At 33.9% G+C, this 59,584-nt stretch overlaps 2 protein-coding genes, 1 non-coding gene and 1 pseudogene across 3 annotated transcripts; 1 reads left to right on the forward strand and 3 right to left on the reverse strand.

Moving 5' to 3' along the window:
• Window positions 1-12,971: 12,971 nt before the first annotated feature.
• Window positions 12,972-13,421, reverse strand: LOC112098012 (uncharacterized mitochondrial protein AtMg00820-like). Its single transcript, XM_024183607.1, has one exon. The coding sequence runs from the start codon at window positions 13,419-13,421 to the stop codon at window positions 12,972-12,974; it is 450 nt and encodes a 149-aa protein (XP_024039375.1).
• Window positions 13,422-16,361: 2,940 nt separating this feature from the next.
• LOC112098013 lies at window positions 16,362-18,681 on the forward strand (annotated as a pseudogene).
• Window positions 18,682-29,271: 10,590 nt separating this feature from the next.
• On the reverse strand, window positions 29,272-29,375 carry LOC112098607. The gene has a single exon (XR_002905718.1). It is a non-coding gene; the product is annotated as a small nucleolar RNA R71 (small nucleolar RNA).
• Window positions 29,376-46,702: 17,327 nt separating this feature from the next.
• Window positions 46,703-47,961, reverse strand: LOC18042924 (putative disease resistance protein RGA3). Its single transcript, XM_024183608.1, has 2 exons — window positions 47,775-47,961; window positions 46,703-47,721 (listed from the first exon to the last, which is right to left on the reverse strand). Exons 1-2 carry the CDS (start codon window positions 47,959-47,961, stop codon window positions 46,703-46,705), a joined length of 1,206 nt encoding a protein of 401 aa, XP_024039376.1.
• Window positions 47,962-59,584: the final 11,623 nt, after the last annotated feature.

A 59,584-nucleotide genomic window follows, 5' to 3' on the forward strand; every position in this document is an offset into this window, starting at 1 on the left:
AATTTGATCCAAAATTTGATGTTGGTATTTTTCTTGGCTATTCAAACCCAAGCAAATCTTATTGAGTGTATAACAAAAGAACTTTGATTGTGGAAAAATTTATACTTGTTATATTTGATGAGTCTAATTCTTCCTCTATGGAGAAAGTTGTTTTTTTATGATAATGTAGATGAAGAGCTACAAGAAGATTATCAAATGATAGCCAAAAGAATGCACCACTTGAAAATCAAGAGGAGCAACATGAAGAAACAAATGCGAAGTAAAATGAAGGTATTTCTCAAATACTCCCCAAGGAGTGGAGGTATGTTTCTTCTCACCTTAAGAACTTAATTTTGAAAGATCCATCACAAGGTGTAACTACTATATCATCTCTTAAAAATATATATGAGCATTTGTAATAATGAATTTGATCACTTGTTCTTTAACTCATCATTATGGCTTTTCTTAATAGTTATGTTGATTTTGATGATCTATATATTGGCATATGTTGATTTTGATGATTTATATATTGCCATTATGTACTTATATTTTTACTTAAGTTTTGATGATAAAGAATGTGCATTGATGATTACATTATATTTGATGAAGCTTGATCTTATGCAATCTATGATTAGTGAATGAATGCATTTTTTTGTACTTTATCGATGTATTGTTGAATATGTCTTACTTATTTTAAATGATATCGAAAAAGAGAGAATGATTTAATTTGTGTTATGAAAATATATGCATGTATCTAGGGGGAGCATGTATGCAGGGGGAGTTTTTGTTAAATAATTTTCAAATCATTTTTTAACTTGCATTGATAATTATGGAGCTTGAATATTTGATAATATGCATGCCAATTTGGTAAAGAAATCAAAACCTCTTTGCGAAGAAGAATTTTCAAAAATTCGGCATAAACTTGGAATGATTTGATTTCTTGATGATTTTGGTAATTGATGATTATATGTGTGTTGCTTGATAAATTGAAGGAGTTGTTGGTTTGTTATTATTGTTTAAGCTTATATGGAAGTGTTTTTAATCATGTTGTGTATTTGAAGATTTGTTCATTTTTAAGGGGAGATAAATATGATATGTTTTTGAATAAAATCATTTTGGTTAAATTTTTAATTGGCCATATATTTAGGGGGAGTATATAATATGATTTTGGATAATATTCATTTTTGAATTTTTTTTATTGTCCAAAGGGGGAGACAAAATAATATATCATTTCAATATTGTCAAAAGGAAGAGAATAATATACACTTTGAGATATAATGACGATTTGATTACACGGGTGTTTTATATGATAAATTTCATGTTATGAGTTGTTGACTTGGTAATTGATGCAATAATGGTTCATGATATTTTAGTGTGATGATTTATGTATGGAGTTGGCTCTTATCATTATCTATAATAATTTAGATGTGATATTACTAATCTTGTATTTGAAGTGATGCTTGTTGTTAGGGGGAGATTCTTTCAAAATTTCTACTCAAACAACATGGGTAACAAATTTGCTACTTTTATTCTTTTCCTTTACGTTTTCTTTTTTATGATGAAGGGGGAGAAGAATACATGTTTTCAAATTTATAAAAAAATTTGTTATTTTTTTTTCTTTGCCAATTAAGTTTTCTTTTTGATGATGAGGGGGAGAAAAAAAAATCCATGTATTTAAATCATTAATTTAGCTAATTGGCAAATTGTAAAAGAAGACTATATTTGTGGAATCATTCTTTAAATACATGAAATGTTTGTCATCATCAAAAAGGGGGAGATTGTTAACATATATGTTTCCATAATGTTGATTTTGATGATAACAAACAAGATTAAAAATGATTAATTTTTTAAGCTCAAATTATTTTTTATATATTTTAAATAAATCATTATTTTCACATTGTAAATGTTTTATATTTAATGGAAAAATGATTTTATGAAAAATGATTGTTTAAATACATGCAACGTTTGTCATCATCAAAAAGGGGAGATTGTTAGCCTAAAGGGCTATACATAATGTAGTTTTGATGATAACAAACATATGTATTGAGTGATTTAATAAATATTGTATTTCACATTTTCACTAGTTTTTTAAGGATAATATTTATGCAAGTGAAATCAAGATTGAAGACACTCAACGGACAACGGCGACATCAAGAATATTGTTTAAAGCTCAACGAACAAATTAGTGAGATAAATTCTTGTAAAGCCGGTATGATTTAATTAATGTTTGATTTAGCATTTGAGAAGCTCAAGAAATTAATTTAATTAAATACTTCTCATAAACTAAAAGTTTTTGTTTTTATAAAGAAAAGTATTTTGTGAATTTAAGTAATTTGGACTTAATTGTTAAGATTTGAAATCTTTGATTTTAATAAGAATTAAATTTCGGAGTTGGACGTTTTTACAAACATTTAAAATGTTTTGGGCCATACCATAATTTATGAATATTTTGGACTAAAGTGAAAGATTTTGAGAACTTTGAAAAATATAGGTATTATGTTGAAAAGGACCTTTGAGCGAAACAATAAAAACTTTGGGGCCATATCATAATTTCAGAAAGTTTGGGAAAGATAACTAATTAACTATTTTTGGGAAGTTCTGAAATTGGACCTATTTGAAAAGTTTCATAACGTTTTGGGCCGTACTACAGTTTTATAAAGTTTTGGGGTCAAACTGTAATTTTAGAAAATAGTTCACTGTAGCAGTTACTGTAGCAAGCGGAATTCCGGATTCTGACAAACGGAAGTCCGAATGTTAGGCAGCATCTATCCGAATTGAAAGCGGAAATCCGGATCCTGACAAACGGAAATCCGGTTGTTGGGCAGTAAGCTACTGAGCGTAAGCGGAAATCCGGATGTGACAAAGCGGAAATCCGGATGTTCAAAAATTCAAATTTGTGGCTGTAACGGTAACATTAAGCGGAATTCCGGATGTCCATAACCGGTAATCCGGTTACGACAAAAATGTGCATAACGGCTAGTTTTTGAGTTCAAACTATATAAACTCAAAACCAATTCATTTTTTGGAAATCCAAGCAAGCAAGAACAAGTGCACACAACATATATTGAGCTTCAACTTCGTGAATCATCATTCATTAAATCATCTTTGTTCTTCAATTTGTATATCCACTCTTAAAGAGAGATTGATTGTTGTATTTTTCATTTCACATCAAATTGTGAGAGTACAAGTGTGAGAAACACTTAGGGTGAAGAGATTGGAGATATAATCTCTTGTTGTAAAGGTTCATTGACACCTTGAAGTCAATTGTAATCGTTTGAAGCCTTGGAAAGGCTTGGATAGTGAAATCCTCAAGCCTGGTGTGCTTGGAGGCGTGGACGTAGGCGGGGATTGCCGAACCACGTAAAAATCCTTGAGTTTGCTTTCTCTTCCCTTGCTATTTAATTATTGTACTTTGATTGAACTTATTGCTTTCAATTTTTATTAAGACATTAGATTGCTTGTTGTGTGGATTTGCTAGGATAATTTTTAAAATTTCAATTCACCCCCCCTCTTGGGTTGCACACTTATATTTCATTGATAAATGAATATTTAATGCTTTGATTTATTGATTTTCTAGAAAAATAGATTTTTATCTATGTGCTGATATTTATTGTTAATAAGACTGGGTTTGATTAATGATTTTATTGTCGTTTTTGAGTAAATGCATGATATTAGAATTCAGTGGATTTGAGATATGTTAAATAAAAAGGAAATGAGATTTCAGATGTGATTATATGTTTATGTACATGTGTGTGAAAGGTTGTTTGTAAAATCATTGGATAGTACTCATCCCCTCCAGATACAGTGATACATATGATATGAGATGGGAGGCCTTTGGGGCCTGTCTAAACACACATAGAGGTTTTGAGCCGTGTGTTTGGGCGCTTTTATCTTTTGGGGGCATATGAATGATGATTACAGAGATACAAATATTGAGATACAGATTATACTGATGAGATATGATGATACAGACGAGGTGTGATGATACAGATGAGATGTGATGATACAGATGAGATATAGGCCTTTGGGGCCCGTTTGAATATACATAGAGGCTTTGGGCCATGTGCTTGGGCGCTTTGTCCTTTGGGGATCAGATTACGCATGCACAGATATGATGAGATACATGAGAGATGAGATGACATTTCCCCGTCTATCCGTTGTAGCTTCGAGGCATGATGGTTCCCTGATTACCCGTCCGTGGAGGTTCGAATATAATGAGATTATTCCCCTGGATACTTATTTGGTGATAGTTTTTGGTATTCAATATGATGAGATACATGAGATATGAGATGACATTTTTCTGTCTATCCGTTGTAGCTCCGGGGCATGATGGTTCCCTGATTACCCGTCCGTCGAGGTTTGAATATAATGAGATTATTCCCCTGGATACTTATTTGGTGTTAGTTTTTGGTATTCAATATTTGATATTGTAATTGTTATAAGTGTTATGATTTCATTGATTTTATGCAGATTTATGTAATATTGTAATTTCAGTGCATGATTGAAATTAAATAAGTTTATGTAAGTTCTTATGATATTTTGATGAAATCGATTTGGAAAAGATGAAATCATTTTAAATAAATATATTTTTCCAAAAACTATTATCCACTCGCTGAGCTCACTGAGTTTTATACTCATCCCGTTTTTATTATATTTTTCCCCCCACAGGAGATTTGCAGGTACATCAGTCGACCCAGCAACGATAGTTAAATTTCAAATTATGGCCACGTGATGGTGTTAGGAATCATAGATGTTTTGTTGGGACATTTTGAATTGTATAATTTATTACTTATTTGTGATTAAGGATAAATTATTGTACTCTTGACATTATATGTTTAAAGAATACTCGTATTTAAATTGAGGAAGTTGGTTGTGGAGGTTGATTAAATATTACATCATTTTTGGGAGTGTTAATTGTATAAATTGCAGGATGAGGATGTCATAATTTTATAGGAGACTTTGCTGAATTTTTGGTAGAATTCTTAGATATCATAATTATTATTAATTCGGTTAGGCGAGATTATATAAACTCGTCCCGGGATTCGGGACGGGTCGTTTCAATTAATCCATTATATATATGTTTTATGCTCTTTTGCCATGTATGCTAAAGAAAATTCAATACATCCAATGCTAAATTACATTCTATTAATGAATAATTTATTCCGGACAACTAAAATTTATTTGAGATGTTAGTTGATGCAGCTCAATAAAATTAATAATTTGATAGACTATATTGAGAGAAATTTTAGAATACATCAGAGTTAGTATGTCATAGTATGTCAACCATATAATAAATAAATAATATTATGAATTGTATATATTTATTTTTAAAAAACTATCATGTAAGTAGTGCTTATATTAAATTTTTTCTAGATTAAATAGTTTTAATTAGAGAAAACCCCTTGAGCAATGTTTTCTCTGATGATGTTGATTTTGATGAGGCAGCCTTATGCTTTGAAATGCGGCTTACTAGAGCGGTGGATTTATCTCCACTAATACTTGAGTTAGATTCATTTAATTTTGAATTGACATAATACTTGTACTGAGGGTCTGAGTCATTCTGACTTATTTCTTAAGTGAAGCATTTACTCTCTCTAAAGCATTCTTTCAGGTTAGACATATCTAAGGAGTTCGTAATACAGCAGCGGATTTATTAGCATTCTATCAATTGTTTAGTTTCTTATGTTTAGTCGGAAGGATTTCCACCGTATCTATATTGTTGTCTTTAAGACTAATAGTCCTGATGTTACAAATAATGTAATAAATGAAGTCAAATTCCTCCACCTGTCGTCTGGCCAGTTGGGTGGGGTTTGATAATTAATCAGTCATCAGTTACAGACTCACTGTACGAGTAGTCAATTTTTTTTGTTAACAAGAATATGGATGTAAAAGATCAATACCCCACCAAAATCAATTTACAAACAAACAATTAATTACACTACCACGTGTTGCTATTTTATCAAGTTATCGACCCTAACAAATTACATTTCATATATTTTACATCTGCTCACATGAAAATGTGTCATGCAGGGTTTATTCACTATTTAAATGAGTGGGTGTATTTTTAAAACTAAAACCTACTAACACATCAAAACAAAACTTGAGCCTTTTTTATTTATAATCGATTCTAGTGACTTGCACCGCTTGTATAAAAATAAAATAATGTAATTATCCAATAATTTTCAGCGTCTTATCTGTACAGCTAGTTTGCCCAATCATCCCAACGGCAACTTCCTAATTTAATTTATTCCTCCCATTATTTATGGACTTGATTTCATTAGAAACTCCAATAGTCAAAGTTGTTGTAATCTGTATGTAAATATAATTATATTTAGGGTGAGAATCAACCACAGGAATTTATTATTAAATACATTAAGGAATAACAGACTCCTCCTAAAGATAATACCACCATTACTGAAAATCAACAACTAAATCCAGCTAAATTCGGCACTTATTAAAATAACAAAATACTAGCTAACAGAACTTGACTAAGTCTTAACTTGCACGTGCATAAGCTGACCACTCCAGTAAATCCACTAAATCCTCAACGGCTCCATGCATTCTTGACTCGTTCTTTTAGATAGTGAACTTGTAATTCTTGATAGGCATACGTTGCGACCTTCTTGGCTTATTAGTTGGGACCCAATGCGGTCACCGGATACCGGATAGCTTACACAAAAAAAAAAATAAAATAAGGCTGGTGAAAATTAGTTTAAAAAATAATCATTATTATCTCTCAATGATTTTGTTTTTTTTGGTAGGTGTTAATTTTTGGATTTGTCGACTCAACGTTTCGTTATCTTATCCTCTTATAAATTAGTTCTCACAAAAAAAGGATTTAATTTAAGTTATTATATTAAAAACACCATTTTTATTCTGCTTAGATAAAAGATAATCATTGACTTTTTTTAATAAATTAATAATAACGATGCACATTAATCACTTGAATTTTGAGTTTGGAGAAGGGGGAATAGGGTATATGCGGCATACGTACGACGTACACACACGAGATCAGTGCCTAATTTCAAATAACAAGGAAAATTAATAATAAATTAAGAAAAAGAGGTGGGTAATCATTAGTATCTCATGTTTCAAGTTTCAACCCCCGTACAGTCCCTTTTTCAGATTTAATTAGTTATTTTCAATTAAATAAATGGTTTTGATGATGTCATCAATACGCAATATGGCTGGTGCGTGGGCACAATGTATAATTACGAGAATGAATGAAAAAATAAATAAAATAAACAACGTAAACGTGAAAAAATTATTTTCGGGGGAGAAAAAGTGAAAAACTTACAAGGGACTTCACTTCATGACGGGAGGCCCTTCGAGTTATCACTAGGGTTGGCAAAAAAATTCGGCCCAGTGTAGATTTGTGGGTTTAGGCCCGGCCCTCACTCATGAGGGTTTGGATAAGAGCCCAAGAAAAAAAATATGGACAAAGTCAAAGCTCACTGTTTTTTAAAAAAATAATTTTATAAATTAGAATAATATAATTAAAATTAAAAAGTATTTTAAAAATAAAAAAAGAAAATTTAAATTCTTAATTTATAAATCAATTATGATTCAAAAAAATTAAAATTATAATACTAAATTATCTCTTTTGTGTCAATTAATTAAGAGAGCGTTTGAATTAGAAAATTCAGTATTAAAGAAATTTAAAGTTATGAGTTTTTATTTGCTTTATTTATTATTTTAATTTGAAATATTCATTTTTTTTAATTTATCTATGATTGTAATAACTTGTTGATTATTAATTTATTTTAAATTTACAATAATTTAAAAAATTTAAAATAAATACAGCCCAAGCTCGGCCCAAACCTGTACACTTAGCTGACATAGGGTCTGAACATGGGGTTGAAAAAGCCTGGCCCAGGCTCACTGTTTGTCATCTCTAGTTATCACATTCACTTATGATGCAAGTAAGAATAATGCATATGGCCGCTGCCAAGTCATCACATTCATTAAATAATTTTTAAAGTTTGTTTTTAATGCTAAAAAATATTAAAAATGAATTTTCCAAATACTAAACACAAAAAATAATTAATGAGAAAATGTTTTTAATGTGAATAAGTGGTAAAAACTAATAAATAAATCATATCCTAATTCTTTTGGCTAAATATCAATTTGTTAGTTGGATACTTCAAATTTATTTCATATGTCTCTAATTTTGGTTAGTCTTTTTCATTTGTTAGTTCATTTATTTTAATTTAGTATTCCAACAATTTTGTTTAGTGTTCCTACTAAATTCATTTAATAACAATATTTTAGATAAAATTCTAATAAATTTATTTTTTATTGGACAATTTCGTAATTTCGGTTAAACTCTCTCACTTATGAGTTCATATGTTTCAATTAATAATTTCACTATCTTTGAGTTGAATGATCATATATCTAGGTTAAGCTTGTAAGATTTCAATTATTTAGATTAAATACCAAATTTACTTTTTAGAATTTTTTTGTTGAATTCGTCTTAAAGTTTGGTTAAGCTTTCTTAATGGGAAAAAACCTTTTTCATCCTTAGAGTTTCATGCAATAGCCTATTTCATCCTTACTTTTCAAACAATAGACTAAAATATCCTTCCATTAACTCACCGTTAGTGTAAAGCCGTTAATTAGTAATTCATTGAGGGCAAAATATGATTTTTCATTAAAGTGATACAAACTATATTAAAAAAAAATTACACAATTAAATAACACTACAAAGTATGCAAAATTCATTAACTTTTCTTAAATGAAATCAACGATGATATAGTTTAATATAACTATTGAATAATTGCCATAAGGAACAAACTGTAATTAAAAACTCAAAAATACCACCAATTTTTATGTGCTTGCATGTGCTGAATATCTTCTTTATCTTCAGCTCAATCAATCCATTTTACAGTGCAATTAGAGAGTATACTTATATGAATAAGAAAATTGTGATATTTTTTGTACTTAGATCTAAGGTTTATAGGGCTTTCATGCTGCCAAAATAGAAAGAAGTGAAAAATGAATTTATCGAAATATAAGGGTGTGTTTGGTAACGTTTTTCTGGATGAGTGTTTTTTATTTTTCAAAAATGAAAACTACAAAACATGTTTGGTTAAACCATTTTGTAATAAATAGTTAAAAAAAATAGAGAACAAAATATTTTTGTTTCTCAAGTTTTGTAAAGAAAACTCAAGAACGCCGCTCGCTGGAGAACAAAATAAAAATGGGGAGATAAAAAGTAATCCAGGCCCACAACTTTGGTTTATTATATTATTATTTTATTAATTATTTATTTAAATTTACTTTTACTTTATCTTTCTTTTTAGAAAAGAGGGTCACTTTTACGATTTCCCTTATCTTCTTCTTCTTCTTAATTGACCGGAGCTTTCTTCTTTCTCCCTTTTTACGATATACCTTATCTTTATCTTCTTCTACTGCTTCTTTGACCATGAACAGAGCTTTCTTCTTCCTCCCCACTGTATAATTGTAGTATGGTTTTTTTATTTTTTTATGCTAATTATACAACATTTATTATTTTATTTTTCATTTTATTTTCTTAAAATTAATAAAATATAAGAGGGTTTCTAAAAATAATTATTATTTTGTGAAATTTGATTTCACTTTGATTAAAATTAGAATAATAAAAGATAAAATATTAAATAAATTAAAGAAAATTTATTTTATAAAATATTCTATATAAAATTCTATATTTTCAAACAAACAACCAAATGCATTTTTACCGTTTTTCACATTTTCAGACAAACAACCAAACAAATTTTTATTGTTTTCATTTTCATATGCCGTTTTGAAAACACAATACCAAACGAATTTTCATTTTAAAAAACATCACATTAAAAACATCATTTTCTTTCTCTAAAATAAGAGTTGAAAACACTAGTTAAAAAATATTACCAAATGCACCCTAAGTTTTTCATCTTTTTCGGTATTTCCTATTTAGTAAGATTAGATAAAATCATTTTTAGTTATATGTCAACTTTTGTTTATTTTTCTAATTTTCTCTTTGATGGAAAATCTTTTTTTACCCTTAATGAATTACTACTAAAAGATATTCAACTAATGGTGAGTTAACGGAAGAATGTTTTGGGTTGTTGTTTAAAAAATAAGGATGAAATGGGCTATTGCATGAAACCCTAGGGATGTAAAGGAATTTTTTCCCTTTCTTAATTACTTGTAGCAAAGTTTGAGCATGGGGCTTCCATAAATTCAGATACCGAAATATTAGCGGCAGAAGCTAAATCTTCCACGTGGTGTGTGTAGAAAAACAGAGATAGGTTGCTTGGCTAAAAGGAAAATCTCAGAGAAAATGAAACAATGAAATTCCAGAAGATTCATTACTTGATTATTTGTTTACATGCTCATATTTATATATACAATACACGCATACGTGATTTCTACTTGTAACTAACAAACTTTCCATAACGAATTGTGAGCTAGAAAATGACATTTTAACCAACTTGGCTGAGCTTCTTTTTGTGCAAATTTTATTGAACTCGCAAGTGCACGAATCTATTGTAGTATAGATCAATGGTGACGAGTGTCGATCCCACGAGGAGGTGGATTTTAATTATATGTAGAATTAATTTTGTAAATGGGTGATTGAATTTGTGGTGGAAATGATTTGGAATATGCTAAAACTTAAATTAAAATGACGAGAATAAATTCTAAAATTGGAATTGAAATTGCGAGAATAAATTAAAAAGAATTCTATTGAAATAACGTACTTGGGTATTTGGATCCGTATCAACATGCACCATGAGCTAAATATTCCTTATTAATACCAATTAAATCATGAGGGGGGGATCCACACCTCATAAACCATACTCTAATCAATATGGTGCTAAGGGCTTACCGTGCCAAATAATAATAACCTTGTACTAGGGAGCCGGTGAAACCAAGGCGGTACTAGACAAGATTAGTATTATTTGTTAACGAGAAGTCAAAACATCCACAAAAATTAGAGGGGAAGAGAAAGTAAATTTACCAAATAAAGTCCATGATATATGTTGAGACTTCACCTTCAACCCAAGCTTTAAAGAAAATTAGCCACTCATAATTGAACTAGGGGCAAAATGAGAATTTATTAAAATACGTAGAAAATACAAGATGGAGAAGGAATTGCAGAAAATGGATCCCAAAAATGGATTCAGAGATATCAAATTAGGGGGGGGAGGCCCCTTTTTTATAGATACATGGAGTAAATCATGGCCATCGGATTAAAAACAGTTTGGATGCTCAGGATTGCGCCACGTCATCAGTCAATAGTACGCGGTTTGACCACGTGGATGAATAGTAACACAGTTTGACCCGGGTTGAACAGTAATGCGGTTTGGTTGAAAATAATCCTGTGTGATGCATGCACCGTACGCGAGATTTTTCGTTCACTGATATGGTAATTTTAGTCCAACAGGATCGTGACACCTCATCAGTCAATGCCACATCATCGGTCAATGCCACGTCATCGATCCGTCTATGTACCGTATATGTGAATAGTGCCATTTTTCCTTTTATGCTCCTCTTAAGGTTTTTGACCGTCCTGAGTTTAAAAGTGATGTCCGTTTTACCGTCTGATCTCTTCTTTATTTTGAAATGACTATAATGCCCCTAAAATACATAAAATACTTAATTAAAATAAAACACACGTAATTAAATCACAAGAAGGTTAAATACATAAAAGTAAGGGTTGTTAGTACGGCTTGAAATGTAAAATGACGATTTTCTCCTTTATAAATATACATTTTTTAACACTCAACACTTCTATATTTCACTAACGACCTTCTGCTGACGTGGCTTTATTGAGCTGCTTGAATAGTGAGCTACTTTGACAACCCTCCTCAAACTCAAGGGACATGGGAGGACGTTGAGTTTGGCTCTCAAATAGTTGAACTTTATGAATGAAAGTGGCTTTGTCATGATATCAGCTACTTGTTCCTCGCTTGGTACATATTTGATGTTCAATTCTCTAGCAAGTACTTTGTTTCTAACATAATGTATGTCAATCTCAATATGTTTTGTTCTTGAATGAAAAATTGGATTGTGAGCCAACTCGGTAGCACTAATATTATCACACCAAACAGTAGGTTTTTCTGTGCATTGCAACTTTAACTCAGACAACAGTGATTGCAACCAACTTACCTCTGCACTCGTTGTAGTTGGAGATCTATATTCACTTTCAGCACTTGATCTAGCAATAACTGGTTGCTTCTTGGATGACCAAGATATCAGATTGTGACCCAAGTAGATACAGTAAGCACCAACTGACTTTCTGTCATCTAAGTCCCCTGCCCAATCTGCATCTGTGAAACCTGTCAACTTCATATCACAATCTTTAACAAACTTGAGCCCATAATTCTGTGTTGCTTTCAAGTATCTCAGCACCCGTTTACATGCCATGAGATGCTGCAGAGTTGGTGCAGAAACATATTGACTTAGTTTGTGCAAACTGAAAGCAATTTTTGGTCTTGTCAAAACCAAATATTGCATTCCACCAACAATGCTTCTATAGTGTGTAGCATCTTCAATATAATGACCAAGACTTCCTTAAGCTTCTTTCTGTAATTTCAGTCCTGTACTCATAGGAGTATCCACATCCTTGCAGTTTATCATCTCAACCTTTGATAACAAGTTCCTTATATATTTCCTTTGTGACAAGTAGATATAATTTGTGTCATACAACACCTCAATTCCTAAGAAATAAGAGAGAGCTCCAAGATCCTTTAGAGAAAATATTATACTGAATTCAACAATAAAATTCTCTAATTCAGAGTTATTTGGTCTTGTTATTAGGATGTCATCAACATATATGAGAATTAAGATCAAAGATGACTCACTTCTTCTCAGAAATACAAAGTATCTGAACTAGAATTTACAAATCCCCATTGTAACAGACATCCTTTCAATTTATCATACTAAGCTCTTGGAGCTTGTTTAAGACCATATAGAGACTTATGGAGTTTATATACAAATTCTGGTTTTTCAGCATCAACAAATCCCTCTAGCTAATCCATGAACACTTCCTCAGTAAGCTCTCCATTAAGAAAAGCATTATTCACATCAACTTGTCTTATCTTCCACTGATTCATCACAGCCAAACTTAAAATTACCCTTACAGTAGCTGGCTTTATGACAGGGCTAAAAGTTTCAAAACAATTTACCCCCATGATCTGTTGAAATCCCTTTGCTACTAATCTAGCTTTGTATTTGGCCACACTTCCATCAGTGTTATATTTTGCCCTGTACACCCATTTATTTCCAACCACTCTTTTATCAGCTATTCTTGGCACTAGGGACCATGTACCATTCTGTATTAAGGCTGCGTATTCTTTTTTCATGGTTGTAAACCACTTTGGATTTTGCATGGCTTCATACACTGAATCAAGTTCTTTATGAATGAGAGCTACAGTATATAGTTTGGGTTTGAAGATACCAGCTTTGCTTCTGGTAGTCATGGAATGAATATTAGGTTGAATAGATGATGGTAGGCAAGGCATAGGTTGAGATATTAGATCATATGGTTCTGTAGGTAGTTTTGTGGATGGTTCTATAGGTGGTTCACTGGTTGATATGTGTTGTTGTGAATGGAGGTGTTGACTGTCAGTATGAGATGGATTATCTGAATTTTGAGAGCTGCTGCTGGTAGAACTTACAGATTGTGGATTGTATGAGCTATTAACAACTAAAACTGGTAATGTTGACAAATGATATACTTGTTGAGGTGTGAAAGATTGACTTGAATGAGGAAATGATTCATTAGAATGAAAAACTGAATATGTGGAATAAGGAAATGTAGACTCATAAAAAACAACGTGTCTGACTATGTATATTTGACCTGAAGAATGCAGACACTTGTATCCTTTATAAGATGGACTATAGCCAATGAAGATACACTTGCTTGAGTGAATATCAAATTTATGCTTATTGTAATCTCTTAAGTAAGGATAACATGTACAACCAAAGCACTTGAGCATACTGTAGTTAGGTTTGTGATTGAATATTTTCTTATATGGAGTAATAAGTTTCAAAGCTATAGATGGTAGTCTGTTAATGTGATACACAGTTGTATGGAAAGCATCCCACCAAAACTTGAAAGGTAGCTTAGCTTGTGCCAATAAAGTGAGTTCTAACTCCACAATGTGTCTATATTTCCTTTTAACTACTCCATTTTGGCGATGTGTATAGGGACAAGAGTGTCTAAAGATGATTCCACAATGGTTTAAGAAGTGAGTAAATGATCTATACTCTCCCCCCCCAGTCAGATTGCAGGTTCTTGATGGTAGTGCTAAGTTGATTTTCAACCTGCAATTTAAATAGTTTGAAGACATCTAATGCCTCTGATTTCAGTTTTAAGGGGTAGATCCAAGTATATCGACTGAAATAATCAACAAAGCTTATGTAATAAGTGTATCTATCTCTAGAAGGTACAGGTGAGGGTCCCCATAAATCTGTGTGGATGAGTTCAAGAGCCTTAGTAGTTTTGATTTCTGTAATGAGGAAATAAAGTTTATGAGATTTGCCCATCTGACAGGCTTCACAAATTTGATTCAGTGCTTGTTTCATGCTATTACTTGAGAGATTAACAGAAGCATCATTTTTTAGTAAATGCAGTAGTGTTTGAGAGTTAGGATGACCAAAACGTCTATGTAAAAGGAGTGCTTTATTATTCAATCCATTACAAGATGAAATGTGATTGGAAACTTTATTGTCTGATGCATTACAAGAAGAAACAGAACTAGAGTTATTATTCTGAGTGTTATTCAGAACATGAGGACCAAAAGAGCATGTAGATAACATTGACAATGGTTGAATAGGAGAAGTCTGGCACAAGAAAGAGGAAGAAAGAGACTCAGATGGCTTGAGAATCAACTTATACAATCCTTTCTCAGCAAGTCCCTTAAGAAACACTTGCCTCTTCAGAGAATCCTTCACATAACAGACATTACTGATTGACACTAAAAAGTGTACATTTAATAAGGATACAATTATTAGTTTTTCACTTATTGTGTCGATTAATGCGTTCATTATTTCTAAATTATTTTAATACTCCCCAAATATATTTTATGTTTAATTAATTCATAATTTGTGTTAATTTTTATCTTGTAAATATTTTTCAGGAATAAAGATGAAATTAGAATTGAAAGCGGGAACAAAGAAGAACTACTAGAACAAAAATTGAAGAAATGTAATACTAAATACTAAAAAAATAAAATAAGAAAAGAACAAAAAAGAACAAAAGAACAAAAACATGTTGGTGATGATCAGGAGGCCATTACGCCTCCTGACCATCACACATTTCAACACACTTATATATTTTTAAATAATAAATAAATAATAAAATAAAGAAATTTAAAGGCAATTGTTGCCTATAAAAGGGAGGAGAGATTGAGGAGCCGAGGGAGAATGGAGAGAGCTATTTTTAAGAGCTGAAGCCGAGACTGAAGATTTTCTATCTTTCTATCTTTTCTTTTCTTGTTTCCATTTGTATCAATTTTCTTTGTAATATATTTAAAAAAGTTTATCTAATAAAAAGAGTGTTTTGTTTTCTTTCAATATGAGTAGCTAATTTTATTAAGCTGAGATGAATGATGAGCTCAATGTTTCAAACTATTAATTATTATTATTTTCTCAAATGAGTTTTTAAGTTTATTTATTTTTTTTCTAATTATTTTTATATCATGTTAATTTATAAATCTCACTGGATTTTATGGTATTTTGACATAATGTCGTCACATTAATATAGCGTGGCACATTAGGTACTTTATTCTATATTTATCCACACACATAGAATTAAATAATATAATAATTAATTGGTAAAAGTGAGGCAAAATATAAATGAGAGAGTATTAAAATTATAATTTGAATACAGAGAGTGGATCTTATTTTTAAATTGATTTCAAATAATTTCTGTTCTCTACAATTAATTTTCTTAGTTTTACTAGATTTAAAACTTCCTGTGGTTCAACCCCGGTCTCACCGGATTATATTATAACTAGACACTCTTATACTTGAGAGTAATACACTTTTATTTCACTTTGCTAATTTATTTATATGGTCGGTTCTACCGCCTAGCATTTTAATTTCAGTTTATTTATTTTTGTGCATTAATTTATTTAATTTTATGTTTTATTATATGGCTGGTTTTAAAATACCGCCTAAACTGTTTCATTTAATGGCTGGTTTCACTGCCTAATTTATATATTTATTTTTCAGTTTGTTTATTTTTATTTCGCTTTTTTTTGCTTATTTAATTTCCAATTTATTTTTATTTCTACAATTTTCATTTAGCATTTTTGCATCATTAGTTTAGCACACATCATTAGCATTGCATGCGTCGTTGGTCTCGTACAAATAGTGGTAGATTAATTAGAAAATCACCTTCACCACCCTTAAATATGGCTGACATAGAAGCTAAAAATTTTTCGGAGCTTGAAAATGACCAAGCCTTGCAAAATCTTCATGAACAACCTAGAACTCTTAGAGACTTTATGCATCCTACTAGAACATGGTCACCATCATGCATAGTTTTCCCTCCTGATGCATCACATTTTAATTTTAAACCTGGTATCATTCAACGTCTTCTTACTTTTAATGGTTTTGAGTCTGAAAATCCATATTTGCATTTAAGGGAATTTGAGAAAGTTTGTAACACATGTACTGATCAAAATTGTAGCATGAATATAATCAGGCTTAAGTTTTTTCCTTTCTCACTTAAGAATAAAGCTAAAACTTGGCTACAAAATCTTAGGTCAGAATCCATCAGAACTTGGGATGAAATGCAGGCACAATTTTTGAAAAAATTCTTCCCACCCCACAGAACAAATTTTTTCAAAAGACAAATCATTACTTTCACTAAAAAACCAGGAGAAACTCTCTACCAATGTTGGGATAGGTTTAAAGAACTACTTAACATTTGCCCACATCACGATTTTGAAACATGGAAATTAGTGTCTTATTTCTACGAGGGATTAACATCCCAAGGTAGACAAGTCGTTGAAATGATGTGTAATGGTGAGTTTAGGGATAAAAGTCCTGAAGATGCATTAGACTATCTTGACAGTTGGGTCTTATGAGTCATCAAGTAAACCCCAGTCATCTCCATATGGTGGAGGCATGCATAACCTTAGGGAAGACCATGATTTTCAAGCCAAATTTGCATCATTAGCTAGAAAAGTTGAAGCATTAGAGTAAAAAAAGAATGATTATGTAAAGTCTGTTCAAAATATTTCATGTTATATTTGCGATTCTACTGACCATTCTACGCAGGACTGTCCAACTTTACCAGCTTTGAGAGAAAGTCTGCATGAGCAAGTAAATGTCGTTGACAATTTTAAAAGGCCAAATCCAAATCTCCCAAACTTACAACTCTGGTTGGAGAAATCACCCAAATTTCAGTTGGAGAAATGACAATCATGCACAACCTTCACAACCAGTTCCTCTACATCAAAATTTTCAAAACTCCCAGAGTTACCCACCATATGTCCCACCACCAAGAAAAACACTGGAAGACACATTGCATTCGTTTATTGAAAAACAAAAGTCGATCAATAACCAAACAATGCAAACCTTAACCAATTTGACAGAAACTATCTCCAAACTTACATCTGCTCTGACCATACATGAAAAAGGAAAGTTTCCTGCTCAACCTAAACCAAACCCCAAGAGTCAACAACATCCTCAAATGGGAAATTCAGGAAACCAAAATATAAGTCAAGTCAAATCGGTTATAACCCTTCGTGGTGGTAAAGTGGTCGAAAAACACATTGTGGACCCTCATGAAACTAGTAAAGATTCAATTTCAGAAAATAGGGAAGAGTCTGTCGAACCTTTAACCCATGAAGAAATAACCAACTCTCCTCCTGTACCCCTATTTCCTCAAGCACTAATCAAGCTAAAGAAGTCAAACTACAGTCCAAAAATTTATGAAGTTTTTAAACAAGTAAAAGTCAACATTCCTTTGCTGGATGTCATTAAACAGGTACCTTCTTATGCTAAATTTTTGAAAGATCTGTGCACGGTGAAAAGGAAACATAAGGTGCAAAAGAGAGCTTTTCTAGCAGAATAGGTAAGTTCTATTCTCTCAACCAATAGTGCTTTGAAATACAAGGATCCTGGTGTCCAACTATTTCTTGCACTATTGGGGATCATAAAATTGGACATGCTTTACTTGATCTTGGTGCCAGTGTTAATTTACTTTCTTACTCAGTGTACTAACAACTCAATCTCGGTGAGTTTAAACCAACTTCTACCACTCTTTTACTTGCTGATAGATCGATTAAGGTTCCAAAAGGAATAATTGAAGATGTATTAGTCTAGGTCAATAAATTCATATATCCTGTGGATTTTATTATTATGGAAACAGAACCAATTGCTAATGAATGCAAACAAATTCCTGTTATTTTGGGTCGACCATTTTTAGCTACTGCTAATGCTTTGGTAAATTGCAGGAATGGATTAATGAATTTATCTTTCGGCAACATGACATTGGAACTCAATGTGTTCAACTTGTGTAAACAACCTCATCACCAAGAAGATGATGATAATGAGAATGAGGAAATTGATCTCATTGAGCCAATCATTGAGGAACACATTCATGATGAGAATTTTACAAACTCTGCTGAAATTTGTTTTGCTGGTTCTTTTGAATCAAGTAAAGAATTAGATTGTGATACTGCTAACATATGCTCTACACTTGATTCTAGCAGGTACCTATAGGTGACGATGACTAATCGAACGTTGAAGATACGGTACAACCTAAAGAAGCAAATGAAGAGAAAGCACCAGAGCTCGAATTAAAGCCCTTACCAGAGGAATTGAAATATGCCTATCTTGGAGAGCAGCAGACATATCCGGTGGTAATTTCTTCCCAGCTCACGCATGATCAAGAAGCTAAGTTGTTATCTGTACTAAAAAGGCATAAAACTTCATTTAATTGGACCTTAAAAGACATAAAAGACATTAATCCTTTAATTTACACACACCGAATACACTTAGAGGAAAATGCCAAAACAACCCGTCAACCACAAAGAAGACTAAACCCTCATATGAAAGAAGTGGTAAAAAATAAGGTCCTTAAACTACTAGATGTAGGAATTATCCATCCTATCTCTGATAGTAAATGGGTAAGTCCAACTTAAGTAGTACCAAAGAAATCTGGAATAACTGTTGTAAGAAATGAAAAAGGTGAACCAATCCCAACACGAATTCCATTTAGTTGGCGCATGTGCATTGATTACAGAAAATTAAATGATGCCACTAGAAAAGATCATTTTCCCCTTCCATTTCTAGACCAAATTCTCGAAAGAGTAACTGGACATCCCTACTTCTGCTTTCTTGATGGCTACTTTGGCTATTATCAAATCCCTATAGCCTTAGAAGACTAGGAAAAGACCACATTGACATGCCCTTTTGGAACATTTGCATTTAGGAGATTGCCCTTTGGACTTTGTAATGCTCCTGCAACATTTCAAAGGTGCATGCTAAGCATTTTTAGTGACATGGTTGAAAATTGACTAGAGGTTTTTATGGAGGATTTAATTGTATTTGGTAATTCTTTTTATACATGTCTTGATAATCTAGAAAAAGTTTTGGAAATGTGCAAAGAAAAAAGACTAGTTTTAAATTGGGAAAAATATCATTTCATGACCACTTTTGGAATTGTCTTGGGCCATGTTGTGTCTTTAAAAGGAATCGAAGTTGATAAAGCCAAAGTTGAAGTCATTTCAAAATTACCATTACAAAAAATAATTAGAGAAGTCCGTTCTTTTTTAGGACATGCAAGATTTTATAAGAGGTTTATAAAAGACTTTAGTGCCTTATCTAGACCAATTTGTAACCTCCTAATAAAAGACATACAATTTGAATGGACTAAAGATTGTCAACAAGCTTTTGAAAAAATAACTATTTTGACATCAGCCCTAATAATGCAACCCCCTGATTGGTCTTTGAATTTTGAGCTAATGTGTGATGCTAGTGATTATGCTGTTGGCGCTGTTCTAGGTCAAAGAAAGGAAGGTAAGCCCTTTGTCATCTATTATGCAAGTAGAACTTTAAATAGTGCTCAAATGAATTACACTACAACTAAGAAAGAACTACTTGCTGTAACATTTGCATTGGATAAATTTCGTTAGTATTCAATTGGTTCATCTACTATTGTTTATTCTGATCATGCTGCTGTGAGATATTTAATGTCAAAACAGAATGCCAAACCAAAGTTGATACGATGGATTTTGCTACTTCAAGAATTTAATTTGACAATCAAGGACAAAAAGGGTGCTGGAAATATTGTTGCAGATCATCTTTCAAGACTTACAAATGAGTCTTCAATTGAAACAACACCCATCAATGATTCTTTCCCTGATGAATTTTTGTTTTCTATAAACAAAATGCCTTGGTATGCTAATATTGTTAATTATCTTGCAACATGTGAAATGCCATGTGATTGGAGTTCCCAAGACAAGAAGAAATTCTTAACAGAAGTAAAAAGCTTTTACTGGGATGAACCATACCTGTTCAAGTACTGCTCCGATCAAATTTTTCGAAGATGCATACCAGACAACGAGGTAATTAGGGTCATTCAATTTTGTCATTCTGAAGCATGCGGTGGCCATTTTTCTTCAAAAAAGACAGCTGCAAAAATATTACAGTGTGGATTTTATTGGCCTACATTATTTAAAGATTCACATGCATTCTGTAAAATGTGTAAGAATTGTCAAATGATAGGGTCTATTTCAAAGCGAAACATGATGCCTTTAAACCCCATCCTTGTCATTGAAATATTTGATTGTTGGGGAATTGATTTTATGGGCCCTTTTCCATCATCATTTGGATTTGTATACATTTTGGTTGCTGTTGATTATGTTTCAAAATGGATCGAGGCAATTCCTTGTTGGCATAATGATCACAAGATTGTGATATGCTTTTTAAAAGAAAATATTTTGAGTAGATTTGGAATACCTCGAACCATTATCAGTGATTGAGGTAAGCATTTTTGTAATAAGCCATTTGAGTCTTTAATGAAGAAATATAGAATTACACATAAGGTTGCTACCTCTTATCACCCTCAAACAAGTGGTCAAGTTGAATTAGCAAATAGGGAGATAAAATAAATTTTAGAAAGACAGTTAATCCAAACCATAAAGATTGGTCTCTTCGACTAATTGATGCACTTTGGGCATATAGTACTGCTTTTAAAACATCTTTAGGAATGTCACCCTATCGGCTTGTTTATGGAAAATTTTGCCACTTACCAGTAGAACTTGAACATAAATCATTTTGGGCCATTAAAACTTTTAATTCAAATCTTGATGATGCTGGCAATGTGCGTAAATTGCAAATAAATGAACTTGTGGAATTAAAGAATGATACATATGAGAATTCCAGAATTATTAAGGCAAGAACTAAATTTTTTCATGACAAAATAATTTTTTGGAAAATATTTGAAATTGGTCAAAAAGTGTTGCTTTATAATTCTTGTCTTCATTTATTTCCAGGGAAGTTAAAGTCAAAGTGGAATGGTCCATTTGTTGTAAAAATGTCTATCCATATGGAGCCGTAGAAATTGAGAATCCAAAGGATGGTGTCGCATTTAAAGCTAATGGCCAAAGATTGAAACCATATCTGGAATGCCAACCACATGAAGCAGATACCGAAATCTATTTGAGTGACCCACCAAAATTTTGATTAAGCCTTTTCATTTTAACGTTTTGTGAATTTGATTTACTGTTACTTTATCATTTGAATTATTTGATTTTTTTCCTTTTCCCTATGTCTTGAATGGAGTGCATTGCATTGTTTTAATTGTGTGTTGTTTGACAATTGTGATTTAGCTCACCGAATTTTTATACTTGTCATGAGTACCTCCATGAGAAATTTCCTTTTCGATCATCTTAAAACGCTTTTTCATGTAAAATTTCACCTAAGGAAATTGCTCCGATTTTGTAAATTACATCCCATTTGGGATCTAGAAAGACAACTAAAGGAAATAGTGGATGGTATTTATAATCTGCATTTGGAACTGAATTCAATAAAAGGATGAAGGTGAGTTATATTCCTTGTGTGTTTTTGTTGTTCTTTTTCACTTTTGATTTGATTTTGCAGATTTGATTCACTCTCCCATATAAATGGCGGATAACGGTACTCCGCGACTTTTTAAGTCGGTATTCTCAGTTTCCCACAATAACTGAAACCTCAATGTCTAGCATGGAAGAAATATAACAAAATTTGCATCAACATTTTCATTCTCTCCCTCAAAATGTTCTTAAGAAGATTTACAAAGCTCGTTGTGAATGACTGCATTTGTTAATGATCAAATGCATTCCTGCTGACAGTCGCTAGTTAATTAAAGCAAAAGTCCAATTGGCAGGTGAGTTTTCTGATCCATTCATTTCCTACATGCCTGGTTTTGGTAAAAGTACATTTGCTAAGAAAAGAAGAGCTAAGCGACATGGCTCTGAATGTTCTCACTGTGTAAGACTTGCTTGCAAAAATTCACATTGTAAAGCTTTAAGAATGGTTTCTGTAAATCGTGAAGATAAAATCATTCGTTAAGGATGGTATGAGTAAAGAATCATTGGATGATATGATCTTATGATCTTTTGAGACGCATCCGAGCAGATATGTTCAATGTGAAATTCAAAATTTATGGAAGCTATTCCAAAAGGAAAGTGCACAGTTTAGTCTTGGGAATCTGACTCTAAAAGACCCTGTTTGCCAGTTTATAAGAAAACTCGATGGAAAGCCTATCCTCGACCCATAGAGGGCGTTCAAGCCGTTACTGGACGTAAAACCAGAGGAAGATGTGAGCTACAATCACAACTGCCAGTAATTATCCTTTTATTTTACTGTTCTTTTATCTTTTGCATTATTATTATTATTATTATTGTTTTTTTTCTTTATTTTATCTAATCACTGTTTGCTTTTTCTTTTCACTGTTTGCCTTTGAATTATTAAGTTAAAAGCTTCACGCGTCATTTAACAAACACACCACCCCATTTATAGATGTATATCATTATGTCCGCCACCAAGATCCTTAAATATGAACTTCTTTTCAAGCACTCACAAATTGTTTCTTTTTAGAATTGTTCTAATGGTAGCAACTTCAATCAGTCAACTTAAAAACATTTGTGTGCTTTCTGGATTTCGCTATGGAAAGTATAAAGAGTTCGTTCAGGCAGCCGTAGATCTTGGTCGCGCTATAGCAAAGAGGAAACTACATCTTGTATATGGAGGAGGTGACCGAGGGTTATCAAAGCTTGTCTCTAAAGCTGCTTTCGTTCGAGGAAGCTAAGTGCTAGACATCATTCCAAAAGCCTTAAAACCTTTAGGATGTCTACCAGACCCACCAACTGGAGAAGCGTTAGTTGTCTTAGGTATGCAAGAAAGAATATCTGAAATGTTGAATCATGCTGACGCTTTTATTTTCTTGCCAAGAGACCTTGCAACTTTGGAGGTCCTAATTACATTTGCTTCTTGGGCCCATTTGAATATCCATAAAAAACCCATCGGTTTGTTAAATGTTAATAACTTTTATGATGACTTAATAACATTTCTTAATCATGCAATAAAAATTATTTCATTCCATCCTCAGCGAAAAAACTCTTCATTTGTGCTCCTACTGCTAATAAGTTACTTGATCTTTTGCAAGCTTACAAACCAGAGCCAAATCCCATGACTTTGGCGTTGGATTGGGCAACTGATGACGATGGCAGTAACTCTCGTAAAAAGTGTAAATTAATTTAACTCTCCATTTGTAAATATTTCCAGTAGTGGACAGGTGATATCTTCTAAACTCTACTCCTTTCTTTAGACATTGAGGACAATGTCTCTTTTAGTTTGGGGGGAGGGAATAGTTGATAATTGTGGAATGTCTCAGTCCTAGTGATGTTTTTTTCTAATTTTTGTTGTAAAGACTAACTTTAGGTAAAGATTTGAGTCGAAGATGGCAGAATATAGAATGTAGTGTCTCTCGAAACGCATCTTCTTAATTTTTATGTTTTTTTCCAAAAAAAAATGTTTCTAACTTTTTATTTTCGGTCTTTTTCTCTTTTTCTCTTAATCATCTCCCTTAAGTTTCTGCAATCAGTCCTAATTTCTTTTTGTTTTTTCTTTAAAGAAAAAAGATTTTTCTTTTTTGGTGTGATCTTTTAACATTGGATAACATGACGATTTTTAAATTTTGGTATTTGTATTATCTTTGGCCTTGAGTTATGTTACACTATGTTTTTCCTTTGCATGTTGAAACACAAATTGAGAAATTGAATGAGTGAAATTGATTGAGCCATTTGGAGGAATGTACATGTTATGAAAAGACCAAGCGAGTTTTTGAACCTATTATCCTTGGAGAGTAACCTTATTTGCTTATACAGCTTCACAATTTATTGTACAAGATCTCAATATTTTCTTAAAAAAAAAAAGAAAAGTTTGTGCAGCTGCATTTAAAAGTCTATTGAACTGGTGGATATGAAAGATTATATAGAGTCCTAAAAGATGACAGAAGACCATCTTTGATCCGTTTGAGCTTTTCTAGCCAACCCTATTATAAAGAATCCATAGTTAACCCCTTTGAGCCTTTAAAAAAAAAATTCCTTTGATAACCTATTATCTTATCCCACTCCAATGTGGAGTATCACCTTATATTTTATGTTTTCCACCACCCAATTATGTTTGAAAATAGGGATGATTATGTATTCCTAATAATGGTGCTATATATAAAAAAAAAGGATGATATGTATATATGAATTAAAAAAAAAAAAGCACCTTGTAATCTCCAAAAAGTCCCATATTTTTGAAACATATATTTTGTTTTTCCTATTACCTTTTTTGTTAGTCATGATCCTAGCCTACGTTACGTCCTAATAAAAGTCCTTCTCGATTTTTGGGAACTATAGTCTGAAGTAAAAACTGGTAATATGGACTAAAAGATGTGGTGATGCATCAAAATAAAAATAAAAATAAAAATAAATTTTGCTAGTAATTCATTGGACTTGAGATCATTTTATTTTTAAGCTGTGGGTATTATTTTTTCATATTGGTGAGAGCGTGTGATATTGTTTTATTATTCTCTGAAATTTTCCATTTTTTTAGAGTGACAAATTAATTTGGGGTATATTTTCTTTTGAGAGAGTCACTCTTAATCGTGAGATTTTGGGATTTGATGTATCATTTTTAAAAGTGGCTTGATTAATGTAGCTCTGATGATTGATCATTTTACAGGATTTTACTGAACTGTTTTGTGCGGGTGTGATTTTCTTTAGACTGAAGATAATGCTTATACTTTTATTTGATTGTTGTCATTAATCTGATGAAGGAAGTAAACACAATTTTTTTTAAAAAAGATTTTCAATTTAGTTTTGAAATTTCTCTTAATTTTTATCGCTTAAATTGCTAGGGCCTAGCAATAAGCTGGTTGGGGGGTGTGATTGACACTAAAAAGTGTACATTTAATAAGGATACAATTATTAGTTTTTCCCTTATTGTGTCGATTAATGCGTTCATTATTTCTAAATTATTTTAATACTCCCCAAATATATTTTACGTTAAATTAATTTGTAATTTGTGTTAATTTTTATCTTGTAAATATTTTTCAGGAATAAAGATGGAATTAGAATTGAAAGCGGGAACAAAGAAGAATTGCTAGAACAAAAATTAAAGAAATGTAATACTAAATACTAAATAAAATAAAATAAAAAAAGAAAAAAAAGAACAAAAACATGTTGGTGATGGTCAGAAGGCCATTACGCCTCCTGACCATCACACATTTCAACACACTTATTTATTTTTAAATAATAATAAAATAATAAATAAATAATAAAATAAAGAAAGTTAAAGGCAATTGTTGCCTATAAAAGGGAGGAGAGATTGAGGAGTCGGGGGAGAATGGAGAGTGCTATTTTTGAGAGCTGAAGCCGAGACTGAAGATTTTCTATCTTTCTTTCTTTTCTTTTCTTGTTTCCGTTTGTATCAATTTTCTTTGTAATATATTTCAAAAAGTTTATTAAATAAAAAGAGTGTTGTATTTTCTTTCAATATGAGTAGTTAATTTTATTAAACTGAGGTGAATGGTGAAGCTCAATGTTTCAAACTATTAATTATTATTATTTTCTCAAATTAGTTTTTAAGTTTATTTAATTCTTTTCTAATTATTTTTATATCATGTTGATTTATAAATCTCACTAAATTTTATAGTATTTTGACATAATGTCGTCACATTAATATAGTGTGGCACATTAGGTACTTTATTCTATATTTATCCACACACATAGAATTAAATGATATAATAATTAATTGGTAAAAGTGAGGCAAAATATAAATGAGAGATTATTAAAATTATAGTTTGAATACAGAGAGTGGATCCTAAACCTTAGCTTATTTTTAAATTGATTTTAAATAATTTCTTTTCCCTACAATTAATTTTCTTAGTTTTACTAGATTTAAAACTTCCTATGGTTCGACCCCGGTCTTACCGGATTATATTATAACTAGACACTTTTATACTTGAGAGTAATACACTTTTGAGTTGTGTCAATCACCAACAAATTCAATAGACAAGTTATTATCAATTGTCAGTTTTGATATGCTTAGTAAATTCTTTGTGATATCAGGCACTAATAGCATATCTTTGAGCAAAATATGTGTTGGTTTATAAGCAGCATTTGATCCTTTATAAGTAAAACATGCATCACCAATATGAGTTATAGACAGACCTTGACCACTGCTGATAACAAGCTGATCTGATCCATTGAATTCTTCCCTGACATTCATGTTGGCCATATTGTTGGTCAAGTGATGTGTGGCACCACTATCAAGATACCATCCATCATCAGCAGGTCCTTCATAGTTGGTAAGGTAAGCATCGGGAACATTGAACTCTGCAGACGGATAAGATGAGTAATACGTCGGATTATAGCCAGAGTAAAGAGGAACAACATAGTTTTCTTCAACTGTTGGAGCAGCATAATTTGTAAATGGCTCGAAGTTAGCCATATAAGCAGCCTTGGACCCAATTGATTTACCCCTTCCAAAGTGTTTGGGTAATAGTGTAGGACTTTCATCATATCTGTACTAACACTCATCTGCTGTGTGCCCTTGCTTATGACATATCTGACATATTGATGGTGATTCATCAGAATGTATGTTGTTGAGTGTTAGAAAATGCATATTTATAAAGGAGAAAACCATCATTTTACATTTCAGGTCTTACTAACAACTCTTACTTTTATGTATTTAACTTTCTTGTGATTTAATTACGTGTGTTTTATTTTAATTAAGTATTTTATGTATTTTAGGGGCATTATAGTCATTTCACAATAAAAGAGAGATCAGACGGTAAAACGGACATCACTTTTGAACTCAGGATGGTCAAAAACCTTAGGAGGAGCATAAAAGGAAAAATGGCACTGTTCACATGTACGGTACTATTCATGTACTGTCTATGTTATTGTTCGCATGGACGGATCGATGATGTGGCATTGACTGATGATGTGGCATTGACTGATGAGGTGTCACGATCCTGTTGAGCTAAAATTCTTATGTACTGTTGATGGTGACGTGGCAGCATATCAGTGGACGAAAAATCTCGCGTACGGTACATGCATCACACAGGATTATTTTCAACCAAACCGCGTCATTGTTCAACCCGGGTCAAACCGTGTTACTGTTCATCCGCGTGTGATGACGTGGCACAATCCTGAGCGTTCAAACTGTTTTTAATCCGATGGCCATGATTTACTCCATGTATCTATAAAAAGGGGGCCTCTCCCCCTAATTTGATAGCTCTGAATCTATTTTTGGGATCCATTTTCTGTAAATTCCTTCTCCATCTTGTATTTTCTATGTATTTAAATAAATTCTCATTTTGCCCCTAGTTCAATTATGAATAGCTAATTTTCTTTCAAGCTTGGGTTGAAGGTGGAGTCTCAACATGTGTCATGAGCTTTATTTGGTAAATTTATTTTCTCTTCCCCTCTAGTTTTTGTGGATGTTTTGACTTCTCGTCGACAAATAATAATAACCCCCTTGGTTTCACCGGCTCCCTAATACAAGGTTATTATTATTTGGCACGGTAAGCCCTTATCACCATATTGATTAGAGCGTGGTTCATGAGGTGTGGATTCCCCCCTCATGATTTAATTGACATTAATAAGGATTATTTAGCTCATGATGCATGTTGATACGGATCCAGATACCCAAGTACGTCATTTCAATAGAATTCTCTTCAATTTATTCTCGTCATTTCAATTCCAATTTTAGAATTTATTCTCGCCATTTTAATTTAAGTTTTAGTATATTCCAAATCATTTCCACCACAAATTCAATCACCCATTTACAAAATTAATTCTACACACAATTAAAATCCACTTCCTCATGGGATCGACACTCGTCACCATTGATCTATACTACAATAGATTCGTGCACTTGCGAGTTCAACAAAATTTGCACAACAAGTTTTTGGCACCGTTGCCGAGGAGGTAAGTAATTTTAATTCATAGAATTAATTTTTGTGAATAATTCCATTTAATTTTTTTATTGTATTTTTTTATTATTAAAAAAGAAAAAGAAAAAAAAAGTTAATCTACATTTAAAGGTTAGTATTTCTTTTCTTTTTCTCTTCTTTAAAATTTTGTAATTTAATTTTCAATTTATTTTTCTTTGTAATTTTTTTTTGTTTATCTTATTAATTTATTTTTAGTTAATTTATTTCACGTATTTATTTTTGTGTATTTTTATAGAAAGGTTTTAACAGCGTGATAAGGTTAGTACCGTAATTTCTCCTTCTTGTTTATTTTTATTAATTTTGTTTCCATTTATTTATGTGTTCTTTGCATGCATGGTCGTAGGTCATTATTACCTAATTTTGAACCTATAAACCTTGAACTAGAAAAAACACTTCGCACACACAAGCACGCTGAAAATAAATTTGGAATGGATTTACGAGCACCACAAGAGAGGCAATTTAAGGACTACTTCAGTTCTTTAGCTAATTTGAGCACATCATGCATAAGATACCCAAATGTAGCTGCTAAGAGTTTTGAACTAAAACATAATGTGCTAAATTGTCTCCCAACATTTTATGGCCAAGAAAATGAGGACCCATAAAATCATTTGAATGATTTTTATACTATTTGTCAAGCATTTAAATATGAGAATTTTTTAGATGATGATGTAAAACTTAGATTATTCTCATTTTCTTTAAAGGATAGAGCTCGTTCATGGCTTAATACATTGTCTGCTAATAACATTGTATCATGAGAACAAATGGTAACTAAATTTTTGAATAAATATTTCCCAGTGCATAAAACCAATGCTATTCGCAGGGAAATTTCAGAGTTTACACAGAGAGAAGACGAGCAGTTTTTCGAAACATGGGAGCGATTCAATGGGCTACTCTTGAAGTGTCCACATCATGGGTATGAGAAATGGCACCAATGCCAATACTTTTTGGAGGGATTATTGCCGAATGTGCAAGAATGGCTAATGGCAACAAGTGGAGGAGAGCTAATGTCAAAAAGTGCATAAGAGATTTGGGAATTCTTCCAGCGACAAGCGGATAATTCCCAACAACGGAGTCGATCACTCAGGAATACTAGAAGAATTAAGGGAGTAAATGAGGTTCAAATTGGCGAGTCAACTTCGGGAATCAAAGAAGTCAAGGAGATGGTTGAAGGTCTTGCTCGACAAATGACATCGTTATGGAAAATCAACAGAGCCACATGACCATGACTCATACTCAGATCAAGCCAATGTCATAGGAGTAATGAGAAAACCATCAAATTACAACACATACTCCAACACATATAATCTTGGATGGAGAGACCACCCCAATTTTTCTTGGTCTCAAGGATTCCAACAGAATGGACCAACAGCTCCAGCTCCACCAATGCAACTAATTCCTCAAATTCCTCAAGCCTCTCAGCCACCATTCAGACCATACAATCAGAACCAAAATTTCTCTCAACCCAGACCATGGGAGGATTCATTCCAGAATCTCAAGAATCTTACTCACTCCACGATTGAGCAACAGAACCGCACCATTGATGGACTACGAAATGAGTTGAGAGCAGGCTTCAATTCACAAGCCCAATCAGTTTCAACCCTTGAAAAGATGGTGGGACAACTTGCTTCCTCAGTTTAGACCTTGGCAATGACTGTTGAGAAAGGTAAGTTTCTAAGTCAACCAGTGCCTAATCCTAAAGGAGTACATGAAGCAAGTACCAGTTCACCACAGCAGTATGGAGAGGTCAAAGTAGTCATGACCTTGCGAAAAGGAAAAGAAGTCGACAACAAAGTGGAGATGCCGGTGACAAAAGAAAATCGAACTGTACCTGTGAATGTTGAAGACTCACCACCGGAGGAGAAAGAAGAAACCAACCCACAAGAATACGTTACGAAAGCACCATTTCCTCATAGGTTAGCTAAAGGAAAAAAGGAAAAATTCACAGGTGAGATTCTTGAAATCTTCAAACAGGTAAGTGTTAACATCCATTTACTTAATGCTATAAAGCAAGTTCTATCTTATGCCAAGTTTCTTAAAGACCTTTGTACTAAAAAGAGAAACATTCATGTTCAAAAGAAAGTATTTTTAACAGAAAACGTTAGTTCTATACTCCAACATAAAATTCCTCTAAAATGCAAAGACCCAGGCTCCCCCACTATCTCATGTAGCATAGGGAACCACACAATTGAGAATGCCTTGTTGGATTTAGGAGCTAGTGTAAATCTGTTGTCTCACTCAGTATTTTTGAAACTTGGACTTGGAGAATTACACCCAACTCCAGTGGTGTTACAGCTTGCAGATCGGTCCACGAAAATACCTCGTGCTATTGTGGAGGACGTGCTTATCCAGGTAGACAAATTTTATTTTCTTATTGATTTCATTGTAATTGACCCTCAACCAATACAGGATTCGAGGAAGCACATCCCCATTATTCTAGGCCGACCTTTCTTGGCAACTGCGGATGCTCACATTCAATGCAGAACTGGAAATATTCAGTTGTCCTTTGGCAACATGACTATGGAGCTAAACATTTTCAACATTGCCAAACAACCTCACTTTGTAGATGATGGAATTGTTGATGTGGATTTAATAGAAACAATAGTTGATAATACTTTTCTTTCAAACCTTAGTGATGATCCTTTACAGACATGCTTAACTCACTTTGGTTTTGATTTTGATACTGACAGATCAGTCAATGAAGTCAACACTCTATTTGACTCAGCACCATCTATGGACACTAACAAATGGAAGTCAAGAATTGAACAATTAGCACTATTAGAGAAGAAAATCATCCCATCATCAGAATCACCACCGAAACTCGAGCTCAAACCATTGCCTAACACTTTGGAATATGCGTTTTTGGAAGAAGAAAGCACTCTACCAGTAATCATCTCATCATCCCTCAACAATGAACAAAAAGGTAAGTTGTTGGATATTTTAAAAGAGCATAAATGAGCATTAAGATAGACCATAGCAGACATTAAAGGTAGAAACCCAGTAGACTGCATGCATTACATTCACCTTGATGAAAATGCTAAACCTACTAGGGAAATGCAACGTCGGTTAAATCCTAACATGAAAGAAGTTATTAGAATTGAAGTCCTTAAGCTATTAGACGTAAGTATCATTTACCTAATTTCTGATAGTTCATAGGTCAGTCTTGTACAAGTTGTCCTCAAAAAGTCAAGAGTCACAGTAGTTACGAATACTGATAATAAATTGATACCCACTAGAGTAACTACAGGATGGCGTGTATGCATTGATTATAGAAAGTTAAATTCTGTCACATGTAAAGATCATTTTCCTTTACCATTTATCGATCAAATGCTTGATAGATTGGCAGGCTATAAATTTTATTACTTTCTAGATGGCTATTCAGGATATAATCAGATTCCCATAGCACCAAAAGATCAAGAGAAAACCACTTTCACTTGCCCTTTTGGTACTTTTGCATATAGGAGGATGCCATTTGGATTATGTAATGCACCTGCTACATTTCAACGATGCATGCTAAGCATTTTTTCTTATATGGTTGAATGATTCCTTGAAGTCTTTATGGATGATTTTTCTGTCTTTGGTGATTCGTTTGATCAATGTTTACACCATCTAACACTAGTTCTACAGAGATGTATCGAGAAGAACTTGGTCTTAAATTGGGAGAAATGTCATTTTATGGTAAAACAAGGTATTGTTCTTAGTCACATCATTTCGAGCAAAGGTATTGAGGTTGACAAAGCCAAGGTGGATCTCATTTCTAATCTTCCTCCACCCAAAACAGTCAGAGAAGTAAGATCTTTCCTTGGGCATGCTGGTTTTTATAGACGTTTCATTAAATATTTTAGCAACGTTTCTAGACCCTTATGCAATCTACTTGCTAAGGATGTACCTTTTATCTTTAATGATTCATGTCTTGTGGCATTTGACAAATTAAAGCAGTTGTTGACATCATCACCCATCATTCAGCCTCTAAACTGGAGCTTACCATTTGAACTCATGTGTGATGCATCTGATTATGCAGTAGGAGCAGTATTAGGATAAAGAGTTGATCGAATTCCCCATGTTATTTACTATGCTAGTATGACATTGAATGATGCACGGTTGAACTATTCAACTACTGAAAAAGAAATGCTAGCAATAGTGTTTGCATTAGAGAAATTTCGATCTTATCTCATTAATTGTAAAATAATTATATTCACAGATTATGCTGCTCTTAAATATCTTCTCACAAAGAAAGATGCAAAAGTTAGACTAATTCGTTAGGTGTTAATTTTACAGGAATTTGACTTGGAATTCAAAGATAAGAAAGGCACAGAAAATATTGTGGCGGACCACCTCTCTCGTCTCCATTTTGACACAATTACAAAACCATTAATATTGAATGAGTCATTTCCAGATGAACAATTAATGAGTGTGGAAGTATTACCATGGTATGCTGACATCGTGAATTATCTTGTTACAGGTCAACTTCCAGAGCATTGGACCAAGCAAGACAAGGCTAAATTCTTTGCAGAAATAAAGAATTTCTTTTGAGATGACCCTTATTTGTTCAAGTATTGGGCAGATCAAATTGTTAGATAATGTGTCCTAGAAAATGAAATTTAGAATATTCTTTCATTCTGCCATAAACAAGCTTGTGGAGGCCATTTCAGTGCTAAGAAAACAGCAACTAAAGTTTTACAATGTGATTTCTATTGGCCAACTATATTTCGAGAGGCTTACACTTTATGTTCTTCATGTGATAGGTGTCAACGAATGGGGAGCATTACGCGAAGGAACATGATGCCACTAAATCTAATTTTAGTGGTTGAGATTTTTGACGTATGGGGTATCGACTTTATAGGACCATTTCCCCCTTCTTTTGGCCATCAATACATATTGGTTGCTGTTGAGTACGTCTCAAAATGGGTAGAAGCAATTCCATGTAGAACCAATGATCACAAGGTGGTGATAGAATTTTTGAAAAGCAACATTGTTGCACGCTTTGGATTCTCACGAGCAATAATCAGTGATGGTGGTGCCCACTTTTGTAACAAAGCATTCAAAACTCTTTTGACAAAGTATTCAATCACTCACAAAGTGGCGATCCCATATCATTCGCAAACCAGTGGCCAAGTTGAGATCTCCAATCGAGAAATAAAGCATATATTAGAAAAGACGGTGAGGTCGGACAGAAAAGATTGGTCATTAAGACTTGATGATGCATTATGAGCATATAGAACGGCTTTCAAGACCCTGATTGGGATGTCACCCTACAGGCTAGTGTATGGAAAAGCTTGCCACCTACCTGTAGAACTCGAGCATCGTGCAAATTGGGCTATCAAGAAATTCAACTTTGACATGCAGCAAGCCAGCTCAAAAAGAAGATTACAACTGGGAAACTTGAAAAAATTCGCAATGACGCATACGAAAATGCCAAGATTTACAAGCAACGAATGAAAGTCTTTCATGACAAGCAAATTATGAGAAAATCTTTCACTCCAGGTCAAAAAGTGCTTTTATTCAATTCTTGCTTGCATCTATTCCCAGGTAAGTTACGCTCTCGATGGTCTGGTCCATTTATTGTTCATACTGTTTTTTCACATGGGGCAATTGAAATTAAGGACCCAAAAAACGGTGTCACGTTTAAAGTTAATGGTAAAAGATTAAAGCCATATCTAGAATACCTACCATATGGAGAAGACACCGAAATAAATTTGAGTGACTCACCATATTTGAATTGATTTTTTTTCTTTTCGTTGATTTGATTTTTTCTTTCTTTCTTTTTTATTATTCTTTTGCTAATTGAAATTATTTTTGCATAAGTGTGTTTGTTTAACTATTAAGTTTTCTCTTATCATTTTTAATCATGAGTACCATACTTAGACCATTCCTCCTGAACATTCTTAAACCACTTCAACATGTCAAAACTCATCTCAAAATGCAGATTCAATTTTGTAAAATACAGCGCATTTGGGCTCTACAACCACCAGGGTTAGTAGCCTATGTTGAGAATCTAGAAAGCCAACTCTGAGATATTGAGAGAAGTGTTTACGACATCCAGTTGGAGCTTGAGGTAAATTCAATAAGAGGACGATTTTAATTTTCTTTGTGTGTTTTAAATTATTTTTCTGTTTGTGTACTTTAGTTTATTACCCCGGTGAAGTGGCGGATAACGGTACTCCGTGACAATCAAGTCGGTTACTTTAGTTTCCCATAATAACTAATATTTTGAGGATAAGGTATGGACAAAAACGAGATTCTAGTGAAGCTTCACAAGTGATTCCCTTCACTTCCTCATAATGCCCTCCTTACGATCTATAAAGCTCGGTCCGAACGCATACGATTACTCATGAGGAATAACATACCTGTTGACATCTGTTGGTTAATTGAGGCTAAAGTACGATTGGCTGGTGAGTTACCTCCAAAATTTATTGCATACATGCCTGATTGTGGTAAAGGAAATTATGCAAGAAAACGACGAGCTCGAAGAATTTCTGTTGCTTGTCATAAGTGTGCCAGAATGAGTTGCAATAAAAATCCATGTTCTTTAGGAATAGTGTCTGATAATAGGGAAGATAAGATTCAATTCATTAGGGATGGCTTGAATAAGGAGTCATTGGATGATATCCTTTTGTCTCTTGAAACGCATCCCAGTGGGTATGTGCAAGAAGCGATTCTCCAGTTATGGCCATTATTCCAGAAAGAGCATGCACGATATAGTCTCGGAAATCTGAGTATAAACGACCTTGTTTGCCAGTTTATAAGAAAACTGGATGGGAAGCCCATCCTTGACCCATAGAGGGCGTTCAAGCCGTTTCTGGACGTAAAACCAAAGGAAAATGTGAGCTACAGTCGCAACTACCTGTAACTATCCTTTTACTTTACTGTTATTTTATTTCACTGTTATTTTATTGTTTGCATTATTGTCTTTAATAATTTTATTACTGTTTACTTTTTCCTTTTTACTATTTCCTTTTTGACTCGCGAGCCCTGTGCTTTACGCGTTATTTGACACTGACATGTTACCTCATACACAACTGTGACCCACTGTCACCAAGACTCTTAAATGTGATTTTTTTTTGTCAAGCACTCACAAATTATTTTTTGAGAAGTATCCCAATGGCAGCTACTCCAAATAGACAATTCAAGAACATTTGTGTGCTTTCTGGATTTAACTATGGCAAACATAAAGAGTTCGTTGAGGCAGCCATAGATCTTGGTCGAAGCATAGCAGCGAGAAAATTACACTTGGTGTATGGAGGAGGTAATCGAGGGTTATTAAAAATGGTCTCAGAAGCTGCTTTTGTCAGAGGAAGCCAAGTGTTAGGCATCATCCCAAGAGTCCTAAAACCTTTGGCCAGTTTATCTGACTCATCGACTGGAGAAGAGTTAGTCGTCTCAGGTATGCAGGAAAGAATAACTGAAATGCTTAATCATGCTGATGCTTTTATTTTCCTTCCAGGAGATCTTGCAACACTAGAGGCACTTATCACACTAGCATCTTGGGCACATCTGCACATTCACCAGAACCCCATCGGTTTGTTAAATGTCAATAACTTTTATGATGACTTTATCGCATTTCTTAACCATGCAATAAAAAACTACTTCATTCCTTCCCATGAGAAAAAACTTTTTATTTGTGCTCACACTGCTAATGAGCTATTTGATCTGTTACAAGCTTATAAACCGGAGCCGGACCCATGGACCTTTGTGTTGGAGCGTCCAAATAATGATGGTAATAGTAGCCGCAGTAAAAAGTACAAATTAGATTTAACTCTCCGCCTGTAAATATTTTCTTCTATGTTGCACCACCCAGGTGATGTCTTCTAAACTCTACTTCTTTCCTTTAAAACATTGAAGACAATGTTTCGTTCTGGTTGGGGGGAGGGAATAGTCGACAATTGTGGAATCTTGGTTAAGTTTTTACTGATTTTTTATTGTAGAAACTAACTGTTGCTAACGTTTTGTGTTGAAGATGGCTGAATATGGAGTGTAGTGACTCTAGAAATGCATCTTCATCATTTGAAAAAAAATAAAAAACAAAAAACAAAAAATAAAAAATAAAAAAATTCTTTTTCATTATTAAGTTTTGATATTCATTTTTCTTCTTCTTTTTAATTTCTCCTCTATAAATATACATTTTTGAGTCGAAGATGGCTGAATATGGAGTGTAGTGCCTCTAGAAACGCATCTTCTTAGTAATAAAAAAATAATAAAATAAAAAAACCATTTTATTTTTCTATCATTTTAAATGTAACTTTTCTAATTAGTTTTTCTGCATCATATTCACATTTCTACATGCATATTTTCCTTTCACGTTTAGAATAGGTTGGGGATAGAATGTTGTTTAAAATATATATATATATATATATTGTGATTTGTTTTAACATTGGAAGACATGATTAATTTCAAATTTTAGTATTTTTATTATCTTTGATCTTAAGTGATGTTACATTATGTTTGCTACTCTACATATTGATGTCGGAAACAAATATGAGTTGCTTGAAGGAATGAACATGTCATAATAAGTACCAAGTGAGTTTTTGAGCCTATCATTTTTCTTGGAGAGTAACCCTTTTGCTCATTTTTTATACAGCTTAGCAGTTTATTATTGTATACACGATCTCTAGATTTCTTTTGAGTTAACCCTTAAAAAAAATTGTAAAATTAAAAAACAAAAGAAGAAAAAAAATGTGTGTTCCTACATTTGGAGGCCCATCTAACTAGTAGATATGAAAGGTTATTTAGAGCCCTAAAAGACGATGGAAATGCCATTTTTGATCCGTTTGAGCCTTTCTATCCATCCCTTTTGTAAAATATCCATAGTTAATCATTTTGAGCATTTAAAAAAAAAAACCTTTTATTTGTTAAACTTATCATCTTGACCTACTCCGATTTGGAGTATTACCCGATATCTTACAAGTTCCATCACCTATTCATGTTTGAGAAAAATATAAATAATTATTTTATTCAATGAAGTTATGCCAAACAAAAGCAAAAAAAAAAAAATTGTTGTTTCAAAATAAATAAATAAAAAAGAAAAAAAATAACAATAATAGGTGAAATCCACCTAGCAACTTCCAAAAAAAAAAAAATTCTTCTGCATTTTTCTCAAACATACACTTTATTTTCCTTATTTCCCTTCTTTGTTAACCATGTCCCTAGCCTATGTTACGTCATAATAAAAGTCATTCTTGATTTTAGGGAACTATAGTCTGAAGTAGAAGCTAGTTATATGGGCTAAAAAGATGTAGTGATGCATAATTAAAAAAAAAGATAAATAAAGTGGGTTGACTAGCATTTTTGTTTGACTTGAGATCGTATTATTGCTAAGCTGAGGGCATATTTATTTCATCTTGGTGAGAGCATGTGATATCACTTCTTTATTATTTTCTCTCTTAATTATCATTCATTGGAGTGATTATTTTTATTGGTTTTAATTTCTTTGTGAGAGTGTCACTACTTCCAGTGAGATTTTGGGGTTTGACATGTCATTCTTGAAAGTAGCTATAACAAAGTCTACTGGGCTGATTCATGTGATGGTTGATGTGGGTGTGATGTTGCTTTAAACTGGAGATAATGCTTATACTTTTATTTGTTTGCTATCATTAATATGATTGAATAAACACGAGTGTTTCTAAAAAAAAAAAATTTGAATTTGAATTTTATTTTTGCTTCATTTGCTAGGGACTAGCAATAAGCTGGTTGAGGGGTGTGTTGAGTGTTAGAAAATGCATATTTATAAAGGAGAAAACCGTCATTTTACATTTCAAGTCTTACTAACAACTCTTACTTTTATGTATTTAACCTTCTTGTGATTTAATTACGTGTGTTTTATTTTAATTAAGTATTTTATGTATTTTAGGGGCATTATAGTCATTTCACAATAAAAGAGAGATCAGACGGCAAAACGGACATCACTTTTGAACTCAGGACGGTCGAAAACCTTAAGAGGAGAATAAAAAGAAAAATAGCACTGTTCACATATACGGTACTATTCAGGTGTACGGTACTGTCTACGTTATTGTTCACGACACTGTTCACATAGATAGATCAATGACGTGGCATTGACCGATGATGTGGCATTGACTGATGAGGTGTCACAATCCTGTTGGGCTAAAATTCTTATGTACTGTTGATGGTGACGTGGCAGTATATCAGTAGACGAAAAATCTCACGTACGGTACATGCATCACACAGGATTATTTTCAACCAAACCGCGTCACTGTTCAACCCGAGTCAAACCATGTTACTGTTCATCCACGTGGTCAAACCGTGTACTGTTGACTGATGACGTGGCGCAATCCTGAGTGTCCAAACTATTTTTAATCCGATGACCATGATTTACTTCATGTATCTATAAAAAGGGGGCCTCCCCCCCTAATTTGATAGCTCTGAATCCATTCTCCCCCCCTAATTTGATAGCTCTGAATCCATTTTTGGGATCAATTTTCTGTAATTCCTTTTCTATCTTGTATTTTCTATGTATTTTAATAAATTCTCATTTTGCCCGTAGTTCAATTATGAGTAGCTAATTTTCTTTCAAGCTTGGGTTGAAAGTGAAGTCTCAACATGTGTCATGGGCTTTATTTGGTAAATTTATTTTCTCTTCCCCTCTAGTTTTTGTGGATGTTTTGACTTCTCGTCGACAAATAATAATAACCCCCTTAGTTTCACCGGCTCCCTAATACAAGGTTATTATTATTTGGCACGGTAAGCCCTTATCACCATATTGATTAGAGCGTGGTTCATGAGGTGTGGATTCCCCCCTCATGATTTAATTGACATTAATAAGGATTATTTAGCCCATGATACATGTTGATACGGATCCAAATACCCAAGTACATCATTTCAATAGAATTCTCTTCAATTTATTCTCGCCATTTCAATTCCAATTTTAGAATTTATTCTCGCCATTTTAATTTAAGTTTTAGTAGATTCCAAATCATTTCTACCACAAATCCAATCACCCATTTACAAAATTAATTCTACACACAATTAAAATCCACCTCCTCGTGGGATCGACGCTCGTCACCATTGATCTATACTACAATAGATTCGTGCGCTTGCGAGTTCAACAAAATTTGCACAACATATGTTAGCTAAAGGATGATAAGCTGAAGGAGGAAAATTTGTTTTCACTGGTGGCCTTAGAAATTGCATTGTCTATCCTCTACCATAACTTCCAAAATTTGTAGTACCAGTAGGAAATCCTCTAGGATATAAATTATGAAACACACATCTTCCACCATTAAAACCTCTATTACCAGGACGACCATAATACCCATTTCCAAAAGTGCCTCTTCTAAAATTTCCTCTCATGTAAGAGTGATTAACATTCATTGAGCTATAATTTGCATTAAGCATGGTTTTGGCACCTTGATTCTGTTCAAGTCTAGCTTCATGTGTCAACAACAAAGCATAAGCATCATCATAACTCATCTTATTTGCAGTAATGATTGAGGCCAGATCTAGATAGCCAGGACCTAAACCATTCAAAATTCTAATCAACAGATCCATTTCAATAATTATATCAACAGCACAAGCAAGTTTGTTTACGAGTTGCTTCATTTTTTGCACAATACTCCTCAATATTCATTAAATATTTCTTTAAAATATTCATTTCATAACGAAGTTGCATGATCTTAGCTTTATATTTAACTCCAAATTGTTTTTCAATAGACCTCCACACATCAAAAGAAGTATCATAGCTAAGGACTACACTTAGAATACCTTCACTGCTGGTTGATAACAGCCAGCCAAGAAGTGTTTGATCCAATGCTCTCCAGTTGACGTAAGCTAGATTTTCAATGCTTTCCTAGATCCATCAGTTGTTGTATTAGGAAGATACTGATCTGGAATGATTTATGGCTCTGAAATGAATCTTTCAAGGCGATTTCCTTTGATTGAAGTTAAAACTTGTTTTTTCCAAAACAGAAAATTAGATCGATCTAGTTTCACAGTATCTATAAAAGTAAATGATGTTTGTGATGGTTGATTTGAGTTAATGATCGACTGATTTGAAGTCGTTGTACTTAAATTAGCCATTATGGCTCTGAGACCATGTAGAAAAATAGAGATAGGTTGTTTGGCTTAAAGGAAAATCTCAGAGAAAATGAAACAATGAAATTCCAGAAGATTCATTACTTGATTATTTGTTTACATGCTCATATTTATATATACAATACACGCACACGTGATTTCTACTTGTAACTAACAAACTTTCCATAATGAAATGTGAGCATGATAACAACATTTTAACCAACTTGGCTGAGCTTCTATATTTCACTAACGACCTTCTGCTGACGTGGCTTTATTGAGCTGCTTGAATAGTGAGCTACTTTGACAGTGTGGGATAAAGATTGCAGTATATAAAGATTAAGTATGAGGATGGAGATCTAAAGCCTCTAATAGTCTACATAATCCTGAACCATGCTCGGCAAAAATAGTCTACATAATTTTAAACCATGCTTAGAAGACCTCTAGGCTAATGCCAGTAGAATCCGGATAACTTGGTACCATATCAAATATCGTTAATTTTTCTAGCACGACTGAACTTGCAAATAGAACTAAGAACCTCATTGGGTAGCGCTGGTTTAGCTGCATTGCTGCCTTCCAACCACGAAAGGGTAAAGAATTTTCTGTTGCCGCTCCGTCGTAACTCAAAAGGCCATGGATTCCAAATTGGAGGCCGAAGCTGTTGTCCTTTATAGACAAAATCTTCCACTTCTGTGTGAATTGGAACAACACTACACATTTTCATGGCAGCGTCCCAAAAATTTTCAACCACGTAAACAATGTTGAAAGAAGCCTTTGTAAGTACTTGAAAACGCTTTGTTTTAAAAGTCTCCCGGGGCAAATAGGCCAGCCAAAGGTGATCAGACTCGAGGGTTGCGAAACTAAGGATGGCAACGCTGAATTTGGAATCATCTTCCTCTGCTTTTATTTTACATTGAATCTCCATGCAGAACATGTTTGTACAAGGGAGAGATAATACCGCACAAATAGAAAATCCTGAGAAATTATGATCCGATTTAAGACCAAAAGCTTGCATTGTTACTGAACCACCAATATTCCAATGACTGAACCACCTTGGAATTTCATTCCCAGGAAGAAAAAGATGAAATTGAGAAGAGCAATTAAGGAGTTCCTGTAATGTCAAATAACGACTGTTAGTAAGCTTGCATATATATAACAAGCACTGACATTATTAATGGATGAGCAAAGGAAAAGAAAATCACTTAAAAACTTCATTGTCATTCATTAGTCACAAGTCTTAATGAAATATGTTGTAATTTCTCTTTCTACGCTCTAACACTCTTTCAGAAGCTTGCTTACAAGTTCCATATTCCAATTCTTGTGGATATGAAATAAAGATTTAGCTAAGCATAATTTTAGAGAAGCCACTAATCCAGAATATATGTATATGCAAATTATCAATACTATCCAAAAACCAGACCATATTTTTTACTTTGTATTGGCCAGAGCCAAGTCAAGCCCTAAGCACTAAGCAACAAAGCAGTCATCCAACAACCACAATGTAAGACTAAATGGAAATAAAGTACTTTTGTTTCCTATTTCATTTTTGCGTGTAAGTTCTTCTCTTTAAGGGGAAAAAATTGGTAAATACTCAAAACCTTTAAAATCCAACATGTTAACATTTTGATGGACACTATGAATTCTTAGTGATGCCATTCGGGTTGACAAATGCTCTAGCAGCTTTTATAGACCTTATGAATATGGTATTTTGCCTGTACCTGGATCGATTTGTGATTGTATTCATTGATGATATCTTGGTGTATTCCCAAAGCGAGGAGGTGCATGCAGAGCATCTGTGGATTATTTTACAGACTTTGAGACAGAAGCAGTTGTTTGCCAAATTCAGCAAGTGCGAGTTCTGGTTGGCAGAGTAGTATTTTTGGGCCATGTGATATCAACTGAAGGCATTCATATCAATCCTCAAAAGATTGTAGCAGTTGTGAAATGGGAACGGCCTACAAATGTCACAGAGGTTCGGAGTTTCCTTGGATTAGCTAGCTACTATCGTAGATTTGTGGAGGGATTCTCCAAGATTGCTACTCCTCTGACACGATTAACCAGAAAGAATGCTAAGTTTCAGTGGGATGATGACTGTGAAAAGAGTTTTCAAGAACTTAAGACACGTTTGACCTCAGCACCAGTTCTTACACTTTCATCTGGTAATAAAGGATTTATGGTTTATAGCGATGCCTCTAGGCAGGGATTGGGTTGTGTGTTAATACAGCATGGGAAAGTGGTGGCTTATGCTTCTAGACAACTTAAGAAGCATGAATAAAACTACCCAACACATGATTTAGAGCTAGAAACAGTGGTGTTTGCACTCAAGATATGGAGGCATTACTTATATGGGGCAATGTGTTAGATTTTCACTGATCATAAGAGTCTCAAGTATTTATTTACTCAGAAAGAGCTAAATTTGAGACAGAGGAGATGGATCAAGCTGATTAAGGACTACGATTGCACTATTGATTATCATCCAGGCAAAGCAAATATGGTAGCTGATGCACTAAGTAAAAAGTCTTCTAGTTCTATAGCTCACTTGCGAGTGAAATACATGCCTCTGTTGATCGAGTTGAGATCTTTAGGAGTCGAGTTGAACGCCGAATTATGGAGCCTTAATAGCTAACTTTCGAGTTAGGCCGACTTTGATTGACAAAGTTCACCAAATGCAAGCTCAGGACCCATAGTTAATAAAGTTGAAAGAGGATGTGTAAAAAGGTTTACGAACCGATTTTACGATGAGAGGCGACGAAGTCTTAGTCATGGATAATAAACTTTGTGTACCTAATATTAAAGATCTGAAAGAAGAGATTATGGAAGAAGATCATTGTTCAGCATATGTGATGCATCCTGGTAGTACGAAGATGTACCGCACCCTGAGGGATCATTATTGGTGGCAAGGTACGAAGAGAGAAATAACAAAATTTGTTTCTCGATGTTTAGTTTGTCAGCAAATTAAGGCTGAACACCAGAAGCCTACAGGGTGCTCTCAGCCACTTCCTATTCCTGAGTGAAAGTGGGAGCACATCACCATAGATTTTGTAGCGGGACTTCCACGTACTCAGAAAGGACATGATAATATTTAGGTGGTGGTTGATCGACTTACAAAATCTGCTCATTTCTTACCATTCAAAACCACATATTCGATGGACAAGTTATGGAGTATTTATGTGTCTGAGATAGTTTGACCTCACGGAGTACCCGTGTCCATAGTTTCAGATAGAGATTCACGTTTTACTTCTAAGTTTTGGACCAGCTTGCAAAATGCTTTAGGCACCAAGTTGAACTTCAGTACAACTTTTCATCAACAAACTAATGGACAGTCAGAACGTACTATTCAAACTCTGGAGGATATGTTGCGAGCTTGTGTTATGGAGTTTAAAGGTAATTGGGACAATTATTTACCTCTAATGGAGTTTGCTTACAACAACAGCTATCAAGCTAGTATCGAGATGGCACCATAAGAGGCTTTGTACGGTAGAAAATACAGGACTCCAATATATTGGGATGAGGTTGGTGAGCATAGGTTATTCGGTCCAGAACTAGTTCAGGATACTAACGAGAAGATACAATTGATCTGGGATAGATTAATGGTGGCCCAAGATAGACAGAAGAGCTATGCAGACAAACGTAGACGGGAACTTGAGTTCGAAGTTGGTGATAGAGTTTTCATACGGATATCTCCTTCGAAAAGGGTGCTTTGATTTGAGAAACGTGGGAAGCTACGCCCACGTTACATTGGGCCATATAAGATCATCGAGCGCATCGATCCGTTAGCTTATCGATTAGCTTTACCACCCAAGTTATCCAGAATCCACGATGTGTTTCATGTCTCAATGCTCCGAAAGTATATATATGACCCGAGTCATGTATTATCGAAGCAACCAATTTAGTTGAAGGAAGATTTGACTTACGAAGAGGAACTAGTGGAGATACTAGAAGAGAAATACCAAGTTCTGCGTTCTAAGACCATTCCTCTAGTAAAAGTATGGTGGAGGAATCATACAAAGGAAGAGGCTACCTGGGTACGTAAATTTCGAGGACGAAATTTTTATAAGTGGGGAGGATTGTAACATATGTGAAAAAAATTAAATGAATAAATATGAGGCGGTTAAGAAATTAATAAAAATAAAAGAATAAGCTGGAAAATAGGGGAAACATATGCACGTGTGGAGAGTGAGAGAGAAGCTGTCAAACCTGACCCGCGAACGTGGCCCGACCATATCTCGTGATTCTGGCCACTACTCCGGTCAAGCAAGGTATCAATTGAAAGCCTGTGAGACGCTGGTCACACTTCAGCTGTCATCTTCGCCGAAAATCGACCAAAACACTGTTGTTTAAGGCTTGAAAAACTGCGGCCAAAACCCATCACCACCATCGTTGATTCTACCGAAATTTGACCACGCCACCACCTTAGTTTTGTTCCCCATGACTCCCTCTTCCATTTTCGACCATCCATAGTCATCGGGAGTCACTGTTTCATCACCGGCCAACTGTTGGAATTTCATGGCTGCCGAGCTAGATTTCGGCGTCGTTGCCGCGCGTGGGAGCTCACCGACGGCACTATTAAACTCAGCGTGATTGGAACTTTTAGACTTGAGCTTCCCGGCCAGCGTTGACTACTGATGTGTGGCAGACTTTCAGACTTCAAACTTGGTCAAGTGATGTGTGGCACCACTGTCAAGATACCATCCATCATCACCGTTGACCGACAAGGGCATTTCGGTAATTTCACACTATGAGGGCAATTTTGTAATTTCTGAGCCTGTGGATATTTTAGTAATTCCTGAAATTGAAAATTGGTTGTAATTACGATTCCGAGGATAATTCGGTGATTTACGGTTTCAGAGTATTTTAATGATTTACAGACTCGAGGATATTTTAGTAATTTTATCGACACGAGAGTTGTAAAGATAGATGTTCGTTTCGAGTTTATTGCATAAATTTAGCCCTAATTCTGATTTACAAAAAATATTATGTCGTTTCCTTGGTTTAGGAGGATCCGCAAGCAAGAACTGGTCCGCGGACGTGGATGATAACCAAGTTTGAACATCGTCACTTATTTTCATAGTTAATTATGATAGTAAAACATGTTTGCGAAATAAGTATTTTAAATATTCTGATTTATGCAACAACGCCGGAATCTAGCTCGGCAGCCGTGAAATTCCAACAATTGGCCGGCGGCGAAACAATAACTCCCAGTGACTATGGATGGTCGGAAATGGAAGAGGGAGTCATGGGGAACAAAATTGAGGTGGTGGCATGGTCAAATTCCAATAGAATCAACGACGGTGGTGATGGGTTTCAAGCCTTAAACGGCGGTGTTCCGATCGATTTTCGGCAAAGATGACAGCTGAAGTATGACCAGCGTCTCATATGCTTTCGATTGATACCTTGCTTGGCCGGAGTGGTGGCTAGAATCGCGAGATATGGTCGGGTCACGTTCACGGGTAGGGTTGGGTTTTCAGGTTGGGTTTGACAACTTCTCTCTCACTCTCTCACACGTGCATATGTTTCCCCTGTTTTCCAGCTTATTCTTTTATTTTCATTAACTTCTCATATTTATTCGTTTAATATTTTTCACATATGTTACAAGTTAAGGTACCGTAGATATCTCAAATCGCCAACTGAATTTGGTAGCTCAGGGATTTGATATCCACACAATGAAAATACCTTTAAACGATGAAGTTTTAGCAACCTTTGAAGAATGCTATAAGCCAAGTGTCCACCCCAACAATTTGACAACATTACGGGTAAAAAGGTTTGCAAATGTTCAGTATCATCGAAGTCCGCGAACCTTTTAATGCCATCATGACCTCCAGGAATGTATGATAGATGACGAAGTGATTTGGAAAACCTTTGTTGCTTGTTACCCTCCGGTGCATCCTCCATTCTAAGGTATCTGTTCCCAGCAGCCCATTGGGCAAGGTCGTTGACAAGGTCATGCATCACGAACCGTGATGTATCGTTGCTTGATTTTTGGAAAAGTGACCTTGAATGTAGCTCTTTGAAAAACATGTGACCTAAATCTTCCCTTTCCCTCCCATTATCTTCTTGATCCAAGAAACCCACGGCAATCCATAACAAAATTATTTCCTCCTCCTTAAATTCATAATCCTTTGGAAGCAACGAACAGTACGTAAAGCATTGTTTCAAACGAGGAGAAAGATAATAGTAGCTCACTTTGAGGGCTGGTAAAATATCACATCTTTCTTCTGGCAAATCCTATATCTTGCAATTAAGGACATCTTCCCAATCACGTTGGTCAGTTTTACCACGTAAGAGTCCACCAAGAGTTTTTGCAGCCAAGGGCAAACCATTGCATTTTATGACAATCTTCTTGCCAATTTCCTCAAGAGACTTATGCATATTGAAATCTCTTGTCCCCAAGGAGTGTTGAGTGAAAATATTCAAACAGTCTTCATCTGACAACTCTTTCAATGGATAAGCTGGAACAGTCCCCATGATTGCTACGACCGCTTGATTGCGAGTAGTGACAACAATCTTACTTCCCGGTGCTCCGGCTTCAAATGGACGGCTGAGATCAATCCAATCATTGTAATTCTCATTCCAAACGTCATCTAAAACAAGCAAAAATTTCTTTTGAGATAACTGCTTCTTTAGCTCCACTTGAAGCTTATCGAAGTGAAGACTATCCACATTCTGATCCGTACCAATGGAATTTAGGATAGATTTTGTTATCCTGGTGATATCAAAATCTTCAGAGACACAAGTCCATGCTTTGAGATCAAAATGGTCTTGCAATCGAGCATCATTGTAGACCAGCTGAGCAAGAGTGGTCTTTCCCAACCCGCCCATTCCTATAATAGGAAAAACCGAGAACAGATCATGAGATGTTGAATCATCCCTCAACAACAATTCAACTATCTCCTTCTTTTCGTTTTCCCTGCCATATTCCTTGGCTTCATTCACCAATGATGTGGTCTCTCGTCTCTGTCTGACTTTTCTAGACCTCCCTACTGAATTTTCTTTAAAATCTAGCAGGTCTTTCTGTGAAACAATATCTTGAAATCTGGCGTTGATCTCTTTGATTTTGGACATGATGGTGTAATCGAACTTAATCAAACGTGGAGTAAAAGTAGTGCAGCAAGTGGGAATGAGCTTCCGAAGTATACTTGTGCCTGTGCTGGAAATTGGTTGATCATCATTAGTAGCATCTCGTTCTCCATCTCCAAGCAGCAACTTCCTACGTAAAGCCTCAGTTTCAAATTCATCCAACAAATCTTCAACATTGTAAGCCAAATTCTGAAGTTCGCCAAGCCACAGCTTAGCAGACTGGTCAGTCCTTTGCCTTTCCTCAGCATCGTCAAGCACCCATTAATCTTCATCAGCATCTTCTTCCACTTCATCAGATCAGCCAGAATCTGCTCTTGGCGTGCAAAGAACCGAAGCCCCTCAGAAGCCAACTTATTGACAAGCAACTCAATGGAAGCAGATAGAACAGCGTCCCCGGTGATGGACATTTTTTTTTTTTTCGATTTTGTGGGAGGTTGAAGAAACCAAAGGATTTGTGGAAAATGAAACTGAAATTCTGGGGAAAATTGAAATGAACTACTACAGAGGAACAAATTTTGGTTTGTTAAGGTTCAATCGAAGCAATGCTAGGGTACTGTATCTTTTCTTTCTAATTCAAGGTGAAACTTGGATGCTGATGCCTTGTTATTCTCGAGTCAAAAAGTTGCACCATTATTTTAACTTCAAAGTTGTTAACTGTGAGGAAGAGCAAGTTGAGTTTAAAAAATTCGAAGCACCTAGTCCAAAATACAGGATTAATATTTTAAGAACAATACGGCCAATCGAGAATTTATTAAAAGGTTAATTAATTAATGAGGGAAGTGTTATGGCAAACATATTCCGCGTGATTTATGGCATTTCGATCTTCACAAAGACCACAATAAAAAATTACTTGAAATATGCACGCTTGCAGAAATGACAAATCTTAAGGCATTTGCAGGATCCACGCCCGACCAAACCCACATGGCCAAAGTAAAGGATTAATTTTTGAGAAATTATAATGAAATACAAGTGAAATGAACCTATATCTTCATTTGATTATTGGCTAAGTGTGATTTCCATGACGTTTTCAAAGATGAAATAGGATAAAGATAAAAAATGAAAATAAGTAATTTCAGTCGAAGCGAAAAATGAGCAAGCTTCGCACATGCATGCATGTGTCTGACTAAACTGATCAAGGTTTGGAGCAAGGATCAATGAAGGAAATATATGTTGGGGAAAAATTAGGTTTTTAAATTTTTATAAAACCTTTTGAAGATCGCTCTCATATAATATATAAGAATTTGTATTCTAAAAATCGTGCTTTGAAAATCCGAGTTGGCTTTTTCTGCTGAAGTGTTTTAGGCTCCTAGATCACGATCCGCCACCACCACTCCTGTTAGATCACGATCCGTCACCACCACGCTTGTTAGATCACGAACAGTCTCCAATGATCTTCCAGGTTATGACTCAGGTTCGATCTGCACTTGACGTGTGGGCGCCTTTATCACTACCAAAGCAACTAGCACGAGAAAATTTTTCTCTCAACAATAGAGAGAAAAATCTTTTTCTCTGATCTGTATAAAGTGGCTTCATCCTTTTTCTTTAGGAAAAATAAGCCTTTTATATCACCCTTTAGTGAAAACCCTAGGCTCCAAATAATGCTCTAAATAAAACTCACGTTATTTTCTTTTTCAATAGGGGACCCACCTTGTAAAATAACATAAGGCCCCTTATACAAAAGCTAATTAAATGGAGCCTCTCACTAAATGATATATTTAGGCTTTTGACCCAAATAGCTAGTTATCTTACTTATTAGTCCAGTAGTGGTGCAGTCAATTAAATGAGCTAACCCGGGGATCATTTGGGAACATACAATAGTGGCTACAATAATTAGGCCTGTAATTAAACTAGCCCAATTATTTAATTCCAAATCTACTCCACTAAAAGATTGGAACTGACTTCCATAATTGTATGCTCGAATAATAATTCGTCCCAAGCCACATTGATTTCTTTACTGCACAATCCTTTGTACCACATCGTTAATTAAATTGATATCTCAACTGTCCAATCAATTTAATAACATCTTATTCCTTGATCCTTACTGGTTTTCTCTAATGATCATTTTCAACATACTAAATATGTTGACACACTCTGGCCAGAGAATTCTATGATCAAGTGCCGAAAACTCATCAAGAGATGTGTTGTACAAATTCTATATTGTTAATCCATAACTCCAATACTCATAATTGCTCCCACCAAGATACCGGGTAATCTTGACCACAAGGCTGTGTCGTGCCCATTGGTAACTCAAATGGAATAACAATTACAATCATGAAATCATAATTAACTCAAGATTAAGATTACAGTAAAATCAACGCTTATGAGATTTAATAAGTCTGACAGTTATTACAAAGTTAATTAAATCTCATATGTGATCCTGTTCAATGTAGTCGTACTACATCAATAAATTCATACATGATTAAGACAAATCATTCAATGAATTTATTACAGTCTATACCTAAATAAAGTGCCCAACTTTATTTATCAACTGTGAACTAAATTTATTTAATCATAAGATAACTTGTATTTATGTCTTCTGTGAATCCACATGGTGATCACATAAATACATATAATATGATTAAATGGACTTTAATACAAATATAAATGCAATTAAGATATTTGAATAAAATACCTCATTTATTTTATTAATCAGAAAAATTATTTATTACAATTAAATAAACACATATGCTTTTAAAGAGCATATTATCCCAACAATATAAACTTACAAGTTCAAAAAATAAGCACCGAAATATTTGACAAGTTTGAGGTGTATGAAATATTGAGAAAATAGACAAATAATGAAGACGCTACAAGTTAAGCAGATCAAATAAACAGAGGAAGTAACTGACCAATTCTCTGTGCAATGCCCACAGGAACAGAGTAAATATGTCTACATGACTACATTAATCCTACTGCCACCGTACCATCACCAAGCAACATTACATTAACTGACCGATCCTACATGCATGTGTCTGACTAAACTGATCAAGGTTTGGAGCAAGGATCAATGAAGGAAATACAAACTTACAAGTTTAAAAAATAAGCACCGAAATATTTGACAAGTTTGAGGTTTATGAAATATTGAGAAAATAGACAAATAATGAAGACACTACAAGTTAAGCAGATCAAATAAACAGAGGAAGTAACTGACCAATTCTCTGTGCAATGCCCACAGGAACAGAGTAAATATGTCTACATGACTACATTAATCCTACTGCCACCGTACCATCACCAAGCAACATTACATTAACTGACCGATCCTACATGCATGTGTCTGACTAAACTGATCAAGGTTTGGAGCAAGGATCAATGAAGGAAATATAAACTTACAAGTTTAAAAAATAAGCACCGAAATATTCGACAAGTTTGAAGTTTATGCAATATTGAGAAAATAGACAAATAATGAAGACACTACAAGTTAAGCAGATCAAATAAACAGAGGAAGTAACTGACCAATTCTCTGTACAATGCCCACAGGAACAGAGTAAATATGTCTACATTAATCCTACTGCCACCGTACCATCACCAAGCAACATTACATTAACATTTCATCATCAATCAATTTTGATGATATTAGATTAAAAATACTGGTTTCGTATTTTTATGTAACTTCATATACATGATATAGTGGATTTGAGTTAGTTTAACATATAAAGAAAGAGTAATCGAGAATGATCGATGTGGCCTGTGATATGTAATGATAAACAACAAATATTAATCCTGTAATAATGAAATATGTATTTACTGGAAGATATTTGCCAATAAAATGATGCCATAAAAGTTTACTATTATTTGCAAGAAAATAGTTTGACGATTAAAGGATAAAAGATATATATTCAAAGCTTTGAGTTTCTTTTAGAGTAATGATATAGCCACAAACTCTTGTACAAATTTATTTTATACAAACTGATGTGGTATGATAAGATTGGTTGAATTAAATATCACTTGGCCCACATGATTTGTTTTTATTAATTTATATTTTCATTCAACCAATGAATTAATATCACGTCAGTTTGTACAAAATAAGTTTGTACAAGAATTTGTGGCTGTATCATTACTCTTTATTTTATCACTTCGCTAACCATTTTGTAAATGCATATTAATTAGAAGTTCAATTAATTCTGACCAAAGACTCTAGAGAATGTTGAAAAAATATTTAATTTTTGTATACGAAAAAAGATTTAATTTTTGGGATGAAATAAGTCAAAATGAATTACAAGAACAACAATAAGACAAAAGCCAAAAATACATAATCTAAATTCAGTTTAGAATTAAGTAATAATTAATTTATACAGTAAAAGAGTCTTATGGGAAAATAGGAATTTTTTAAAAGAGATTGGCTAAGGAAAATTTTCAATTTGGTTTAGTTTGTGAACGATCAAGTAATTGAAAGCAATGCAGTTAAGAAAATTTATACTTCTACTTTTTGCAAAGTAATCATCATCATATTTGACAAGTTTGAGATTTTAAAATAGCTGGAAAAATAGACAAGTAATGAAAACCCTGGCTACATGTTGGCAGAGCAAATAAACAGAGCAAAACATAGCAAATATTTGCCATTGTACTTATATATATTTTTTTTCCAAAAACAAATATTGTAATTCTTTTTGGTTTCAAAAAAGAAGCACTATAATACCCGAAATTTTGTTTTTGGAAAAAAAAAAAGAAATTGTGTGGGGAGAAGAATTCTTATGCGTAGAAACTTTATTTCCTTATTAATAAAGATTATTAAATTCATTATTAGTATTCATGGGGTAATTTTGGAAAAGGCTTATTATTTCCAAAGTTTGTAGGTTTTCCTATGGTTCCTTATAAATTCATACTTTTTGTTCCCTCTTCCATAACCCTAAATTCAAGCGTTCTTTTTCAATTTCTCTTAGTTGCGCATCATTCCTTTCTCATACCCTAGAATTTGAAATCTTACTTAGGAGAGAGTCATAATGGTTGGTAAGTCTTACTATCCTTCTGCTCTACTTGATTTCCTATCATTGTTGCTATATTGAGAGTTTTATTTGCATGATTTTAGAATATTACAAGCTTTTTGGCATGATTTAAGATGTGTTTAATTTGTGTTTAGTGAGTCAGCTACTGCTGAGTCTCGTTATTGACCCAAGATACAATAATTACACTGAACAATTTCTGGACAATATGGATATTTCTTAATAAAACATATACCTTAAAGATGATTCTTGAAAAGTATCTTACTTTGCTATAAACTAGACATGAAGGGCTTATTGAATAAATTTTGTTTCATAAGATTTGACTTTATTTTCAATTTTATATGGATTTTTGAATCTGACATTGACGCACTAGAAAACTGTAATTTCAATAGAATGACCAATTTCACAAAATTATTTGTAGTGCCAAATGAACTCAAACAACTCTGAAATTTTAAATAGAGATCAATATACGTGTCTAGCATTTCTAAGTTTAATTTCATAAGTTTCTGATTAATATATAATTTTATAAAAATCTTGGAACCCAAACTATTTCGTTAAGGCACTGTGGGACAGTTTTTAACTTGTCAAGAAACAAATAGTTTTGAACATGTCTTTGGTATCAGATCATCAAAAGTTTATGGGAGATACCCATGGATGTCCAAAATAGTTTATATAATTTTTTTTTGTTCTAAATTATTAGATTAAGGGTTAAAATTCAAAGAATCAGACTTGTACGAGTATGAATTAGAAAACCAAGTTCTCAAGTTATGTCTTGTATTTGTTTAAGGTGTTGGAAGTGTTTGAGTTTGTTAAAGGCTTGGAAATGTGCCTAAATCATACCTTTTATCGAGGGAAGTAACTTCATTCCTAATGTACTGGGTATGTATGATTATTTTGATACTATTATAAGTACATGTGTTTTATAGTTCTGTGAAAATCAATTATTTTTCATAACAAAATTAGTTTATGTAAATATTTTCAAATCTGAAAATTATCTTATTTTTTATGGTATTAACATAATACTATAAACGCCTTTAAATATGTAATTTATTTGACTAAATAATCATATTTTATGAAATTGTCTATGAAATATTATAATGGAATTTGTTTTGCAAGCCTAATTCATTGTTGTGATCTTTTATGAGTCTAATAAGAATGTTTTGATCATGTATATGATAAAGATTATTTATGATTGTTCAAGGGCCACCTCTCAGGGGTCAAAGTGTTGTCAAATGCCACATACAGTACAAAATGTCACATGCAAGTTGTTATATATGGAAAATGAATTTAAATATTTTGGCTCATTGTTCATAGTTATTCTGATTTTGGTTCTGATCGTATTATATGATATATATGTTTTGGATCAATACTAGGTTTTTTTTCTAAATGTGGACACGATATTATGATTCTAATTATGTTTCTGACCGGGTTTCCAAGAGTAGGTGACATGAGCTAATCTTTTGTTTTCTATATATATACCATACGATTTGCTCCCACGATTAACTATGTTTTTGATATTCTGAATTTCTATGAATTTATGTCATCTTGTTGTAATATGTCTTCTTATGAAATTTAAGATTTATGACACGTTTTGACAAAAAGAAGGCTTGTAATATTTTTAGTATAGTACCCGATAAGCCTATTGTTTTGTGAATGATTTTATTTATCAAGTTGACGGCTCACCGTCGTCATTACCTTTGCAGATCGATAGCTTCTTGAGAGGTGTGTCTATCTTTGGAGATAAATATTTTTTTACTTTTGGCTAGTTGAGTCACCTTCATAGATGAATTTTCTAGGAAAGTTTAGGTGTATGTCTTGAAGCCTAAGAATGAAGTCCTAGAAAAGTTTAAAGAATGGTGTCTATTAATGGAAAATCAAATAGGTAGAAAGGTGAAAATGATAAGAACAGATAATGGACTTGAGTTTTATAGTAGTGAGTTTGATACCTTCTACAAGCAACATGGCATTGTGAGACATAGAACTATCAAACACACACCTCAGCAGAATGGACATGTTGAGAGAATAAACAAGACTTTAATTGAGAAAGTCAAATGTATGTTGTTCAATGCTAACTTGTCTAAATATTTCTAGGCAGAAACAGTAATGACAACAGCCTATTTAATGAACAAAAGCACTTCCTCAACCTTAAACTTTAACACTCCTCATAAGTTTTGGTCGGGTAAGCCTTCTGATCTAAGAGACCTCAAAATCTTTAGTTGCTTAGCATATGCACACAAAAATCAGGAAAAATTAGATCCAAGAGCCATTAAAGGGTACTTTATTGGATATTCAGAGGGAGTCAAAGGGTACAAGATGGTGCATTAATGGAAAACTATCAAGGACTCTGGTCAGTAGGGATGTAGTCTTCAATGAAGAATCTATGCTGCAAAATACAGTTGAAACAATTGTTACAGCTTCGAGTTTTGTTGAGAAAAATAATTCTAAGTTGGAGGTGGATGATACCAGAAGTAGTAAAGATGAAAAAATTGATTGTGAGTCACCAAAGGTGTCACTCAGACATCAAATTAAAGAATTTCATCTTGCAAGAGATAGGGATAGAAAGGTCACAAAACTACTAAAAAGATATGGCATTGCAGATTTAATCTCCTATGCACTTATTGTAGCAACTAAAGTGAATGGGGAAGAACCAATCAACTAGTAAGAGGCCATGAGTAGTAAGGATAAACACAATTGGCTTATAGCAATGGAAGAAAAAATAACCTCTCTCAAGAAAAATAACACTTGGATCCTAGTTAAGAGGCCCTCTAATAAGAAGCTAATAGGTTGTAAATGGATCTACAAGCTCAAAGAAGAAATCCCTAGCTGGACTTGTTGGCAAGGGATTTACATAGAAGGAAGGGACATACTTTAATGAAGTCTTCTCACTTGTAGTCAAACATAGCTCAATAAGGGTTCTGTTGGCTATTGCAGTATTTTTTTATCTACAATTAGATCAAATGGATATGAAGACACCTTTTTCCATGGAAATCTTGATGAAAAAATATTGATGACTCAACTAGAAGGCTTCATTGAAGAAGGAACTAAGGACATGGTCTGTTTACTTAAGAAAATATTGTATGGGCTAAAATAGTCACCTAGCCAATGATATATCAGGTTTGATGAGTTCATGCTTGTGCGTGGATATTGTAGGACCAATATGACAACTATGTGAATTTTAGAACCCTTGCTGGTGATGATATAGTCACCCAGGCAATGGTATATCAGATTTGATGAGTTCATGTTTGTGAGTGGATATTATAGGAGCCAATATGACAACTGTGTGAATTTTAGAACCCTTGCTGGTGATGATAGAATCTATTTACTTCTCTATTTTGATGACATGCTTATAGCATGTAAACATAGAAGAGAAATAGAAAAACTCAAAAAGGAGTTAAATCCTATGTTTGAGATGAAGGATATAGGCATTACAACAAGGATCCTAAGTATGCAGATTGTGAAAGACAGACATACAAAGACCTTATTCCTCTCACATGTTGAATATGTCAAAATGGTTCTGAATAGGTATGCTATGGTTGGTTCAAAACTTGTATCAACTCCATTGGCAGCTCACTTTAGACTTTGTAAACTACAAGAGCCTATGTATGATTCTGATATTGAATATATAAAGAAAATCCTTTATTCCAGTGCAGTTGGCAGTATTATGTATGTAATGGTTTGCTCAAGACTTGATTTAGCATACAATATTGAAGCTGTGATTCATGAGAAATCCAGGCAAAGAGCACTGGAATGGAGCAAAATAGGTTCTAAGGTATCTCCAAGGGACTGTAGAGTATGGAATGTTGTATGGCAGAGTGAGTAGAGCTACAACAGAGGTGTTTAGTTTTGTGGACTCAGATTTTGCAGGTGATTTAGACAAAAGGAGGTCTATTACAGGTTATGTGTTTACCTTATGTGAAGGTGCAATGAGCTGGAAAGTATCTTTACATTCAGTTATGGCCCTGTCAACTATAGAAGCATAATACATTGCTCTTGCTGAGCTGGTGATGAGGCAATTTAGTTGAAAATGTTGGTTTCGTAGCTAGGATTTACACAAGAATTAGTTTCTATCAGCTGTGATAGTTCCAATGCAATACAGTTGAGCAAAAATCCTAAATATCATGAGAGGACCAAGCACATTGACATAAGGATGCACTACATAGGGATAAGATAAGCAATGGGCTTATTAATGTGATTAAATTTCCTTCTAAAGTTAATCCCGCTGACATTTTAACAAAGCCTTTACCAATAGTCAAGTTCAGAGACTCACTGAACTTGATTGGAATTGTTAGCTTGTGAGTCAAGCAAATAGAATGCAGAAACCATGTGGGGAAGCTTAAACATAATAGAACTAAGGTCAAGATTTGTGAAGGTTAGTTATATTCTGTTGAAGTTGCTGAAGTGGCCTGATGAGCTGGCATACGTGGGACCAGCTGGCTTTTTGAATTAGTTACACATCACAGCTGGAATCATGAAGCATATAAAAAGGCAGAGCATGCTGGTTGTAAAGACACCTGAGTGTGTGATTTCAAGGGGTTTAGAGTGTGAATTGCATTTTTCTTTGTGAATGAGATTTGTTCTCTGTAATCTAGAGAAACCATTGTAATCATTTAAACAATAAAAGCTTCAAGTGCAGTGGGGTCTTTTCAGCCGTCAATGTAGGTACTTTGGTACCGAACCACGCTATCCTTTTGTGTTGCTTTTATCTATTTTCCTTTCAATTCTTTCAGTTCTTGAATCCATTTTCTGTTTCCATTTTTTGTGATCAAATGAGTTAGTATTAGTCAACCAGTTAAATTGGTAGCTTTTGTTTCTGGTTTTTGCTCAACACTACAAGTTGAATTAATATTGTCTTCATTTGGTTACCATATGCACATTATATATACCAACAGATGAGGGGGACAAGAGAAATTTCATCTTCCTAAAATTAGCAATTAGCAATATGATCTCGATCTTGATCTAAACATTATATTAGCTATCTTTTATGCATTGTCTCCTCCCACTAGGTGGTCAGCTTATTTTTAAATCTTCAAAATCACACTCTAGTCCATATCTTGATCACGTAAGTTAATAATTGTCTGTAAAATTGTTACCTCTGCGACAATATAAGAAAAAGCAATCCAGTTTACCTTTGGTTCCCTGTAGAAAGAACATGGTTTAGTAACGCTCATGCGTTCTTGTAGTTTATTAATTGAACTAAGAAATGAAATTAAAATTAAGGGCTATGCTGAATATTATCACGTTATGCTCATTAAAAAGAATGCATGAACACTGATCAGTATATAAAAAAATCATGTATGATAATGTATATACCGGTTGCATAGTCATTGCCTCCAAGAGAAAGACAGAGCCAGCGGGATCAATAAGAGGCTTCATTTTCGTATAAAAAAGTTGAATGACAGAGAATATTAATAAATTAGTATCAAGCTGCAGATCTATCTTGTTTAATTTTATTTTGCGGAAAGATTTGGTAACGAGTTGGACACATGATGTCGGCAAAATTTGAAATGCATAGAGAATAAAACATTTCCCATCTTCTTCTAGGCAGGACAAAGAAACTGAGGTTGTGATTAAAATGTTACTTGAGCTGGAAGTAATCTCTTATGAGTGTTCTAAAATTGCTGCTTTCCTTCATCACCAGCCTAAAGTCATCATCAAAGCTGAAGTTTTAGTATTGATTAAACAACAAAATATCGTAGACTATTCCATGATTTTTGAACAATTGTGCAGGTAAGATCAACAAATATGACTCTATAATATCAGAAAAATGTTAATGATGGTTGTTAGTGACATGCTGCAGTAAACGGAGAGCACCTTAATTACCTTAATAAGCATATAGCATCTGATATTTTGAGTCCATCATAATAAAATAACTAGAATTTAAGCTGCTGAATAAGATCCTATGTCACCTCAAATTTTATTTTGAAACTTCAAAATCTTTCATGCACATCACAGCTCTTTCAAGTTTTGTGATTTTATCATGTTTGTTTCAACTTTTGTGGTCATTTTATATCTATTCTTCCTCTTGCTCAATTTTGATGATCACTTTGACCCAGAGATAAAGGACAGCAGTGATTTTAGAACATCAGAATGCTTGCTTCCACCTCGTGTAACATTTTAATAACTTCAGACTCTTTGTCGAGGCTGGAAAGAGACGGGACATGTTTATCATCCATACATTTCAAAAATTTCCAAGGCATTGCGGATTGATATATAGTTTCTTCACGGCCTTCCTAGGAGGGCTAAGTATTTCTTAGCTTCACGTGCAAGTTCAGTTTTGCCTGGTGCGCATTCTTTGGTTTGCAGCAGACCATATTTGGCTGTGCTGCATAAATCCAAGAGCCTGAGAGTTCCATCCAGCAACTCATCAAAACATTTTCTATACTGTTATTGGGTTTAAATTGGTTGAGGAAGAGGCAACTGGGCTAACTAACAAAGTAGTGCATCTAATTTATCAACTATGAATGGCAAGCTGCTGGGGCAAGAATGGTTAGCCAAGGCAGCTCTGTTTCAATCCACAAGAAGTTTAAATGCTGAATTCACTTAAATAATTTTCTTTCTTTCTCCTGGCGGCATCTCCTCAATATAAACCAAAGTGTAAGGGAGACAAAAGGAATCTCATCCTTTGTCGTTAGGAGCTGGATTTGACTTCAGTCCCAAGATCAGAAAGAAATTTTGTATTCTCAATGTCTCCCCACGCCATGTCTCCCAACACATTACCAATTTTTATATTGTAATTTAGACGGATCTGCGGTGTGCCGCTAATTTATTTTCTCTGCTGTTCAATTTTATATCTGACCCAGCACGGCTACTTCTTTCTCTCCGAGGCAATGTCTACACATCTGGCATACAATTATTATGCGAGATTGTCTTATGTTCTGATCTGTATTCATGCAATCTATTTAGCTTAACATTTGGGGGCCAAAATAATTAGTCTCCATATGAAAATGTGCCATAAACACTCATGGTACAACTTTAAATAGCTAGATAATTCGTTGGAGACCTGATGGTAGTGAGACATTGCATGAACATCGCTGATACAATATCTGAGAAGCTGGTGTGAAGATAATAATGTGATTTTGAAGCTTGCATG

Source organism: Citrus clementina, unplaced genomic scaffold, assembly GCF_000493195.1.
Source record: "Citrus clementina cultivar Clemenules unplaced genomic scaffold, Citrus_clementina_v1.0 scaffold_5, whole genome shotgun sequence".
In the NCBI taxonomy this organism is placed as follows: domain Eukaryota; kingdom Viridiplantae; phylum Streptophyta; class Magnoliopsida; order Sapindales; family Rutaceae; genus Citrus; species Citrus x clementina.

Coding starts and splice junctions, on each gene's coding strand:
- LOC18042924 (XM_024183608.1), bottom strand. CDS start 47,961: ATGTCCATCACCGGGGACGCTGTTCTATCTGCTTCCATTGAGTTGCTT. Junction 47,722..47,774: donor GAAAGGCAAAGGACTGACCA/GTCTGCTAAGCT, acceptor ACAATGTTGAAG/ATTTGTTGGATGAATTTGAA.
- LOC112098012 (XM_024183607.1), bottom strand. CDS start 13,421: ATGACTACCAGAAGCAAAGCTGGTATCTTCAAACCCAAACTATATACT.